This window comes from Antechinus flavipes, chromosome 2 (assembly GCF_016432865.1).
Source record: "Antechinus flavipes isolate AdamAnt ecotype Samford, QLD, Australia chromosome 2, AdamAnt_v2, whole genome shotgun sequence".
In the NCBI taxonomy this organism is placed as follows: Eukaryota; Metazoa; Chordata; class Mammalia; order Dasyuromorphia; family Dasyuridae; genus Antechinus; species Antechinus flavipes.
The window spans coordinates 35,453,746-35,525,834 of record NC_067399.1 but is presented as its reverse complement, the minus strand read 5'-3'; the positions used below and the strand labels follow the sequence as shown (position 1 = coordinate 35,525,834).

At 34.5% G+C, this 72,089-nt stretch overlaps 2 protein-coding genes and 1 long non-coding RNA gene across 3 annotated transcripts; 2 read left to right on the top strand and 1 right to left on the bottom strand.

Annotated features, from left to right (window-relative positions):
• Nucleotides 1-18,823: 18,823 nt before the first annotated feature.
• On the bottom strand, nt 18,824-33,869 carry LOC127547515 (zinc finger protein 420-like). Its single transcript, XM_051974435.1, has 4 exons — nt 33,511-33,869; nt 25,529-25,655; nt 24,708-24,803; nt 18,824-23,211 (listed from the first exon to the last, which is right to left on the bottom strand). The coding sequence occupies exons 1-4, from the start codon at nt 33,541-33,543 to the stop codon at nt 21,752-21,754; spliced, it is 1,716 nt and encodes a 571-aa protein (XP_051830395.1). The 5' UTR covers nt 33,544-33,869; the 3' UTR covers nt 18,824-21,751.
• A 5,655-nt stretch (nt 33,870-39,524) lies between these two features.
• On the top strand, nt 39,525-45,929 carry LOC127547514 (uncharacterized). Its single transcript, XR_007950197.1, has 3 exons — nt 39,525-40,103; nt 40,633-40,714; nt 42,425-45,929. It is a non-coding gene; the product is annotated as an uncharacterized LOC127547514 (long non-coding RNA).
• Nucleotides 45,930-58,122: 12,193 nt separating this feature from the next.
• Nucleotides 58,123-71,507, top strand: LOC127547513 (zinc finger protein 345-like). The gene is made up of 3 exons (XM_051974434.1): nt 58,123-59,861; nt 60,562-60,657; nt 62,012-71,507. Exons 1-3 carry the CDS (start codon nt 59,828-59,830, stop codon nt 63,562-63,564), a joined length of 1,683 nt encoding a protein of 560 aa, XP_051830394.1. The 5' UTR covers nt 58,123-59,827; the 3' UTR covers nt 63,565-71,507.
• Nucleotides 71,508-72,089: the final 582 nt, after the last annotated feature.

Genomic DNA, 72,089 nt, shown 5'->3' with positions numbered 1-72,089 from the left:
TTTAGCCCAGAATGAAAAGTAATATGGTCAAAAAAAAAGGAGACCAAGAAAGGATTTTCCATAATCTAGTAAGATATTAACTGTACATCAGATAATAGTTGTCTTCTTAATTACCATTGCCTTATAACTCAGAGAGGACCCATTCCCCATCCCATTCCCATCCAGCATTCTCTACTAACTCCTCACAGAGAAGATGTTTCATCCTCAATTGCAATTACCAGTACAACTGAACATAAGTTCATTTCCTCCCATAGTCCACTTCCTTTTCTCCAACTTTTCTGATCCATCTCAAAACATGTAAGATGTTTGGGACAACTTCAACTGTGTACTAGGTAGTAAAGATGAGCAATATCAGTGATTACAATTTTCCCATTTTCATTCCCCCATTTCATAAACTCCCAGACCAAGATTAATTTTCAAACTTTTGTTCTTAAGGATTTTTATACTTTTAAAATTATTGAGAATCTGTCCAAAGAGTTTTTATGTGGTTTATGGTTTTAGATGTTTACCATATTAGACATAAAAATTAATTTTGAATTTGAAGAGCCCCTGAAAGAGTTTAAGAGATCCCTGGGATTCTCTCAATCACATTTTGAGAACCACTGGTCTGGTAAAGCAAACACACTTTCTTAAAACATACCAACTTGGAAGAATTGAAAAATTACAAATCCTCAGAATAAAATCTGAAAACAGCTGCATAAAAAACCTGGAGATGCTCTCTCTACTTTGGGAGCAGAGCTCAACTTAATTGTAGGGTTAAAAATCAGGAAAGAGGCTGGAGAAAAATGAGCAAATAACAAAAAGGAGAACCTGATCAATTAAGCTACTGTTGTGACAGGGAAGGTCAAAACACAAGCTCAGAAGAAAACAAAATCCAAAATGCTATATACAAAACCACAAAGAAAAATGTGGATTCATCTCAGGCCCAAAAATAATTCCTGGAAGTGCACAAAAAGTATTATAAATTAAAATAAAATGGTACTCATACCTAAACTAGGAAGCAAAATATTTAAATAAAATATTGTAAGGAAATTACAGCAATTTATCTCCAAAATCATAAGCTCTGACTAAGTGGGAGTTATGCTAGGAATGCAAAACTAGTTCAATATTAGGAAAATTGTCAGTATAATAGACCATATTAATAACAAAACCCACAAAATCATAATTAGCTAAATAGATGTAGAAAAAGCCTTTAACAAAATCCAGCAATCACTTGCAATTTTTTTAAAATCAAGAAGCATGAAAATAAATGGAATTTTACTTAAAATACTAAGTAGTATCTCTCTAAAATCATCAGCAAATATTCTATGTAATGGAGATAAACTAGAAGACTTTCCAATAAGATGAAAGGTGAAACAAGGAAGCTGATACAGCTATCACCACTGTAATTCAATATAGTACTAAAAATAATACCTTTAGCAATAGACTAAACAATTAGGAAATAAAACTCAATAGACTAAACAATTAGGAAATAAAACTCACCCTTTGCAGATGATATGATATACTCACAATCTTAGAGAATCAATTAAAAATCTTTTGGCAAAGGCATGATATAAAATAAATCTCCATAAAATCATCATCATTTCTATATGTCACTAACAAAGCCTAGCAGCAAAAGATCAATTCCATTTAAAAAAATTGTAGACAGTATAAAATTTCAAAGTCTACCTGCCAAAACAAACCCAGGAATTGTATGAACATAATTATGAAAAACTTATTTTTTAAAGCTTTTAATTTTCAAAACATGCATACTTTTCGACTTTAACCCTTGCAAAATCTCTTGTTCCAAATTCTTTTCTTCCTCCATTTCCCCCACTTCCTTTTATAGACAGGAAGTAATCTAATATATGTTAAACATTTTATTCTATACATATTTCCACAATCATCATGCTGTACAAGAAAAATCAGATCAAAAAGGAAAAAAAATGAGAAAACAAAATATAAGTAAATAACAAAAAGAGGTGAAAATACTATGTTGTGATCCATACTCAGCCCTCACAGTCCTCTCTCTGGATGCAGGTGGCTCTATCATAAGTCCATTGAAACCACTCTGAATCACTTCACTGTTAAAAAGAGCCATGTCCATCAGAATTGATCATCATATATTCTTGCTGCTCTCTTGATTCCACTCACTTCATGTAAGTCTCTCCAAGCCGCTCTGAAATTATTCTGCTGATTGTTTCTTATAGAACAATAAATTTCTATAGTATTCATATACCATACCATATTTATTCATTCTCCAACTGGTATGCATTCCTTGCCACTACAAAGAGGGCTGCCACAAACATTTTTGCCCATGTGAGTCCCTTTCCCTCCTTTAAGATACCTGGAATGTAAGCCCAGTAGAGACACTGCTGGGTCAAAGGGTATGCACATTTTGATAGCCCTTTGGACATAGTTCCAAATTGCTCTCCAGAATGGTTGGATCTATCCACAACTCCATCCACAATGTATTAGTGTCCCAGTTTTCCCACATCCCCTCCAACACTCATCATTAATTTTCTTGTCATTTTAGCCAATCTGAGAGGTGAACCTATTTCAACCTTATTTTAGGTATGGGTCAGTATCTAGTTTCTGCCATGCTAATTTCCAATTTCCTCGGCGATTTTTGACAAATAATGAATGAAACAATTTTCACACAAATAAAGTCATCTAAAAATTGTGGGGGGGAGGGAGGAGTTAATTACTCATTAGTGAGCCCAGCTAGTAAAAAATGACGATGCTACCTAGTTTACTTCTTCAGTGTCATACAAATTAAACTACCAAAATTTTATAGAGCTCGAAAAAATAATAAAATTAATCTGGAAGAACAGGAGATCAAAAACATCAAAGAAAGCAATGAAAAACATGCAAAGGAAGCCAGCTTAGCTTAAATCTATGTTATAAAATGACAGTCATGAAAACTAGTTGGTAGTGGCTAAGAAATAGAATGATGGATCAATGGAAGATTAGGAAGAACATGGGGTACTTTGTCAGTGGCATAATAGTCAGTAGGCTATAACTACTCTTTAAATTTAAAAGAGTTTGCACAAACAAAACAGTGCAATCCATATTAGAAAGGGAGCAAAACTCTGGGAAATCGTTTTTACAGCCAGTGTTTCTGATAAAGGCCTCATTTCTAAAATATATATAGAAATGAAATATATAAGAATACAAGTCATTTGCTAAATGATAAATAGTCAAAAGATATGAACAGGCAGTTTTCAGATGAAGGAATTAAAACCATTCATAAGCATGTGAAAAAATGTTCTAAATCACCTTTGATTAGAGAAATTCAAATGAAAACAACTCTGAAGTATCACTTCACACTTATAAAATTAGCTAATATGACAGAAAAGAAAAATGACAAATAATGGAGAAAATGTGGGATGGAAATGTGAACCAATTCAACAATTCTGCAGAGCTATTTGGCACCATGCCCAAAGAGCTATAAAACTGGATACTTTTTGTATCAGCAATACCATTTCTAGGTCGGTATCCCAAAGAAATCATTTAAAACAAAAAAGGAAATAAAATCTGCATGTACAAAAAATTTTATAGCAGCTCTCTGTAGTGGCAAAGAATTGGAAATTGAGAGAATGTCCATCAATTGGAGAATGGTTCAACCAACTATGGTATATGAATATAATGAAATACTACTATTTTTAAAGAAATGATGAGGGGCAGCTAGATAGCACAGTGGGTAGAGCTCTGGAGTGAGGAGGACCTGAGTTCAAATTTGGCTTTCAAAACAAAAATACTAGCTGTGTGACTCTCGGCTAGAGCCTTAACCCCAATTACTTCTCAAAAAAGAAATGATTAGCAGGCAGATTTCAGAAAACCCTGAAAAGACTTTCATGAACTGATGCCAAGTGAATGAAGTGAGCAGAACCAGGAGAGCATTGTACACAGTAACAGTATCATTATATAATGATTGACTTTGTAAGAATTAGCTCTTCTCAGATCTAATGATTTATGACAATTCCAAAAGATTCATGGTGGAAAATGCTATCCAAATCCCAAGAACTAGGAAGTCGGAATGCAGGTCGAAGTACTCTATTTTCACATTTTGTGGGGGATGGATGTATTTCTTGTGGGTTTCTTTTTTTGATTCTTGTTTTACAACATGGCTAATGTGGAAACGTTTTAAATGACAGTACATGTATAACCTATATCAGATTACTTGCCATCTTGAAGATGGGGAATGGAATGCAAGGAGGGAAAAGAAAAATGGAAATCAAAATCTTATAAAAGTAAATGTTGAAAACATAGAAGATCAATAAAACTATTAAAAATAACAAAAAGTATCAGAATATCTTTAATCATAAATTTGAAACAGACACCAAATAAAGCACAAGGAATGAGGTATAGATGATTTTACTATCATCTGCATTTTTATTGGTGAATTTATGCTCTTCACATTCACAGTTATGATTGCTAATTTTGTATTTCCCTTAATATTTCACCTGTTTCCCAACTCATCCTTCCCTTTCCCCCTTCCATTTTTCTTTTGATATAATGCCAACATGACAGACTCATATCCATGCCTTCTAAGTAGACTCCTTCTAATGCCTTAACCATAATAATGTTCTTAGGGTTTACACGTGTCATTTTACCATATCAAAATTTGAACTTTAACCTTGTTAGATGCTTTATGATTTCTCACTCATGTTTACCATTTTTTAATCCTCTTGAGTCTTGTGTTTGAATGTTAGATTTTTTTTTATTCAGCTCTGGTTTTTTCCATTAAGAATGCTTTAAAGTCTTCTAATTCACTACATTTCTAGGATTACACTCAGTTTTGCAGAGTGTGTTATTCTTTATTGTAATTCTAGATCCTTTGCCTTCTGGAAAATCATATTCCAAGCTCTTCTTTCCTCTAGCTGCTAAATCTTGTGATCCTGACTATTTCTCCATGTTTGAATTCTCTCTTTCTCTGTCTGATTGCAGTATTTTTTTCATTCACTTGGAAGTTCCAGATTTTAGCTATCATATTTCTTAGAGTTTTTATGTTGGCATCTTTTTAAGGAGGTAAACAGTGAATTCTATCAATTTCTATATTGCCCAGTAGTACTAAGATGTCTTCTTTCTCATTTATTTTAAATTTAGATTTATCTACTTTGGGGCTGGGAAAGTTGAAGTTCTCCATTAATAGAGTTTTGTGTCTATTTCCTCTTTCAATTCATTTTTATTTTTTCCATTAAGTATTTGGATATTATATTTTTGAGTGTCTGTGTTTATTAATATTATTTAACATTAACATTATCTTGTTTATAATATCTTTTAGGAAGATGTAATTTCTCTGCTTATCTCTTTTAGTTAGATAGATTTTTCTTTTTGCTTTGTCTGAGATCATGATTGCCACCATCCTACTCCCTGCCTTTTTTTTAAACTTCAGCTGAAGCATCAAAAGAAAAAAAATGTTTAAGGTAAATATAAATTAACAATCTGAAGGGACTTTATATCAATGAAATGTTTACATTCTAATGGTAGGCGGGTCATAAAAGGATGATTTCAAACCCTAATATCATAAGGAATCATAGAGGTATTCTAATGAAACACATCTTATAAATAATTTATGTTCTGTTGGCACAGAAAGATGGAAGAATAAATGAAATAGTAGAGATAAATGGAGGAACAGACATAGGATTTCTTATTTTGGGGATACACAAGTAGAAATACAAAGAAAGATGGAAGGAAGGAGTAGGGGGATCAGACATCACTTGAATTTAACTTTTATCTCAACTTCTTCAATTAGGGTAGAACACAAACACGCAGTTTGGTTTAGGAATGCATTCAATTCAGATAGGAACAGGAAATGGATAAAGGGAAGGATAACCCTGAGGATGCCATATGCACTGGGAAATAGTGAACAATGATGTTGTAAAGGACAGAGATTCCCATGTAATTTAAACCATCTGGGTAAAGAGCTGTCAATGTATCAGCAGAGATGGCCCATATGTGGATATGTCCTTCTATTAGATCTCTCTTCAACAGACATGATCAAGGCATGTAAAGCCTGGGTCCCACCATGATTATGTTGGCATATTCATTTAGAAGGAAGAAAAATGTACCCATTTTAACCAAATTGTACTCACAGAGTTACACTCAGAAACCATTGCATTGGTATATTCACTTTTGATTGTTATGTCCTCTAACTTATGTATAAGATAACATATAAAACACTTTGCAAATTTTTAAATGATATGTAATAACTAATAATATTTAGTATCATTATCCAGAGTGATATTGAAACACACTAATGATCTCATGTCCCCTTATTATTGCCACCCTCTTCAGCTCCAAAGTCAGAGGAACTGAGTCAGACACCGTCTCCATGCTAATGCTCTGTTCAGTGCTGATTCTTAGGCTGAGGAGTGAAAGGTTCCACTGATAAGGACTCTTAGCATGTAAAAGAGGATTTGAAGGAAGAAACATTCAAAGTAAATGAACTTTGAGAGAAAATTCAAGAGCTTCTAGCTTCAGAGCCAATATATTTCCTGCACTCGTGACTTAAGCAATTCCTCAAGTGTCCCCTGTCACATCTGGTAGAAACCTTCAGCTTCAGGGACGCATCTCCTCTTCATAAAGATAAGGGGAAGGAGAGTGTAATATATTCTTGGTTTCTTTTCCTTGAAAAAAAAAAAAACAGAATAATTTTCATTGTTAAATAGCTAAAGTATTAGTTAATATAATAATGATAATTTGAATAATAATAGCATGATAGAATGAAGTCTAGAAATGTGAGAGATATTATGGAACCTCCATTTAAACCTACTCATTTTTTAATAAGGCATGTTAATACAAAAGTAGTTTAAACTGCAGATATCAAGTTCAAACTTTCAAAATAAAAGAACAATATTTTTGCATGACATTTTAAAAAGGTTGTTATTTTAGCTTTACAATAACCTTTTCATTCAAGCAGAATGAATCATTCCCCATTTCAGAGAAAAGAAAATTGATGTTTAAAGATTATAAATAAATTGTCTCCAATGGCTTGATTATTAATTAGAACACCTGATCCTGGAACCCAGCTATTCTAATTCTTAATCTAGATGGTGATGGTGATGGTGATAGTGGGGGTCATCATAGCGGCACCTATGTGGTGGTTGGGGAAGGGGGGGTAGTAGTGATGATGGTGGTGGTAGTGACAGTAGCAAGCATTTATATATGACTGCTAGATTTACTAGATTTATTTTATCCTCATAAATACCCTGAGAAGGTAGCAGCTATTGTTATATTCAATGTTGCAGATGAAGAAATTGAGGCTTAAAAAGTGAAGTGACTTGCCCAAATTTACACAGCTTAGTGTCAAAGGCAGCACTTGAACTCAGAGCCTTTCAAGCCCAAGGCTCCTCCAATGGTCTACTAGTTGCCTAGACAAGGCTTTAGTAATAAAACCAACAGGAAGTAATGAGGAACTTTTAGGGGTATTATAGTGTGAGTAGAGATGGGGGGAACATTTATGGAAAACACTGAGGACTGTGATGATTAAAAGTTTGAGAGACATTTTCTGGGTAATTTAATCATTTTATTAATAAAAGGACAGTCATTTGGCCATCTCTCTTAGACAAAAGACAATCATCATGATGAGCTCACAGTTTATGCATTCTTCAGAACAATGAAGGGCTGCTAGTAACATCATGTCATCCTTGGATAAAAAAATTATCTCTGCTCAGACCACTCAACAGATTTGGCTATCTAGACAAACGGATCTTTCTCCATCCAATGGCCTTACCCAGATTGAATTCCTTTTAAGTAGATGGGGTCTGACCAAAATAAAGGAAGTTAATTATTTGTCATAAAAAAAAAAAAACCTGAACCAAAAAATCATGACTTTGGAAGAAAGCAGGGAGCTCTGAATCTCCCTGAGATATTGGTTATGAATAATCTTTTCTCTAAAAACATAGAATCAGCAAGAATTGACATTTGTTCTAATATGGACATTAGGGTTGTTTGAGAATAAAAAGTCAAGTATTCTTCTGAAGAGGGGGGAAAAGAAAAAAAATAGTAGAAATAAGAAGAGAAGAATGAGGGTAAAGAAAAAAAGAGGGAAGAAGAGGAAAAAGAGAAGAATGAGATATGGAGTAGAAAGAAAAGGATAAAGAAGGGAAGAAGAAAAGAGAAGAGGCACCAGAAAGGAGAAGAAAAAAAAGTAGCTCTGGTGTCTATTTTAATTTTCTTCTTTTTTGAAATCAAATTAATGTGATATCTACTTTGAAAGAAGAATATTGTTTTAAATGAAGTATGGTAAGTTAGAGAAAAGAATTAAGGATGACTGCCATCTTGCAGACTTGGGTAACTGAAAGAATAGTGGTGCCCTTGATAGAAACTGAGGATCAGGAAAGTTAAATGACTTGTGAAAACTTTGTAAAATCACATCAGATGAAGGAATTAAATACAGAACATAGGAAGTTTAGTCTTCTAGTATAAGACCTAGTTTCGATTTTTAAGAACTGATACATAATAGATTTTGTTCCAAACTATTATTTTATTTCCACATAAATTTTTATATGTCAGGTATGTAATTTTTAAAAAATACATTTACTTTTTAGTCCTATCTGTTATATTATTCTGTGATGAGAAGGTGGTTATTGCGGCAGGTGAAAAGTGAAATGACTAAATTAAAGTTTGAGCTTCTGAGCATATTGATTTAAACAATGCATGCCAATTGACTAACAAATTGTAACCAGACCTTACTTAGCTTTTGGAACCATCTCTCAAATTTAGGGAGAAACAGATTTTGTACATTTAAAATAACCAAATAAGACCAATTAATTAAAACAAGTATTCAAAATTTGGGAATCTGACTTCTAATGGAAGGAAAGCTTAGGGACTTTCCAGATAGGAATGGAGAGAGAAAACGGGTTCAATTCTCTGAAATCAGAAAAGAGACATTCCACAATTCCAAAGGACTTATGATGAAAAATACTATGTCCAGAGAAAGAACTGATGAAATCTGGATGCAGATTGGAGCATATTATTTTTTTACCTTTTTTTTTTGTTCCTTCTTTTTGGTCTGTGTTTTCTTTCACAACAATAATTGTATGTATGGAGTGTTCAGAGAGGACTCGGTGTGACAACTTGGTGAATCCTGTTCAGATTTTCACTCAACTGTCCCCTGTGATTATAAGAAGATATAGATAGTATACACAGCAGCTACACCTGGTAAACTGTTTCAGCAGATGGGCTCAACTAGGTTGAGGATAATCAATAGACTTCAAATTTGTAGATGAATTAGGGGGCATTTACCCCAAATATGTAGACTTTTCCTGGGAGAATGGGTAAATGAGAACACTTTGTTCCAATACTCATGAAGTTAACTAAAGCAGATGCTGTAGAATACTTATTGCTTAATCAGACAAAAAAAAAAAAAAATCCGCCATGGTAATCCACAGTATATTGAATCATTGCCAGTCATCTTGAATTTTGTCTGATCACTAAACTTCAGTGACTTAGGAAGAGAGAGTGAGACTGACAAATTTGCATAACTCTTCCTCACTTAAATCCAGTTCATGTGCAAATCAGTACATCACATGTAAATGGTATTGGACCTCTTCAAAATGAAAGATGAATAATATGTTTTACATGATTGCACATGTTCAACTTTTAAAAATTGCTTTCCATCTTTACAGAGTAAGGGGATGGAGGAGAGGGAGGGAATTTGGAATTCAAACATTTCAAAAACGAAATTTAATCTTAAAGAATGAGTGGATTAAAAAGAGAGAAAAACAAATCACTAGTGTTAAAAATGAAAAGTATATAGCTACTAAGCTTTCCTTCAGTGAAGCAGACTACTCAGACACTACCAACTAATTTGTCCTGGGTGCCAGAATCCTCTTCGGCTACATGCAGGGATACCACTAACAAAGGTGAAATTAAAACAATTATAAGGCATTATTTTTCCCAATTATATGCCAATCAATTGAGAGAGATTAATATTAATAACCAATCAATATCATGGGATCGAATTTTTTTCTTCTATTCCTCGTTCAAAGTTCAGTCCTTGTGAATGACAGGGCTGACAATAAAATATTTCTTTTCATTCATTCAACTGGGAGAGCTTATTTCTGATTAAAACCAAAGAGAATGAAATCTAGGTGAATTTGGCCCTTTATGTTCTATTCAGATAGGACTGGGTATAATAAAGATTCTTTTATCTAGATTGACCCAAGGTGGGAGTGGTCTGGATAGAGATGAGTGTCCTTGTCCAAAAGTGACATAATCAAAGTCACATCTTTTAGCCCCTCATAGGAAAAAAGCTCACCTCTCATTATAATATTCATTCTTTTATTGTTAACCAATTAGAATCAACTTCCCCCACTGGGAATATCCACTTTTTCAAGGGTATTTAAATGTCAAGTGATCTCAATTTATTATTTCTTAGTGTAGAGATTAACATTATCTCACTTGCAATAAGAGAAACTGAGGCAGAGGTCTGAGTCAGTGACACTTTATTAAAGAGTTCATGGTTCCCTCCAATGAAGTGAACCTCAGATCTTCTTCACAATCTGAGATGTCTCTTCCTTCCTGAAAGAAGAAGAGTAGAAGAACTTTGCCAGATGTTACAGATGACTGAGACTGCAGTCTGGAGGTTGAGAACACCAGGTTTAAAGAACCTGTGGAGGAACCTTAAGAATGGATTATTAATGACAATGATAATTAATGACAATTTGTAACCTCTAAAATTGATTTTTCAATTAGGAATGTTTTGATAGGAGGTGGGAATGTTTGTGCTTAGAGGAATTTTAACAATATTGGTGTTGTACCTGTTACTTATATTTCCAGAAAAGTTTATACAGACTCCTCAATTGAAGGAAGTTGAATTAACATTTTTAGTATGAAGAATTCTGTTGAGTTCTTTAATGTGAAATTAGAATATTCTGCATTCTATGTGAGTTTTAATTGGTTGTATTGAGTCCTTTTAAAGCTGTTCCCATTGTTTTAGGGAAATTCTGAAATTGTGTGGTTGGTACATATTTACTAAATGGGAGATTGTATATCTCATTAGGAGGGTGGGGAATGTAGGCCAAATGATGAAACTTGTTGGAGGGTCCCTAGAAATTAGAAAATAAGTTCTGCTTCATGATTTATGGCTGAAGGCCAAAATACAAAGACTGGCATATGTCGGTATTAACCAGGAGCTGCATGAGATCTGTTGGCCAAGCTTAAAGAGGGCAGGTTATTGTATGAACAGAGACTTACTATCTGAGATAAAATCTCTTGGGATTGTAGCTGATATTATTTAGAGTTTTGAATTCAGGCATGATTGTCTGATGGATCAAGCCAGTAATCCACCATCTGAACGTAACATGCCATGAGCTACTCAGAGGAATGTAATCCTGCATTGTTATAAATGAAGATTAGTATCTGGGTAAGAGTTGGAAGGACAACCTTGGCCTCTGCTTAAGGTGGGATTTTTCTGACTCAGTTTCCCATTGGTATTTCTTTGAATAAGAACCCACCTGATTATTTCTGAGGCTGGCTATAAGATGGAATTGTTATTGCATACAATTAGCTAAGAATGCTTTATCCTGAAGAACTAGTTTTTGTTTATAATCATGTCCCTGCTTTTTCCTCTTATAGCAAATTTCTATAATCAGGGAAAGTATTCAATAGAAGTTATGCGCACAATTCAAGTATGTAAGATCTTACAGTTTCCTATCTGAAAATATGTGGTCATTATATCCTAAAAAAGCAAATAATGATTTAGCCTAGTCATCTATCTGTTGCTAGACACATCTGTATTATAGTCAAAATTATGCATGTTATCTCCTATGATCTTCTTTACCTCTTATTTGATCATAAATTCTTTAAGCAGAGATCAGAAAGCTAAAATTTACATGTTTCCCCAATTGATTTTGATATCATCCTTTATGTCTAAATCATATATTCATTTTGACCTTGGGTTGGTATGAGATAGGTTGTTGGTCTATGTCTAGTTTCTGCCATACAGTTTTATAATTTTACCAGCAGTTTTTATCAAGTAGTGAGTTCTTGGGCCAAAAGTTTGAATCTTTGGGTTTATCAAATACTCTTAGATTACTATGATCATTTATTTATGTACATTAGGTATCTGATACATTTACTGTATCAGCCACTGTCTTTCTTTTATCATAACTTTTTAACAGTTTCAAATCTGGTGCTGCTAGACTGCCTTCCTTAACATTTAAAAAAATGATTTTCTTGATATATCATTTTGTACTTTTATTCTTCCTGATAAATTTTATTTTTTTTTAGCTATGTAAGGAAAAATTCTTTGGTAGTTTGATTGCCATGGTAGGAAATAAATTAAGTAGAAATTGTCATTTTCTTGTATTGACTCAACTAACTGATGAGCAATTACTATTTCTCCAATTGTTTAGATCAGTGTTTGTGTGAAAAGTGTTTTGTTTTGTTTTTTAACTATGTACCAGGCTGTGTTTGAGCAGACAGATTTCCAAGTTTGTTTTTTTTTTCTGTCTGCAGTTATGGAATTTTATGGAACTTAATGGAATTTTCTTTCTACTCCTTACTTCTGGGTTTTATGGTCAATAGAGAGAAATGCTAACAATTTATGTGATTTCCTTTTATATGTTGTAATCTGCTAAATTTCTTCATTGTTTCAACTAATTTTAAAATTGATTCTCTAGGATTCTATTAAGCTTACTATCATATCATCAGCAGAGTGATATACTTTGCCTTTATTTCTCTGGTTTCTTTTTCTTATTACTATAGTGTTTCTTTTTTTTCAAATCAAACAATTTTTAGCATTCATTTTTTAAATATAAATTTTTGAATACTAAATTTCTCCCTCCTTACTTTCCGTTACCTCTCCCTCAAGATGGTAGGCAGTTTGATTTATATATGTGTATTCATATAAAACATATTTCTAGATGAGTCAAGTTATGAAAGAAGAAACAGAAAGGGGAAAAAACCCACAAAAATATTAAGTGAAAATAATATGCTTTGATCTGCATTCAGCTCCATAGTTCTTTCTCTGGATATGGATGCATTTACCAGTGAATTAAATCTTTCCAGGTTTTTCTGAAATGCACGTGCTTGTCATTTCTTACAAGTTGTATTGCATTACATTCATATACCAAGACTTGGTATATGGGCATCCCTTCAATTTCCAATTCTATGTCACCACTAAAAGAGTTGCTATAAATATATTTTTTTTAATGAATAGGTCCTTTTCCCTTTGTTGGGATGTCTTTGTAATTCAGCAGTGGTATTGCTGGATCAAAAGGGGATGAACAATTTTATAGCCCTTTGGGCATAGTTCCAAATTGCTCTCCAAAATTGCTGCATCAATTCACAATTCCACAACAATGCATTAGTGCAGAGGTCATCAAACTTTTTAAATAGGGGGCCAGTTCACTGTCCCTCAGACTGTTGGAGGGCCAGACTACAGTAAAAAACAAAAAAAAAAATTGTTTTGTGGGTCTTTAAATAAAGAAACTATATAGCCCTGGGTGAGGAGGATAAACATCCTCTGCTGCTGGATCTGGCCCGCAAGCCGTAGTTTGAGGACCCCTGCGTTAGTGTTTCAATTTTCTCATATCCTCTCCAACATTCATCATTTTCCTTTTCTGTCATATTAGCCAACCTGATAGGTATGACATGATCCCACAGAGTTGTTTTAATTTGCATTTCTCTAATCAGCATTTTTTTCATGACTTATAGAGTGCTTTGATTTCTTCATCTGAAAATTCCCTCTTCATATCCTTAGACCAATTTATCAACTGAGGAATGACTTTATTCTTATAAATTTTATTTAATCCTCTACATATTTAGGAAATATAACTTATCAAAGACACTTGAGTTAAAAATTTTTTTTGTTGTTTTCTTTCTAATTTGGGTTGGTTTTATTTGTGCAAAAAAATTTAATTTAATGTAATTAGAATTATCTATTTTTCATTTCATAATATTCTCCATCTCTTATATAGTCAAATTCTTTCCTTCTCCATAAATATGACAGGCAAACTATTCCTTGCTCTTATATGATTATATCACTTTTTATGTTTAAATCGCATACTCATTTTGACTTTTTCTCAGTATATGGGATGAGATGTTGAACTATATCTAGTTTCTATCATTGTTTTCCAGTTTCTATTAAATAGGTTTATCAAATACTAAATTATGACCATTTACTATTATGTGTTGTATGCCTAATCTATTGTACTATTATATGCTACTCTTTCTTAGCCAGTACTAGTTTTGATGATTGCTACTTTAAAATATAGTTTGATCCAGTATGGCTAAGCCACATTCCTTGGCATTTTTCCCCCATTAATTCCCTTGATATTCTTGACCTTTTGTTTTTCCAGACGAATTTTGTCATTTTTCCTTGCTCTGTAAAATAATTTTTGTTAGTTTGATTGGTATGGCACTGAATAAGTAAATTAATTTAGGTAGAATTGTCATTTTCTTATATTGGCTTGGTCTAAAGATGAGAAATTAATATTTTTCCACTTGTTTAGATTTGACTTTATTTGTGTGAAAAGTTTTGTAATTGTGTTCTTATAGTTTCTGATTTGTCTTGGCAGATAGGCTCCCAAATATTTTATATTGTTTATACTTTTAAAAAATATCAGTAGTATTTTATTTATCCAATTACATGTAAAGATCGTTTTTAACACTCATTTTTAAAATATCAGTAGTATTTTATTTATCCAATTACATGTAAAGATAGGTTTTAACACTCATTTTAATAAGATTTTGAGTTCCAAATTTTTTCTCCTTCCCTTCCTTATCTGACTCATTCCCAACACAGAAATCAATCTGATGTAGTGTATACATACATAATCATTTTCTAATTTTTTTAATTTTCCCCAGCTACATGTATTTTTTACATTTTGTTTTTAAAACTGAATTCCAGATTCACTTCCTTCCTTTCCATTCTCATCCCCACTAAGAAGGCACATGTGAAGTTATTATGCAAAACATTTCCATAAAGTCATATTGTACCAAAAAAATTTTAAAGCCCTCAAGAAAAATAAAGTTTAAAAAAAAAAAAAGCATGTTTCAATTTGTATTCAGGGACAATCAGTTCTTTCTTTACATATGGAGAGATAATATTTTTCATCAGAAGTCCTTCAGAGTAATCATGGATCATTGTATTACTCAAAAGAGTAAAATAGATCACAGCTGATCATCCCACATTGTTATTCATGCATAATCATTTTAAACTTATTTCCCTAGTAGTTAAGTTCTATACTTGATTTAAGTGAAATTTCTCTTTTTATCTCTTTCTGCAGTTTTGTGGTAATGTATAGAAATCCTAATGGTTTATATAGCTTTATTTTATATTCTTCAACTTTACAATTTTTTTAAATTACACACTTCTAGGATTCTCTAAATATACTATCATGACATCTGCAAAAAGTAATAATTTTGTTTCCTAATTGCCTATTCTAACTTCTTCGATTACTTTTTCTCCTCTTACTGCTATAGGTAACATTTTTAATGCAATATCGAATAATAGCATCTTTATTTCACCACCACCCCTATCTTTTTGTGAAGGCTTCTAGTTTATCTCTATTATATATAATTCTTGCTGATGGTTTTAGATAAATACTAGTTATCATTACAAGGAATGATACTTTTATTCCTATGTTCTCTAGTGTTTTTATATGAATATGTGCTATATTGTCAAAAGCTTTTTCTGCATCTATTGAGAAAACAATTTGGTTTTGTTATTGATAGGATTAATTTTACTGAGTTTTCCTATTATTTGAACCAGCTCTCCATTCCTGGTATAAATCCCACTAGGTCATTCTTGTGATATATTGTTGTAATGTCTTCACTAATGCTTTATTGAAAATTTTTGCATCATTATTCATTAGGGATATTGGTCTATACTTTTTTCTGTTTTGACTCTTCCTTGTTTAGATACCAGGATCACATTTGTGTCATAAGAAGATTTGGTAGGACTGCTCCTATTTATATACTATTGTTTATATGCTATTGGAATTAATTGTTCTATAAATGTTTAGTAGAATTCACTTGTAAATCCATCTGGCTCTGGGGATTTTTTCCTAGGGAGTTAATTAATGGCTTGTTCAATTTCTTTTTCTAAAAAGAGGTTAAGTACTCTAATTCATTTTCTTTTAATCTTTACAATTTATATTTTTGTAAATATTTATCCATTTCACTTAAATTGTCAGATAGGTTGGTGTATAGTTGGACAAATTAGCTCTCAATTATTCTTTAATGTCCTGTTCCTGTGGTGGTGAACTCACCCTTCTCATTTTTGATTCTGAAATTTGGTTTTCTCCTTTTTATTCAAATTAACTAAAGGTTTATCTCTTTGGGGGTTGTTGTTGTTTTTCATACCACCATCTTAATTTTATTTATTAGTTCAATGGATTTTTAAATTTTATTTCAATTTTATTCATCTTGATTTTCAGAATCTCCAATGTGGTTTTTAATTGGGCATTTTTAATCTGTTCTTTTTCTAACTTTTTTAGTTCTATGGCCAATTCATTGATCTACTCTTTCTCTATTTTATTAATACAAGCATTAAGAGATAGAAATTTTTCCCCAAGTACTATTTTGGCTGCATGCCAGAAATTTTGGTATCTTGTCTCATTTCTTTGAAATTATCTCTTTGATAAAAACGATTGTGTGATTTAGTTTCCAATTAATTTTTAATCTATCTTTCCATGACCCTTTATTGAATGTTATTTTTATTGCTTTATGATCTAAAAAGGATGCATTTAATATTTCTTCTTGAATTTAATGATGGGGTTTTTAATGCTCTGATACATGGTCAGTTTTTGTGTAGATGCCATGTACTACTTTAAAAAAAAAAAAAAAGTATACTCCTTTCTATTCTCATTCAGTTTTCATCTATCAAATCTAACTTCTCTATTCATCTCCTTAATTTCTTTCATATTTTCTTGTTAAATAAATTTAGTTCTGAGAGGAGAAAGTTGAGGTCCCTCACTAATACAATTTTTCTGTCTCTTTCTTCCTGAAACTCATTTAGATTGTCTTTTGGAAATTTGGACATTACACTACTTGGTTCATATATGTTTAGTACTGTTATTATTTCTGTGTCTATGGTATCTTTTAGCAAGATGTAGTTGGTTTTTTTTGTTTGTTTGTTTCTTTTACTATTTTTGTTTTTGCTTTGTCTGAGATCATGTTTGCTACCCCTGCTTGTTAAAAAAGTTTCCACTGAATCATAATATATTCTTCTCCACCATTTTACTCTATACATGTCTCTCTGATTAAAATGTGTTTCTTGTAAATAGCATATTGTGGGATTATGGTTTTTAATCACTCTACTATCTGCTTCTGTTTTAAGGGAAAGTTTATCCCATTCACATTTACAGTTGTTAATACTATTCTTTCATTTCCTCCCTCCTCCTCCTCCCTTCTCCTCTCTTTCTTCTCTTCTTTTTTCTTTTTCTGTCTCTATCTCTACCTTTTTCTTAACTGTATGTGGCACTCTCACAAAAATTCATACATCAGGGCATTAAAAACCACATATAAATACAAAAACAATATTAAATATATCTTTTCCAGCCCATTATGCAATGAAAATCACCTCAATAAAGGGCTTTGAAGCACAGATTAAAAATTAATGAAAACTAAACAATCTAATCCCAAAGGACAAATCAAGTTACAATCAATAATTTCTTTAAAGATAATAACAATGATACAGTATACCAAACTTAATGGGATTTAGCTAAAATAATGTTTACAAAAAAATTTACATCCCAATGTTTACATCATTTTTAAAAAGTAAAAGCACAGATCAATAAATATATATATATGTATATATATATATTTATTATACTAGAAATAATATAATAGTAATAGAAGAAAAAAGAAACCTGAAGGAATAAGGGAATAAAGAAACACAACTATAAAATTATAGTTGCACATAATGTGAGAGAATCATAGAAAATCAACTAAAAATCCAGTTGAAAAAATGAAGAATTCTGGGAAAGTTTCAAGTCATAAAACCTAAATCTTTAGCATTCCAATATGTTGATATATCAATATATATAGCAGAATTTAGTAAAATACCAGCAGCAAAAAAAAAGAGAATTTCTATTTAAAATAATTGCAGATATTATAAAATATAAAATACTGAGATTATACCCCAAAATTTGAAGAACATAATTAGAAAACACTGTTCACACAAACAGATCTGATCAATTGGAGAATGGGTACACCAAATCAATACAATAAAAATGACAATTCTACCCAAATTAGTTTACTTTGTTAGTATCGTGCCATTCAAACTATCAAAGAAATTTTTTTATAAAACTAAGGAAAAAATTAAATTTACAAAGACAAAGAGAGGATCAGGAATATTATGGAAATGAATTTTTAAAATGTAAAGGATAACAGCCTAGAAGTATCAGATTTCAAACAATATTAAAAAGATGAGTTCTCCAAAGCATCTGGAAAAAATGTGCAAAAATGTTTATACCAACTGTTTACTGTGGTGGGGGGAAGATGGGATTAAGACAGGACAAGAAAGTTTGATTTAGTTTGGGTTTTTTGTTTCATGGTGGCAAAAGATTGCAAAATTGAGTGCATACCCATCACCTAGGTAATGGCTGAATGAGATGTAGTAAATGATTCTGGGGTCATGCTACATGTCCCCCCAATCAGAGGCTAGAAATGCCCCCTTTTCGCTGACCTGGACACAAGCAAGAGGTCATGGTACTGGGGTGAAGACCAGAAGGAGACAATCATTTCTCCTCTAGAGCACTGTCTTCAGGCTGATAACTCTTTACAAAACAGGAGACCAGACAGAGAGACAATATCTAGTGTAAAGTAATGCAAAAAAAAAAAAAAAATCAATAATAACATGTAGCAAAATCACTAATTAAAAATATAGTTTTTAAAAATTATACTTTTATTTACATTGACTTCATCAGTTTGTTCTCTGGATATAGATTGTATTTCATCATGAGTCCTTTGTAATAATCATTATCAGAGTAGCTAAATCTTTAACAGTTGATCACCATTACAGTATTGCTGTTACCATGTACAAAGACGATATGGTTCTGCTCAATTCATTCATTCCATATCAATTCACTGGGTCTTCATAGGTTTTTCTGAAATCATCCCCCTCATGTTGTTGTGTAGTGATTCAATGGAGTCCCTGATCCCATTATGGAAACTGCTTTGGCAAAGACTTGGAATGGTTTTACAAATTCTTCAATAGATTAAGGCAAACAGATTAAATGACTTGTCCAGAACCACAGAGACATTAAGTATCTGAAGTCATATTTGAATTCAGGATTTACTGACTACAGGCACAATGTTCTATCCACTAAGCCACTGAGCTACTATCTATCATTTCTTATATCAAATAGTATTCCACTAAAACCATAAACCACAATTTATCCAGCCACTCCCTAAATGATAAACATTCCCTCAATTTCCTATACTGCCACAAAAAGAGCTGCTAAAAACATTTTCCTACACATAGGTCCATTTCCTTTTTGCTTTGATCTCTTTGGCATACAAACCAAGCAGTGTGGATAAAAGAGGATGCAGTTTTTTTAGGTTTGCAGTTTAGGAATGCAGTTTAGGCTTCTGGACATAGGTCCAAATTGTTCAGCAGAATAGTTGGGACACTTATGAAATTGCATTAGTGTTTTTATTTTTCTACAACTTCTCCAGAATCAATCATTTATCTCAACACATAACATTTCACATCTGTCAGAATGAGTAATCTTAGAGTTTTTATTTGCATTTCTCTAATCAACAGTAAGTTGGAACATTTTTTTCCTATGATGCTTTTTTTATTTTTTTTAAATTTTTTTTATTTTTTTGCTGAGGCATTTGGGGTTAAGTGATTTGCCCAGGTTAACCCAGCCAGAAAGTATTAAGTGTCTGAGGCCAGATTTGAACTCAGGTCCTCTTGACTTCAGGGTTAGTGCTCTATCCACCGTGTCACCTAGCTGCTCCTTTTTTATTTCTTCTGAAAATCCCCATTCATATCCTTTGACCACAATGAGAATCCCATTCTTCTTTAATTAGGCAACAAGGCCTGTAGCTATCTTAAAAAAAATAAATTATCCTTGCTGTTTACCAACATTTCACTGAATTCTTTTACTTTGACATTCAGAACATTGGGCAGAAATCATGTCAACATCTGCAATAGACCATTAATAGCTTTTGAAAAATTAATGTGATTCCAAATCTGTTTGGTTCAGTAGTTATCCTATGAATATGAGCAGAAACAGTACCAGCAACATCAGGAATACAACTCAGATTATGATACCTTCCTCAAGCACAGCCAACTAATATTTATCACACATCAAGGGTGGGTCGGAGCCAAGATGTCAGAGAGATGGCACATGTTTCTTTCTGACCTCCCATGATCCTCGCACTAATTACCAAATCCAGCCTCTGAATTAGTTCTAGACTGGCAGAAACCATGAATATTGGAAGTGTAACAAATGACCAGCAGAAGATAATTTCAAAGATCACCAGAAAAGATCTGTTTCAATCAGACATGGAGGGAGAAAGGCCAACTGCAAGCAGCTGAGCACAGATGCCAAGGCGTGCAAGGTACCGCAATGTGCTGGAGAATCTATGGGGAGAAATCTATAGCAGTGTTGGCTACTCTGCCCAGGTTGCAGGCCAGTAGATAAGCAGAGAAGTTATCACACACCATGCGCATCTGACAGCCAAGAGGTCAACCATGTGACTCTTGCATGCTACCTACCCAGGGATCAGTTAAATATCAAAGCTATTCCAATACCACCACCCACTCAAAATCCTCTGTCTCAACTATCACATCCTCTTCATAGTGGAAGGCCACTGGAAGGTTACAATCTTTCTTCCTTTAGATGGTTCTACAGAAAAGAACATCTCCCTTCACAGGGACTAAAAAAGAACTCTAAACTTAGAAAGGACTCAGAATCAGTCTAGACAGTTATGGGGCCCTCCCACACTCCTTATATTCAGAAAGATTCTGCAAAGGATGAACTCCAATGAACACCAGAATAGCGTCCTCACTCAAAATGCCTTCCCACATACATTGTAAAATCCATAAGGATTCTATGCAGAATAGATTAGTTGATGCTGAGAAAGCTGTGTCTTCAGTCTGGAGGTCTTCCACATTCATTACATTCATAAGGTCCCTCTCCAGTATCAATGTTCTAATGTTGAGTAAGTTCTAAAATCAGAAGGAAGGTCTATCCACAGAGTACATTCATATGAATTCTGTGATGTACAATAAGCTCTGAGTTGTAGTGGAAGACTTTCTCATGTTCCTTATATTCATAAAGAATCTTCTCAGTATAAATTTTTGATGCACAGTTAATTGTGCCTTCCCATATTCACAAGACTTTTTTCCAAGTATAAACGCTCTGATGTACAGTAAATTGTGGCTCACTTCTAAAAATCTTTCCACATTCATAAGGATCTTCACCAGCATGAATTCTTGTGGTGGTCTTCCCACTATTTACATTCATGAGGAAACTCTCACATATGAATTCTGTGATGAACATAAAGATGTGTTCTCAGTTTAGTTTACTTCCCACATTCACTACTTTCAAAAGGTTTCTCTCCAGTATGAATTTTGATACACAGTAAGATATGACTCCTTATTGAAGGCCTTTCCATTTATAAATACATACATAAGATTTCTCAATCCTATGATTTCTTTGAAGTTTTCTAAGATATGACTTTAAAGGGAAGCCTTCCCACATGCTTTTCATTCATAAGGATTTTAACCAGTATGAAATCTCTGCTGCATAATGAAATAAGCCTGCCTCCTGAAAACCTTCCCACATTAATGATATTCCTAAGGCTTCTCTCCAGTATGCATTATCTGATGCTGAGTAAGTTGTCTCTTAACCCTGAAAACCATCCTGCATTCACTACATTCATAAGGTATGTCTCCATTATGAATTCTCTGGTGCACGGCAAGATTTGCATTCTGGCAGAAGGCCTTCCCACATATACTACATTTATAAGATTTATCTCCTGTATGAATTCTTTGATGTACAATAAGTACTGAATTGTAAAAGAAAGCTTTTCCACACTCCTTACATTCAAAATGTTTTTCTCCCTTATGAACGCTCTGATGCACAGTAATATTTGCCTTGCTTCTGAAGGCCATTCCACATTCACTACATTGATAAGGTTTCTCTCCAGTATGAATTCTTTGATGTACAGTAAGATGCGAGTTCTTCTTGAAAGCCTTCCCACAAATAATACATTCATAAAGTTTCTCTGTTTTATGTTTTCTTTGATGTTTTCTAAGATATGACTTTAGAGGAAAATCCTTTCCACATTCCTTACATTCATAATGATTCTCTCCAGTATGGATTCGCTGATGTTCAGTAAGATGTGACTTCCTATTAAAGGCTTTGCCACATTCACTACATTCATAAAGTTTCTTTCCTGTATGAATTCTCTGATGTTCAGTAAGATGTGACTTCCTACTGAAGGCCTTGCCACATTCACTACATTCATAGGGTTTCTCTCCAGTATGAATTCTCTGATGTAGAACATATTCTGAGTTGTAGAGGAAAACCTTTCCACACTCCTTACATTCATAAAGAATCTTTCCATTATGAATACTCTGATGCAGAGTCAATTGTGTCTTATGCCTGAAGGTCTTACCACATTTACTACATTTATAAAGTTTGTGTTCAATATGAATTCTCTGATGTACAGTAAGATGTGACTTCCTATTGAAGGCCTTCCCACATTCACTACATTCATAAGGTTTCTCTCCTGTATGAATTCGCTGATGTACAGTAAGATACTCCTTAGCCCTGAAGGCCTTCCCACAAACACTACATTCAAAAGGTTTCTCTGCTCTATGATTTCTTTGATGTTTTGTAAGATATGACTTTACAGGGAAAGCCTTCCCACATTCTTTACATTCATAGTGATTTTCTCCAGTATGAATTCTCTGATGATCAGTAAGATGTGATTTCCTATTAAAGCCCTTCCCACAGTCACTACATTTGTAAAGTTTCTGTCCAATATGAATTCTCTGATGTTCAGTAAGATATGACTTCCTATTGAAGGCCTTCCCACATTCACTACATTCATAAGGTTTCTCTCCAGTGTGAATTCTCTGGTGTACACTAAGTTCTGATTTGTAGAGGAAAGCCTTTCCACACTCCTTACATTCATAAAGAATCTTTCTTGTATGAATACTCTGATGCACAGCAAGTTGTGTCTTACTCCTGAATCCCTTCCCACATTCATGACATTCATAAGACTTCTCTTCAGTAAATTGATTGCTTCCTGAAAGGAAAAATAAAGAGATGATTAACTTTGGTGGGGTTTTTTGGGGGAGAGGGTTTTGGTTTTTTGTTTTATTTTGTTTTTACCAATCCCAAGGTTCCTACTTGCTCAAAAGATTTTAGAGATATTGTCTTGCCTTTCTACTTGAGATAACTAGTCTAAGTACTTTTTGGCTAAGAATCACAGTTAACTGAATGTAAAAATAGGATGACTCAAAATAAACAAATGAATTGCCTTAGAATGAAATTATCTGGAAAAATGAAGAAGACAAATATACTCTAATGTGAATGGTGACATTTGGATGTAATAAGCTAATAAAAAACTATCCTTAAAAACTCTCAAATTTTGCAAAACTAGCCTTAGGGCAACATTGCATAGGACTAGAGTCATGAAGATCAATTTTTCTGACATGATATACACAGTTCATTTTACCATGTTTGCTTCAGTTTCCTCATTTGGAAAGTGACTTAGAGAAGGAAAAGGCAAACCACTCTCTGCGCAAAAAAACACCAAATTAGGCCACAAAGAGTTGGACATGAACAAAGATAAATGATCAAGAAACAAAGTTATTGTTCACAACACAAAATGATAATATTTGAAACAATACTGAAACTCTAGTAATCAAAAAAACTCAGAACAACTTGAAAGTTTCATCAAAAACTCATGAAATTAGAAAAAATATTTTTAAATGACAAATTTTGAAAGTTATTATGTAATATGTACTTATTAAGCTGCTGATGTCATTATTCAAGAAAGTAGCAAAGCAATTTACTTCATAACTATTGACCCAATGATTTCATTACTAGATCTAAATCCTTAAGATGTTACTACAAATGAAGAAATTTCTCAAAAATATTCACTATAGTTTGTGAAACACTGAAAATCTATAAGTCTAATCATAGGGTTGTAGCTAAATAAATACTGTTACAGGAATATATTATTATGCCTTCATAAATATGATTTCAAAGCCTAAAGAAAAACAGGATGACATAACAAGATAAACTGATGAAAGAGGAATTAGGATTAAATATTTTTAAAAGTACAGCAGCAAAGAAACAAATATCAAGAAACAGAGAAGAAAGTATCAGAAGAGGACTTAAAAGCTAAAAGGGCATATATTATTAATATTTTAAATGATGTTTTTATTTTTAGAGGGAAAATGAATTCATGCCCCTTAGGCAAACCAATGCTTGCTTAAGATAAAATAATCTTCCATGAACAGGACAGAAATACCACACACACACACACACACACACACACACACACACACACACACCACTTCCATTAAAAGCAGAGGAACATATGAGTAAAGAGATGTACAAAACAAGTACCTTCTTGAGTAAAAAAATGACATTTGAAAGTCTCAGCTTTTCTCAACAGGCCTTTGAAGATTGGATAAGACCACTTTGTTCAACATATTAAAAGAGATTTGACCTAAAGTGACCAACAGAGCCTAATTTGAAATCAACTCATTTCCTTGGTTTTTATGTAGTCACCTGGGCAGCTGCTTTTTGGATTATCTGCCTCGGGCATCCAGGATGTTTCTTTTCTTTCCAACTGATAGATCTCATCTGGTTTGGAAATTGTAAATCCTGTTTATTGAAAATGAAAAAGTATGAGGCAGAGTTATCTCAGAACTCAATCACAGAACAGAGATGAAATATTCTCAATACTCACTAGAAAAATGGAGGACTAAGGGTGCAAAATTTATTTTATACCCATCTAATATACTGTCTGGTTAATTTGTTTTGTCTCTAATTCACAATGGCCTAAATGAGAGATAGGAGGGTTTTGCAGTTTTGTTTTGTTTTTTTATGTAATAGAAAGGGAAGGAGAAATTTCATTTTAAAAATAACACAAAGCTGAATAAAAGAATCAAAGTTAGTTGAAACTCTCTTTGGGAATAAAGTAGGTATCCCAGGAAGAGTTCCAGGATAGTACAAAGAACCAAGGAAGAATATTCTATTACATGGGGAGAGGTAATGAAGTAGCACTTAGGAAAAATAGTTCATGGGATTCTGCTTACACAAAAGGAACACTTTGTATCTGATGAAAGAAATGGGATTAAACAAAAAATCTTGGATTTGAAGCAAGAAAGGGGAAGATACATTCTCAAGGATAATAACAAATCAAACAGTTAATTTTCAGGAATACCAAGCAAAGACCTTTATATCCTGGAACAAGTAGCAAAATTACTGCGTCTCTTGTCGACTAGGATTAGGACCAGGAATTCCTTTCTTTTGTATACCAAAAAATAACTTAAAATCTTAAAAATCAACATTATATATCAAGACTATAAAGGAGAAGTGTTTCTTACCCAAAGAGACAAGGTTCCTATAGTTCTCCAGCATCACCTCCCTGTACAACTTCTTCTGAGATGGGTTTAAGTACATCCACTCCTCCCAGGTGAATTCCACAGTCACATCTTGCAATGTCACCGATTCCTGAAACAGCAAAAATATTTGTGCTTACCCAGGAATAATTTTAATTTTTATAGTTTGAATAAATTCCCTCTCAACAGGACTTCTTTAGAATTTTTCTCTCATGAGACTGAAAGATCCTTGGGGCCAGTGGGCAGGTCTGCTTTTCTTTGTATCCTCAGTACTTAGCACAGTGAATGCTTAATGTTGTTCACAGATCCAATGGCATCATTTTTAAATGTATGTGAGGTTTTTGTTGTTGTTTTACACTATGTGGACATGATTGTGCTCAATGTTCCAGGAATCATAAGAGAAAGGTGAGCAAAGAGGACTATCATCTCCTGACACACTATGGAAAAATGTTTTATAGGTAAAAAGGATATTAAAAAAGCATCATCTTCTAATTCATATATTTAGATATGAAAGAGACTTGAGTCTACCTGTCTCATTTTACAAATTAGGGAAGTGAGGGCCAGAAAAGGAAAGCAACCTGCTGCAAGTCAAAAGGGAGTAAACTACATATTTCCATTTTGAACCCAGGTTTTCTCAACTCCAAATTTAGAGATATTTTCATTGTGCCATGCTACAGCGTCCTTTCTTTATAATCAGAATAAATCCACAGGTGAATATACACCGAAACAATCATAAATGCACTCTTTGAAGGCAACAATGAACTGGAAACAAACTGAACAAACTGAAAAAGACTAGGGGAAAAACCAGCATATAGAAACAATGGATTTACTGTACAGTTTGAAATGACAAGTGTGAATGAGATAATTCAGGCCAAATCCAATAGACTTGTGATAGAAGAGAACTATCTGCATCCAGAAAGAGGACTATGGAGATTGAATATGGATCATAACATAGTATTTTCACCTCTTTATAGTTTGCTTGCTTCTTTTTTTTCTCATTTTTTTCTTTTTTGATCTGACTTTTTTGGTACAGCATGATAAATGTAGAAATATGTTTATTAGAATTGTACATATTTTATACTTTAATATATTTAATATATATGGGACTACCTGCCATCTAGGGAAGGGGTGGAGCGAAGGAGAAGAAAAGTTGGAACAGAAGTTTTTGCCAAGGTCAATGTTGAAAAATTACCCGTGCATGTTTTTCAATAAAAATCTATAATAAAAAAAATAAAAAATAAAATAAAATAAAGTAAAAATTGCACAGCAAAGAACAAAAAAATAACCTACAAAGAAGCAAAGAAAATATGGAGAATCATGAATATAACATCCTCTATCATTTTAGATGCTTTCTTGAAATGGCAATTTATTCTTACAGATTTTGAATCCTCCCTGATGTTTTGCTGGCTACGTGACAAGGTTTAGTTTTGTTTTTCCTTTTTCTATTTTTTATTTAGTTTTAAATAAATAAAAATTTTTAAAGATAAAAAAAAAGAATTGTACATGTTTAACCTATAGGGATTACTTGCTGTCTGGAGGGGGAAGAGAGGGAGAAAAATTTGGAACTAAAGGTTTTACAACAGTAAATGCCAAAAACTATCTTTATGTACTTTGTTTTTTTTTTTTTTTAAATTTTATTTTATTTAATAATAACTTTGTATTGACGGAATCCATGCCAGGGTAATTTTTTTACATTATCCCTCGCACTCGCTTATGTTTCGTTTTTTTCCTCTCCCTCCCTCCACCCCCCCCCCACCAAGATGGCAAGCAGTCCTATATATGTTAAATATGTTGCAGTATATCCTAGCTACAATACATATTTGCAGAACCGAACAGTTCTCCTGTTGCACAGGGAGAATTGGATTCAGAAGGTAAGAATAACTCGGGAAGAAAAAATGCAAATAGTTCACCTTCATTTCCCAGTGTTCCTTCTTTGGGTGCTTTATGTACTTTGAAAAATAAAAAGATACATAGGAATACGTAGGTAAGTACATCTTATATATATAAAAGAAATGACTAGCATGAGGAAATCTGAAAAGCATGTGAAATGTGAATTTACTGATGCAATGTGAAATAAATTAAGGCAAAGGAACATTATACACAAAAGACTACAAAAGCATAACTTTTAAAAGAAGAAGATACTGAACTTTGAGAAACTGAAAAAAAAAAAAAAAGATTACTTTTTCTAACAGCAGAGAAGATGGAGACCACTAGAGAGGAAAATGATTTATAAATTAAACAGAAGAGTCACTATAACTGATATTTTTGTATAATTTTCTTTCTTGACTATAAAGGAAGGTGAGGGAAAGAAACCTTTTTTAGAAAATGACTGAGGTGAATAGAAAAAGCTTTATAGGAAAAAAAATGTAAAACAGCCTTTTCTAATTGCTCACTAACCACCTCATTTAAAAATATATTCTAAGAATATGCCACAATTTGAAGTCACTGTGTGAAGTTTTGCAGAAGCCAATGTTTCTTTTCTGAAACATGGTACAAGTCCCTTTCCCCAGTTCCATTGGCACTAACCCACTGTCCAAGATCTTTGAGGGAAACCTAAGAATGGTTAAGCTATCAAATACTTTGTCATTTCTTTCAGGACAGATGGATTCTATCTCCTTTGATTCTGGGTATCTATTTCTCATTGACAACTTTGGAACTCTCAATACCACTTTAAAGACCTTCATTTTTCAAAGACAAAAATGAAAGGCAAACAAGAGATTAATTATTTAGCCTTCTCTCAGGCATCCTTCCTGATGATATCATCATCCACCCCAAATCCTGTGATCTCTTGCTTGCCTCTAAACCAGTTTTTTTTTTTTTTAATCTTTTTTGTAACACTGATCACCAGAATCAGATATTTGGGCTTTTGAGGTGTTCCCACTGCTTTTGTACACTGTTCTTTTTCTTTTTTTATTAATCTTCAGTTAATGGCACTTAAAGTCATCTTAATGATCACTATTAGTTATGATTCAAGTCAATCAGCTATTAAAAATTACAACTGAGTCTCAATTAAAAGCCTTCTGACATAAAGCCTACTATTCTTTTCTTTATCCTTTGCTGCCTCTTATTGTTTAATTCATTTCACTTTAAAGTAGTACTTCCCTAAAAAGCAAACTTGAATCAAAGACTTAAATCTTAAATTCCAGTACATCATAGATAAAAAGGTATCACCTATCAGGATACTAGGAGGAAGATACTACTCACAACAAAAGGTTTCTTCTCATCCTTCCTCCTCAAGTCTGAAAGAAGGAGGGCCAGCCTTAAGGAAAATCCATTTTCTAGCACTCCTACTTTCCCCACCCCACTGGAGAAAAAAAAAATGAATAAAATCCTTGTAATGAATAAACACACACTCATACACAAAGGCAAGCAAAGCAAATTTCCCTGTTAACCATGTCTAAAAAATGTATGTCAGTCTGCACCCTTTATTTTATGACATCACTGTCAAAAGCTGGGTAACATGTTTCATCAAGAATCCTCTTGATAAATGGTCAGTAATTGTGATTACAATTGTCATAAAGGTACCATCCATTTTTTTTTTCTCTTTGAGATATATACTGGTAATAGTATGGCTGGAACAAATAACCTTTAGGAGCATATTTATACTGTAAACAAGGAAATCATATTATACTGAAAAGAACTACTGATGACAAATCCATATCTTGCCATATTCATAAAGAAAAAATAAACCTGTCATAATTGAGCTTGTCAGTAATAAAAACAATATAAATCATGTATTTATATCAATAGCCAAAAAAACAAAAAAGCTTTTCACAAACTACAACGACCATTGCTATTAAAAACACAGGGAAACGTGAGAAACGGAGCTTTTCTTTAAATAAATAGTATCTATTAAAAACTAAGACCATATATTATTTGTAATGGAAACAAACTAGATGCCTTCCCAAAAAAGCTATGGGTAAGGCACGAATGGCAATTATCAACATTTTATTCAATATTGTAAATGAAATTTAACTACAATAATAGGACAAGGAAAAAGAAATTGAAGGAATATGAGGGGAAAAAACAAAACTATCATGTTTTGCAGATGAAATACTGTATACTGAAGGAAACCTTAGATAACCAACTAAAAATTAGTTTAAATAATGAAGAACTTTACCAAAGTTGTACGATATAAAATAAACCCACAGAAACCATCAATATTTCTATTTATTTCCAACAAAATCATGTAGAAAGAGATAGAGATTAAATTTAAAATAACCCCAGACAGTATAAATTATATGGGTGTCTACCTACCTAGATCCACTCAGAAACTATACAAACATAATTTCAAGCATTTTTCAAACAAATAGAGATTTAAACACCTAGAGAAATATTAATAGATCCTGGGTAAGCTGAACCAGTAAAATGAAAATGACAATTCTATCTAAATTGATATATTTACTCAGTGACATGCCAATCAAACCACTAAAACTTTTTTTTAATAGCTAGAAAAAAATAATAAACATTATCAAGCAAACCAAAGGTCAGCAATATCAAGGTAACAGATTTCAAACTATATCAAAAGGAATAATGATCAAAACAATTTGGGAAGGGCTAGAAATTTTAGATACACAATCTACTAAAAAATACTATAATATTATCTAGTGTTTGATAAACTCAAAGATGCAAACTTTTTCAGTAAAAGTTCCCCATTTCACAAAATATGCTAGAAAACTGCAGCGCAATCTGGCAAAAACTAGGTATAGATCAACATTTTACACAATTTACCAAGAAAAGGTCAAAATGAGGAAGATTTGGTCATAAAGGGTGGTATCTAAGCACAACAGGCAAGCATGGGAACATGTACTTGTTACATCTGTGGAAAAGAAAAAAATTTCTGACTAAACCACCAACAAAGAGAACCATACTCAAGAAAAACATATACAAATCTGAGTATACAAAATTTAAAAATTTTTGCAAAATCAAAACCAGTACAATAAAAACAAGAGAACAATAGTAAAAAAGAAAAAATTTCTCTGATTAAGAACTCATGTCCCATATAGGAAACTCAGTTAAATATTTAAAGATAAGATCCAGTTACAACTGAAAAATAGGCAAAGGACATGAACAGGCAGTTTTCAGAAGTGAGAGCTATGAAAAATGCTCTAAATCATTAATAATTAGAGAACCGCAAATTAAAGCATTCAGAGATACCACTTCACACTTATCAATCAGACTGGATACCAGGAGAGAAAAGGTAAATAATTAAAGTTGAAAGAAATACAGAAAAATAAGTACACTAAAGCACTACTAGTGGAATTATAAAAAGTTTTAACCATTCATGAAACATAATGTGGAACAAAGCTATAAAAGCCCAAAAAAGCCCCAAAAGCTATAAAACTGTATATTCTTTAACCTGACAATCCCACTCATAAAGTCTCTAAGCCAAAGAGATCAAAGAGGGAAAAAGACCTTAAAAAAAAACAAAAAAAAACCCTACAAATCGGCTTGATTTGTGGTGGCAAAGAATTAGGAATTGAGCAGATATGACCCCCTTCTGAAACAATGAGTGGAACTGGAAGGATTTCCGGGGATTAAGATAGCAAATGGTTAACTGGGGGATATGAATGAACCACAATGACTCCATCTTTTGAATCAATTCTGGAGCTAGAATAATTTCTATTCAATTTTTGGCCTATCTAATCCAATTGCTGCCTTGTGAGAAAACTTTATGCAACTGTGGAACTAGGAAACCTTACTGTGTTTTTTGACTCTATCTCTTCTTAGCTGGGAAACTGGACAACTTCTCCCTGCAGTTTAGAGCCCCTTACCCAGGGACCTATGTAACTGTACATCTGAAACAATTCATATATAAGGGACCTATGTAATTGTACATCTAAAACAATTCATATATCTTAATGAAAACTGGCCTTATACTAATTGATCAATTATTATCTCCATGTTTCTTTGTTTATAAATACTTGGGAGGAACACTGTTGAGGTTTGGAAGAGGGACCCCAAAATTTTGGGGTCATAGACCAGGGTCACAAGGTGTCTGAAAAGAATTTGCAAGATTGAACCCATTTCCTAGTTAAGGAGCAAAGTTTATTGGGATTGTAAAGCCAATTGAAGTGGGCTAAGCTCCAGAGAAATTAGCAAGAAATTGAGAGAAAGGAGTTAGAATTATAGGATAGAGTTTGATCAGAGTTTCATGTTACTTATTTGCTAATTTTATGCCTTTCAGGTAAGTCTGAGGAATAGTCCTATTCACAGTCTCTGGTCAGTCAGACCACTCTGGTGGTCTTATTGTCTCAGGAACTTGGTTATCACTGACAACAGATCATCCGTCTGTCAGTCAGTAATGTTTGTAAGATTATTCTAAGGCCAGAAGACTTTAGAATCACTAACAAATTGTCAGAATTGCACTCTAAGGTTAGAGAGTCTCAGAATCACCAATATATTTTCTAAGGGAAGAAACTTTACTACATTCCTAGGCCAAAAGACCCTTACCATCACTGACAAACAGATTGTAAGAACAATAGCACTCCAAAGTCAGGGGACCTCAAAATCTTTGCTGTCTCTCCTAGAAGCTATATTATATCAGCAGGACACTTTTTTTTTTTTATTTCAGGGTATTCCACGTGTTCATTCTCCCCTTCCCAATTTGGGAAGTCCCCAATATTTCTGCTGACTAGAAATCGGATTACCTAATGGTATAAAATGTTTCCTTTTAATTAAATGACATTATTTGAGTAATTGCTTTTGAAAGTTTTATGTAGGGGGCAGCTAGATAGGGCAATGGATTGAGCACTAGCCCTGAAGTCAGGAGGACCCGAGTTCAAATCTAATCTTAGACATTTGATACGTCCTAGCTGTGTGACCCTGGGCAAGTCACTTAACCCCAATTGCCTCAGCCAAAAAAATAAAAAAAAAAAAAAAGGAAAAAGAAAAAAGAAAAAAAAAGTTTTATGTAGTGTGCTTCATTTAACATTGTATTAATGAGTTTTCACTGCATTTTGAACTCATGTAGTTCTAAGTGTTTTTCCTGTGGACACAAAAACTGTTACAGAAAATAACTAAAAGTTTAAGTAAAAAAAAAGTTTAAAAAAGTAAAGATTGATACATAAAGGTTCAAAACAATACTGATGTGACCAACCAACTCAAAATGATAAGATATTAAGCTGTAGGCTAAAGTTAACCTCACTATAAAAGCCAAATTAGATTATTTACCTTCAAAGTTACAAAAATACATTTTTCGGTTTGACATGGTAAATCTATTTGTAATACATATTTACAATGAATATCTCCCCTTGTATTAATGATAAAAAAGTCTGAAGTGAAGAAGTCTAGTCAAAGTTTGTTGAACAATTAGTATGCACTGCTTAATAAATCCTGATGCTCAAAAGATCAAACCATTATTTCCTTGGTCATTTCTTCTTTCATCCCACATCAGCTGAAGGATGGCTGAATAATACGTGGGATATGACTGTGCAGGAATACTATCATATACTAAGAATGACAAGGCTGGGTAGGTTCTGAAAAAACCTGGCCAAACTTCTATGAAGCGAGGCCAAGTGATCAAAATGGGGAGAACACTGTGCCCAGAAATGGCAAAGCTGAAACAATCATCAACTGTAAAAGACTCGATCAATACAATGATGCATAAAAATGAAGAGAAAACTGATGAAACCTGAAGACAGAGAAAGGCTTTTTTCCTATTTTATTTTAAAGCCTTTTATTTATGTTTTGCATTGTAGCTAAGAGAAATGCTCTGCATGTCTCCACATGCATAATGAGTATCTTGTTACTTGCCTTATCAAGGATGGGGAGGGGACTGGAAGGAGGGAAAGAATCTGGAGCCCAAAATTTTTAAATGAATGCTTATTTGGGGGAAGAGGACATTGAATACACAGATGATCTCTAAATATAGGATGCCCTGATGGCCAAAATTTCTAGGGTTATAGCATACAAGAACCTTATCCGACACTTGGGGGTGTTTCAGGACAGCAGCAGTGCTCACTCACCTGGCCTGGCCTGGCGGTCAGTCCGGAGGCCATAGTCTCCTCCTCGGGGGCAGAGCAGAGGCCACGAGAGGCCGAGGTCCTGGGGAGGAAATGAGGCCCATGAGAAGCCCCACTTATCACTGCGGAGGGCGGAGAGGGGGATAGGAGGATCCTGGACGAGGAAGCCTCCTAGGGAGGCTGTGGGCAGATAGGACGCCCCAATGAGAGATATCCAAGAGCAGCCCCGGCCAGGAGCCCGGGCCTGAAGACTGGGAGCCCAGGTCACGTGGGGAAGGCATGTCCCGAGAATAATTGGGGTCCACCTCCCTCCTTACACTCCGCCTACGTTAATCTACCCCATCCCCGCCTACATCTCTGCGCATGCGCCCTGGAACACTCAGCTTCAGTCTGGCTTCCTTCACCCTGTTTGTGTGTTCATGTGTATGCTCCCAGGTTAGCCCTGGGGCTCCAGGGTCCTCGCACCTCCGCATCTGCTCTGGGCTACTGCTCACCCTGTTATAAGTGCTGGAAGCACAGAAGAGGCGAGAGAGGCTGTAGGGAAGTGACTTTGAAAGCAAGTGCCAGTTCTGAAACCCTGGCTCAGAAAATGCTTCTAGGAGAGCAAGTCCTTCTGGGAGTCGTAGTCTGGAGACTGCTGTATCTTCTGCGCATGCCTGAAGCTCATCCTTGTCCCCTCCCCCCATCCTCCCGGCATTGAATGAGATCTTTGTAGTCCTTTGTTTAAGGAGAGCAAAATGACATCACTGTGTTAGAATTGAGTTACAGCGAGTCAGACTGGCCCATCAGACCAGTGTGACTGGACTGGACGCTAATAGTCAGTATGAACATTTAAGGTTGCTTCTCCGATTTTGTATTTAGTGGTTCCTTCGGGCTAATTCAACTTTGCTTCTCACATAGAATGCAGCATTTCCTCGATGAGGGCGCGCCGTGCTGGACGGGCTTATGCCGTGTCTTCCATGTCAAAAATCAATTCTTAAGTTAAAAAAAAACCTTTGTGGTCTTTTTGTGACCATGTTGCGAGATCTCGCCCCTATGAATTCTCCATAAAATCTTTTCTGGCAAGTTTGTACACTTGGCATTCGGACAACGTGGTCAGCCCAGAAGAGTTGTGCCCTTTACAATTGGAATTGGAATGCCGGGGCGGTTTAATTTTAGAGAGGGCCTTCGCTCCTGGCATCTTTCTGTGTCTTGGTGCTGTAGGATGTAGATCCCAAACCCTGTGGGGAATTAGGGTGTATTTTATCTCTGTAAAGAGTTCTGGCGAATGGGCAGAAGAGAACAATTTATTCCAACCGCCATGAAAGCAGGTGAAGCAAACGTTATGGAGCACCAAAGCTGTTAGACATTGGAGACACCAAAGGCTTCCACTGCATCTTGAGTCATCACCAAGTCGTCTTGACTCTCATGACATTGGACAACGATGGCTTTAGAAGAGTGAGGAAAATTAGAAATGTAAAATGAAACAAAACAATAAAAATGAAGTAAAAATTTAAAATACATACTTCACTCTGCATTTAGAGTTCATCGCCTCTCTAGAGGGGAGAAGCATTTTTCATCATATCCCCTTTGAAACTGGCTTGAGTCATGATTGTGATTAGTGGAGCTTGGGGCTGCTAGGAGCTCAATGACTAGAATGCGGAATTCAAATCCAGCCTCAGACATGTATTACACTGGACAAGTCACTTACCCCTTTTTGCCTCAGGTTCCAGATCTCTAAAATGAGGAAAAAGTAATGGCAAAGCAACTCCAGTATCTTTGCTAAGAAAACCCCAAACTGAGTCACTAACAGTCAGTAGTGATTACAGTAGTGAAAAAAATGGATTCTATTTATTCCAATCAGTAGTAATCACTTTTGTTGGAATACACAGGAGAGCTGTTGGAATACACGGGAGCCACTAGACAGTGACTGCTAGAGGTCCAACCCAGAATGGATCTCCTCTTGTGAGAGGATGATACAAGAAGACTGAGAGGCATTTGCTGTTCTCTGACCTGAGAGACTAAATGGATAAATCTCCAATTTATCTCATTCCCAGTCTGTAACACCTGTGTCAGCAAAGGCTGCCTTGCTCCTTCAGATGCTATGATCTACAGCTTTGGAGGCTTTCAGAGAATTGACTTCTTAACAATTCCCCATTTTTTGAGGTTATTTTCCCCCCACAGCATGGTCCACACACTGAGGAATGCAAGCAGCACTATCACCTCTACATGGTTGTAGCAGGTGTTGATGAGGCAAACTTTCAAGTGGAGAAGAGGATTATAGTCAGAACAGGCATTTAAGTCTCTCATCGGTCTCCTAGCTTGGCCCTTCAATGTGTGGGCCCATTCAATTACCCGACTAAAAAAGTTTAGAAGGAAAACTGGTTAGCTTTTATAGTCATATGTTCAAGTTTTATACACACAGGCATAAAAATAAGTTAAACATAATTGAAATTTTGGATCCTGCACATCCTGTTTCTTTGTATATGGAAAGGATTTTCAGGAAGGTCTGTTAAATTCAGAATAAAAAAGAAATAAAAAACAAGCCCAAATAATTAATTCACTTCCCTCTCTTCCCCATTCCTATACAATGAGAATAGCCTTCTATGTCCAACTCTTCTTCCTTAACTCTGGAAGGATCCTTCTCACAAACAGCTCTGGTTCTTCTTGTAATTCTTACCCCATGTTCAGGCACCATATATGAGAATACACAGGAAAGTTGTTGAAATACACAGGAGCTACCTGATAGTGGCTGCTGAAGTTCCAACCCAGAATGGATATCTTCTTGTGAGAAGGTGATACAAGGAGACTGAGAGGCAATTACTGTTCTCTGAACTCTCTCACTGAGAGGCCCTTTCATTGTCTGACCTCTCTCCTCTTCCCTCTGCCTCCAATTTATCTTATTCCCAGTCTGCAACACCTGTGTCAGCAACTCCTTCAGATGTTATGATCCACATCTGTGGAGGCTCTGGGAGAATTGACCTGTCCTTTAACAACTTTGGTGTGATTTGATAAGGGAATGTTAGCAAGTATTAGTGATGTACTCATCCAGTAATATACATTTAGTCTTGTCAACTTATTTTAATATAAAAATTACATGTATTCCCAGAGATTAAAAAGAGCAAAAAGGAAAAAGACCTATTAAAATAAAAATACTTATAGTAGCTCTTTAGTGGTGGTAAAAAAACTGGAAATTGAGTTGGATGTCCATCAGTTGGGGAATGGCTAAACAATCTGATCTACTTCTATTGTACTATAAGAAATGATAAGTAGGATGCTCTCAGAAAAAACCTAGAAAGAACTACTCGAAGTGATGGAAAGTAAAATGAGCAGAAGAATATTTCATATGGTAACAGCAATATTGGATGATGATTTATTGTAAATAATTTAGCTATTCTCTGTAATATGTTTCAAGATAATTCTGAAAGCCTTTTATTTTATTTTATTTTATTTTTTGCTGAGGCAATTGGGATTAAGTAACTTACCCAGGGTCACACAGTCAGGAAGAATTAAGTATCTGAGGCCACATTTGAATTCAGGTCCTCCTGACTCTAGCTGCCCCTCTGAAGGACTTATGATGAAAGGTGCTGTCATCTCCAAGAATCAGAATGAACATTAACAATACTTTTTATTTTTCTTGAGGATTTTGTATGTGTGTATTTGTGTGTTTCACAGAATGATTTTCCTGGAAATGTGCTTTGCATCACTATAAATATATAACCTATTGTCAAGTTAGCTTGCCTTCTCAATGAAGGGTGAGGGGAAAGAGGGAAAGAAGTTGAAACTCAATGTGAATAAAGGATGTTAAAATTGTTTTATCATCCAATGGGAAAAATAAAATATTATTTTTTTTCATAAATTAATACTCTTTAACATAGGAAGAATAAGGTAAGATGGATTCTCATAATAGACCTCAAATTGTAAACTACAAATATAAGGTCACTATTTATTGTTCACTAATCTGTTATAAAGTTCACTTGTTATAAAGTGAAGTTCACAAGTTGAAGTTATAAAATTCACAAGAATGCTGACTGGGGGACTTCCACCCTATTTGCTTAATCATCATGACCAAACTCAGTTTGGATGAGATGTTTTGATGGAATATGGAAACCCCCCCCCAACTTATTTTGTATCTCCAGACCACTCTGTATTGTCAACACACAGACATCACACAGAGATGACCTCTGCTCTGCTCATCCTGGACTCCCCCTATGAATACATCATTTCTGGTCCTCCTGAAGAATCCAGAATAATCAGTTTATCAATGTATCAATCAAAATTTTGTATCATACTATTTCTCTTCTACATGTCTAGGTATCAATCCATGTAAAAAATAAGGGCCTGAGGACAAGAGGGCATCTTAGACCTTGTGGAAGCAGCAGGAAAAACAGTAATGTCTAAATTTTCCAAAAAGGAGCAAGAACAGATTCAACAAACTGTAAGTCCAATGAACTTGCTTTTATTTTCTGACAAAATTCTAGGTTGTATTTTTTAAATCACTATTAGTTTTTTTGAAAATATTTTTCCAAATACATGCAAAGAGAGTTTTCAACATTCACCTTTGCAAAACCTTGTGCTCTAAATTTTTCTCCCTCTTTCCTTCCTCCCCAAGACAGCAAACAATTCAATATAGATTAAACATGTATAATTCTAAACATATTTTCATAGTTGTCATGCTGAGCAAGAAAAATAAGCTCAGTGAGGGAAAAAAAACCATAAGAGCAAACAACAACAAGAAGAAAGATGAAAATACTATGCTTTGATCCATGTTCAGTCTCTTTCTGGATGCACCTTCTATCACAAGTCTATTGGAGTTGTCTTGAATCATCTCATTGGTTAAAAAAAAAAAAAAAAAAAAAGCCAAGTCGATCACAGTTAATCATTACATAAATTATTTTTACAAAGTTCTCTTGGTTCTGCTCACTTTATTCAGCATTACTTCATATAAATCTTTCCAGGCTTTTCTGAAATCAGCCTGTTCATCATTTCTTATAGAACAATAATATTCCATTACATTCATATACCGTAACTTATTTAGCCATTCCCCAAGTGATGGGCATTCACTCAATTTTTAATTCTCTGCCAGTGCAAAAAAGGCTACTACAAATATTTTACATATGTGGGTCCTTTTCCCTCTTTTATGATCTCTTTGGGATACAGAGTATACCAACAGTACAACAGTAGTGAGACTTCTGGATCAAAGGGAATTCACAATTTTATAGCTCTTTAAGCATAGTTCCAAATTGCTCTTCCCCCAAAACAAGTTTTCCCATATCCCCTCCAACATTTATCATTATCTTTTCCTTCCTTCTTAGCTAATCTGAGAGGTGTGAGGTGGTACAACTCTGAGGTACATTTCTTTATATATTTTGGAAATGAGGTCTTTATTTTCCCTTAATCTGATCTGAGATGAGAAGTGTTAACAAATAATAGTCTTATTAGTGATTTATACAAATGAGATACATCCATGACTCTGGGAGAAGTGAGACACGCTGAGTGGTTGAGGTTATGGGAAAGGGCCCTCAGAACTTTCTGGGGTGCTTCCTCTTTTTTAGTATCTACCCTAGTCTTTATTTGAAGATTATATTTTCCTTTCCTGATGGTGGTAGAAGGACACTCATGGACACAATTGGAAGTTAAGACAGAATTAACAAAAGGTTATTTACCTATTTTTCTTCATTCTCTTCATTTCTGGGTTCTCTGCCAAGTAACTTTCTTTCACTGCCCCAGAACAATGAAGCTATTAATCTTGTCAATTATGTTAAAAAACCTTTTCAAAAATAACATAAGATTTAATCCTTATTTTTCCTCGAGATAAATTCTAGAGTGGTACCTCAAAACTTACAAATATGTTTCAGAAGAGAATGAGTTTTTAGAACTACCCCAAAGTCTCAGCCTTTTCTTCCTGTAATCTTAAAAATGACTAATTGCCAAACTCCTTAATGATAAATCTCAAATCTTTTCAGAATTTAAGAAGTTTTTAGCATTTCTATAACTTTAATTAAATAAGTTTATTTCTGTAGTCCCAACTTGGCTAATGCTAGGACCACAGGGGGAAAAAGTGTTTCGGTTTTCTTATAATTTCCTGTGGAAACTTTAAGGTGGGAGTTAATAGATTTAATAAATCTTTCCCAGTATACTAGGTAAGCTCTTAGAAGTTTTTCTGACCGGATAAATTTTAAATCTTTCAAGGTAACGTTCTTAAAAGTTTCAAAGCAACCTGCTTTTACCAGTAAATCTCAAATAATTTTCACTACACTGAGTATATTTTCTCCCTCATCCAACCATCCTGCTGCAGTCAAGGAAGGGGGGAGAAGTCTGAACAATCTTCCCTGTTGCCAGCTCTTCCAGGGTAGATGCGGATTCTAGACGCAAGAGGGTCCAACTCAGAGACATGTGTAGAAGACGGCGAAGCTTCCAAACTACAATTCCCAGAAGGCCTCGTTCATCCCAGGAGCATTTTCCAAAGCTCTCTGACGTCACTTCCACCCTGCCTTCTTCTCGCCTTTTCCATGCTTTGTTGTGACACTTTTCCTCTTCTCTCTCCTGACCGATCCGGGACGGGGTGAGCGGGATCCGAAAATGGAGCCGGGTCCAGCCAGAGACCGACTGCAGGGGTGCGGCGGGGTCGGAGCGCCGGGACCTTAGGGGAGCACATAGAGAATGGGCGGAGCGTCCGCTGGGGGGGGCGGGGGGAGAAGGTAGCCCTGTCTCGAATTACCGCGGTCTAGAGGCCGCGCCTAAAGCAGAGAGGCGGATCCTGAGGGCGGAGTCTGAGGCGGAGCCGCATTCAAAGCTCCGCCCCAGGGGCCCGGGTTGTTCCCTCATTCCTTCTTCCAGCTGGGTAGACTGTCTTTGGGGAGGAAGATCCTGGGGCCTGATGTCACGTGGGTTACCTCTCCTCCTCCTCCTCGTATTCTCCTGGGCACCTCCCCCAGGAAGCCTTCCCTGTTGCTGGGGTTTCCTCGGGGGCTGCCTGTCAAGTGTTCTTTGTCCCTAGGGAGGTATCAGCCTGAAGCCAGTGTCCCCTCCGGAGAAGTGCTCGTGCCCTTGTGGCTCACCCCTTTTTTCCCCCCACCTCTCCCGCCATCCGGGGTCCTCCCCAATGAGAAAAGGAGTTTCTCATGGGCCTCCTTTCCTCCCCAGGATCTCGGCCTCTTGTGGTCTCTTTTCTGCCCCTGAGGAGAAGGAGGCAATGGCCCCCGTAGTGACCGCCGAGCCTGGCCAGGTAAGTAACCATTGCTGCGGGACCCCAAGAGGGCACGTGCCAAGCGTCCCCTGCACCCCGACCGTCCCAGGTTCCTGGTGCTCTGGGGACCCGCGGTCTCCCCACCCCCAGCAATGGTCCCATAAGGTTTTGTCAAATAGTTCTTTTCCCCCAAAGCCAGTGTTCCTGCGGTCCCTGAGTTCCGTTGCATTTGAGGCCTGATCGATTCCATTGATCACCCGCCGTATTTTTCCTTTCTTAACGCATGATGGTGATGATTTCTGCCTTTGACTTGGGCTGCGTTCCTTCTCTTTGTCATTGGTTCTCCTGGTGTTCTTAACCGTTTTTCCCGATAAATGTTACCATTTTTTGTCTCTATAAAGAATTCTTTGGGAGTTTGTTTGGGCCGATCCTGAATCAGCGAGTTTTGACAGCATTGTCACTTTTTTTATGTTCGCTTCTCTTACCACGAAAATTCCCTTTTCTCCAAGTGTTTCAGTGCCTTTGTGTTCAGGGGAGTTGTAATTGCAGCCAGCTGGTTCCTGGATGAGTCTGAACAGAGAGACCCTCAGTTACAGCACTCTGCAATGTTTCAAATGGAATTCTTTTATCTTTCTCTTATTGCTGGATTTTGTTAGTTGGTATAGAGAAATGCTGGTGATCATATGGGTTTATTTTATCTCCTGCAACTGTGATAAAGTAAAGTTCTTAATTGTTTTGACTAGTTCTTAATTTATTTTTAGGTTCTCCTAAGTATATTTTCATATCATCATAAAGTGTGATAGTTTTGTTTCCTTGTGCCCTTCTTGATTATTTCTGTAGATAGAATTTCTAGGGAGTTGTAATTGCAGCCAGCTAGTTCCTGGGTGAGTCTGGGCAGAGAGACTCTCAGTTACAACACTCTGCAGTGTTTCAAATGGAATTCCTTTTCCTTTCTCTTACTATTGGATTTTATTAGTGGTATGGAGAAATGCTGATGATCATATGGGTTTATTTTATCTCCTGCAACTTTGATAAAGTTAGGAACTTTGGCTAGTTCTTAATTTATTTTTAGGGTTCTCCTAAGTTTATCTTCCTATCATCACAAAGTGTGATAGTCTTGTTTCCTTGTGCCCTTCTTGTTTTATTTCTGTAGACAGAATTTCTATTACGATGTTGAATTACAGTCTTCTCAATAGCCATCCCTGCTTCATGCCTGCTCTTATTAGGAAGATTTCTAGTTTATCCCCATCATTGATAATGCCTTGCCTTGTTTTTTGTTGTTGTTGTTTGTTTTTTTGATAGAGACTACTTACCAATTTAGGATTACCAATTTTATTCCTGTGCATTCTGTGTCTTTAGTAGCAATGGGTGTTTTATTTGTTGCCCTAAAGCTAATTTAACCTGTCTTCTTGAGTTCTTGTATTTTCTATAAACACTGGACCAGGGGTATGCTGGATGCCCTAAATGAGTCCAAGATGAATACACACCTCTACCCCTAGCTCATCTAATTTTTATTTGCACCATTAGCTGGACTCTCAATGGGTACTTGAGTGGGGAACCAACTACAAGACAGGCATCAACCAGGGTGTACAGCTGGTACCCTTGTAGATGAGCAGAGACCTTCCTAGTCTAGAAATTCCCAAGGGATTTCATAAGCTACATTTGGGGATATGCATGGTTTTGGTGTCTTCAAATCTGCAGAGAGGTGTGGTCACTGTTCCTCTATTCTGCATTTTGGTCCTTACCCAGAGAAGGAGCCCTACTCCCTTGGGATCACAAGCACCAACATTCCTCTCTCCCTGGAACTGTGATCAGGAATGAGGACTCCTGTTGTCTCTCTCTCTATCCTGGAATTGTGACCACAGCTGCAGCTTTTGTCTCCCAAGCACTTATCTTCACCCTGCTACTTCAACCTAGAACTGGGTCATGCGTGGCTCGCTTCAACACTGAGATGATTCAAACCAGTTCCACTTGTTTAGTGATGAAAAGAGCCATCTACACCCAGAAAAAGAAGCATGGAAAGAGAGTGTGGAACACAGCATAGCATTCTCACTCTCTCTGTTGTTGTTTGCCTGCATTTTTATTTTCTTTTTCAGTTTTTCTTTTTCTTCCTTCTTGATCGGATTTTTCTTGTGCAGCAAGATAACTGTATAAATATGTATACATATATTGTATTTAACATGTATTTCAACATATTTAATATATATTGGACTACCTGCCAGTTAAGGAAGGGGGTGGGGAGAAGGAGGGGAAAATTTGGAACAAAAGGTTTTTCAAGGGTCAATGTTGGAAAAATTACCCATGCATATGCTTTGTAAATAAAAAGCTTTAATTAAAAAAAGGAAAGGAAAAAAAAAAAAAAACTGGGTCATGCAGAATTGAGTTGCCAAGAGGCCCTTAGCCCCACACCTAATACCAACACAGAAAACCCTTGTCATCTCTTTTTGACCAATTTTCCAGTTTGTTTTCTGTCTCTAGGTCATGAGAGTAACATGAACTGCTGCTGCTGCAAACTCCAAAATTGGTGTTGCTGCCATGTGCACTACTGGCCAGCCCCTATTCCATTGTCACAAACTGTACCTTCTGACCCCCTAAGTTGTCTTGGCCTGGAAAAATGTCTCATGCTAATTTTTAGTTGTTTCTGCTAGTTAGAATTTGATTTGATGCATTATTTTAAAGTTTTTGTAGGGGAATATTAGGAGAGATTGGGAATGCCCCTTCTCTGCATCTTGATTCTACCTCCTACTTTATATTTTTGATACTATATGCGTGCATATTGTTTCAACCAGAAGAATGTAAACTCCTAGAGAGAAGGGAATATTTTATTTTCCTTTGACTCCACTCCCTAATATAGCCCTGCACATGTTAGGCTCTTAATAAATGCTCATAGATTACTAAAAGAGCAAGCCAAGGCTCTGATAGTGGAAGTGACTGAATGTTTAGTCAAAGCCAGGAAACACATAGCTTAGTTTTCATCAAGGTATATAAACCTCATCTCATATAAACCTGTCCATGACTGTGATTGCAAAATCAAATTTTATCTTACTCAGTACAGTTCTACTAAGTGACATATCACAAAGCATGCTTTCCTTGTGCCTAATTTTCTTTTCACCTAATTTTAACTTATCCATATGTTTATTCATTCAACACTACTTCTGCATGGTCAATATAAAATTCTGAGTGACCAAATTTTAGGGAAAATTACAATCCGTTTTATCAACCATAGTCAGCAAATGATTAATAAAAAGCAATTATTGTCCTCTTGATGATCAAAAAGGAAGCATGAGATTTATATGTCCTTGGATGAGAAGTAATGAACTCTGATTGGTCAACAATTAATGAGAGTTGAACTTTATGGAGAGAAGTGAGTTTACTCCAATGAGGAACTGAGAATGACATCATGGTACTCTTGGATAAAGATTATCCCTCTAACCAGACCACCCCCAGTCTTGGACAATCTAGACAAAGGATCCAACCAAGCAGGGTTGAGTGAAATTCAGCTTAGATTAGAGACCACTGATTAATCCAGGAAATCAGGAAGGGAAAAAGAAAGTAGGCTCTGAAACCAGGCAACTCTATGCACAGGCCAAAGGTAAGAAGGTGGACTATCTAGCATTGCCTTTGGTGATTGGGGCATCTTATGATGTGCTGAGGTCTGAGACAAATAAGTAAGATGAGGGAATTTAATGGCATCACATAAATAAGGGGTAACAAGGGAACTTCTGTGTACATTCTTTCAAGTAGTCCTAAAAGAGTGGATGACAGGAAATCTAAAGTTATGTAAAATATTAGGGTGGTCTGTGACCACAGGAGTGGAGAATTTCTACAAAGAAGTGCAGGAATGATCTGCATAAGAGATATTTACAAGAAACTCTAAGGGAGACTGAATAAAGAAGCAGGGCCTGAGGGAAGAAGAGACTCTTTTCCAGGAAACATTCCTCTAAAAGGAAGTAAAAATTAGGAAGAAACAAATGTGCCCTAGACAGAAAAGGAATTTAAAATCTCTGTGTGTGTTCTATGTTTCTTTCTCAGTTAGCTGAATTATAAAGAAAAAGATCTGGCCATTTAGGATTTTAAAAGCACATGTTTTATGTCTGTTTTATTTCTCACTTTGCTTATCAGGCTTCTTTATTCAAACTAATCTGAATTTTTCTTAAAAGTTAAAGTTTTCTTAAAAACAGCCTCTCACCTTTGAAGAGACTGGGGAATGGCCAGGATTACAACTTGTGAGGTGGTATGTCCAATACAACCTTTTCAAAGAATTGTAGGCTCCCAAAACCTTTACCCCATACCATGGAGTCAGCCTCAGTTTCTCTCCAGATGGGGACTTCCTGAGTCCAAAAATTCTTTTCATAGTACTTGGAAGGATGTGGTCTTTATCCAAGTTGGCTTGGGGAAAACTAAGAAAATTCTCTTTATACTTTAAAATCTCTCCCTTCTCAATAGGAGCAGTAAAATACAAGCCATCTACATGGGTTTGAGAATACAAGTTTTGCGGGGAGATCAGAACCATTGCCATTTTGCTCCCAAGGACCTGTGTTTCCATCTCAGGTCTCTTAATAGTTTCCTGTCATTTAAAAAATATTAGGGAGTCTAGAAGAGTGGAGTTTTGAAGGGGAAGAGTTTTTCCCCAAAAAAGTATCCTAAATTTCTATGTGTTTAAATTTAAATTGTATGTGATTAGAATTACTTTCACTTGATACATTTGGGAATAAGATTTTAGAAATATGTGTGCATTAATATTGAAGTGTTGCAACTAAAAATATAAAACTGTATTTGATTTGATTTTAAACCCTCCCCCAAAAAATAAATTCTCTGATAATTTACCTAAAGAAGTCATATGTTTGTATCTTTTAATTAGATGAAATATATTTAAGGTACTTTGTTGCTTTCTAAATTGTAAAAATTGTATGAGCCATATTTTAAAATTTTGTCAGCCCTGCTAGACATGTGCTAGAAGTTTGTGAAGTTTTGCCCAAAATAATTGAAGTATTACCTATATTCTGAATCTTAAGATTTGTCTTGCTTTCTCCTTTTAACAAAGAAATATACTTAAAAGAGTAGAATTTATGAAATTTTATAGAAAGTTTTTTTTAAAAAGGGTTTTAAAAACAAGGGGCAAAAAAGGTTAATTGTAAAAGCAATTGATAAGATTTGTAAAAGGGCAGTAAGAATTTTATAGTGACATAAATAGGAATCAGGTTTGTGGGGCTATGCTAGTGAAAATCTCAAGATGAAAAGGCCAGCATCTTGAGGTTAAAAAAAAATTGAGGCACTTGAACCTTTTCTGGCTCACAAAAAGAGAAATTGTTTCCATTATTTAGCTCTTAAACTTAAGTCTGCTGAACATCTACTTAGATAAGATGCTGTATCAAGAGTTTTAATGCTTAATAATGCAAGAAAATTTTAAGAGAAATTTGTTAGATTTCTGATTAACTGTAATTCTCTGAAAATAGTTGTTTCAAAACCCATTACTTCTACCATTTTTCTTCAACAAATATTTAACATTTAAGTGTATCATGGTCTCAATGTTTAATGAATAAGATAACAAATATGATCTATAGCTTTTTAAAAAATACCTAAAAAGGGACAGCTAAGTGGTGCAGTGGATAGAGCACCAGCCCTTAAGTCAGGAGGACCTGAGTTCAAATTTGGTATCAGACTCTTAAGACTTTTTAGCTGTTTGGCCCTAGGCAAGTCACTTAACCCCAATTTTTTGCCTCAGCAAAAAATAAATAAATAAATAAAGTTTAATTTAATTTTAAAAAATAAATAAAATACCTAAAAGCAGGATTTTAACAGTTCTAAATCTAATTTTGACTGTGTCCTGGAGGCACATATGAAAAGAGAAAACATAGCATTAAAATGCTTGCCACCATATCTACCCTGGGATTGTTTAGATTATGCACAATGATTTGTAAGCCTTCTTTTTAGATCTGAGGCTTTTGGTGTGAGACTTGGCTATTTGAGAGAAAATTTCTTGGGACACCATAACTAATATTATTTCTCTTGTTTGAATCCAGCAAGTGCTATATTCAGAGCAAGCAGTCAGGTTAAAAGCCATGAGCAAAGTGCAACTATAAAAAAAATTCTGCTGATTTCTGTCTAGAAAAATGTAGTTATTAGGTAAATGATTGTTTTCCATCATAGGGGAAAATGGATATTTGGCCTAGTCATCTGCCTGTTACTAGAGATATAGCTTACTAGAAATAAGTTGGTATTAAGGCTTAAATCTTTCAAAATGTAAGAACATTTAGCTGATAATGTATCTGTGGCACCCAGCTGTTATTTTATTGATTACTGAAATTAAAGCTGAAACAACTTTAGTATAGTTTGGAGAAGAGAATTGGAGAACTTTCTTAGGGGATATTTATTAATATATTCCTAATGTGGTAATAACATCTGTCCTGTGTGTTCTGTGGCACAAACATATTTTCTTTTAAATAACTTATTTGATATGAAATTCTCAGCAATTTATAATGAGGGATATCAGATTAAAATTTGGGTATGTGTTCCTGGAAAAGATACCTCAAAAACAATTCAGTTTGATGCTTGTCTAATTATAGAATGTAGAGGCTTGATTAGCCACAGACAAGTAATCACAATAAGCATTTGTGCCCTGATGGAGAAAGAGGATTTTCTGGAACAGCCTGTCCAGTTTGGAATAATGTTTGGTTTGCCACAAGGACTGCATTTAGAAAATGCAGATCAAAAAGTAAGCCAAATATATGGTTTGGGGATAGATATGTAATAGATATAGATCTCTTAGGAAGATTTGGAATCATGGTTCTTAAACCACAGATGAAAGTCAAGGATTCAAGGCAAATGGTAGACACCAATGCCCGAGTAGATCTGGTAAAAATACTCTGTAAAAAGTCTAAACAAAAGCAATTTCTAAACCTGTGCAACTGGTTGCCACATTGTCCAGACAGTACCATTCCCTTTGGGTGTGGAAAAACATGAAAATGAATTCAAGTGTATGATCCTCCAGTTCCCACAATAACTCTGGAAAATTGTAGTGCTTTATTCTACCTAATCCCTTCTGTGAGGGAATCAACAAGGTTATACCAGCCAGCCCTTCATGCCAATTCTGGAAATCATTTGGTTTGCTTCTCTTGGCAGTGAAAGATAACAAAACATAGGGACTTTAGTGACATATACTGCTTTGGCAATTTCTCAGGGGTGAATTTACCCTAAACTATCCTGGTGGTATTGTGGAGATAGCACTCTTAAACCTGCTTTGGGGATTGAGTGGGTATCTGTGCACTGATCCAATTGGCTATATTTTTTATATTTATATTTAATATTATAATAATATAATATTATTATTATATTATATCATATTTAATACTTAAATATTTATGTTCATATAAATATATTTATTTTTATTTTTTTATATTTATTTTTATTTTTTTTAACTTGGAGATTAAGTTTATTCACTGAGATTATTTGAATTCAACTATTTTTCAATAGTGTTATAATTTTAAAATTAATTTATAGCACCGTGCATTTAGTTGTACATATTTTTATTCTTAATTTTTTTTTATTTACAAAACATATGCATGGGTAATTTTTCCAACATTCTCTTGCAAAACCTTTTGTTCCAAATTTTCCCCTCCTTCCCTCCACCCCTTCCCCTAGATGGCAGGTAGTCCAATATATGTTAAATATGTTAAAATATATATATTTTTAATAGTTATACAGTTATCTTGCTGTACAAGAAAAATCAGATCAAGAAGGAAGAAAAAGAAAAACTGAGAAAGAAAACAAAATGCAAGCAGATAACAACAGAGAGAGTGAGAATGCTATGTTGTTTTCCACACTCAGTTCTCACAATCCTCTCTCTGGGTGTAGATAGTTCTTTTCATCACTAAACAAGTGGAACTGGTTTGAATCATCTCATTGTTAAAGAGACAATTGACTATTTCTTTTACCCTGGCATTTGATGAAGAAAGTAGACTGAATCAGGAAGAATTAAGTCAAGGATAGTACCTAGTGAATCCAAGGCTAGCAATCTAGTTAATTCTGGATTTGGGTCATTCCTACTCTGGTGAGTAACTATTATTGGATAAACTATGCCAGAGAAGCAGTGAAGGGAATAACAGAGCAGTCGGATGACATTAGCAGAATGGGAATGGTTCTGGATAGGTTCCCCCCCCCCCCAAAAAAAAAAAAAAGAAGAAGAAGAAGAAGGGAAGAGAAGGAGAAAAAGGAATAGGAGGAGGTGAAGGGGAAAGGAGGGAAAAGAAGAGAAGGAGAAGAAGAAATGTGCTACAATTGGAGCATGTTGTTATACCTTCACTCCTGGTACAGCCCTGTCAGAAGAATTAACAGAGAATTCAGGGATTAATTATCCATTGACTGAATGGCTGGAGTCATGGTTTTTCTCATCCTGACCTTAACAGCAATTGCTGGGATTTTAAATGTAGCAGGAGATTGTCCTGTGTGAGATTTATGCAGAGGTTAATATACTTTTACGAAGTGGGATATAAAAAGTATTAGCCAGTTTCAAAGGGTTAGAAAAGGCTGTGGAAATTATGGATTTAAAAAAACAACAACAGGTGGGTGATTGTGACAATTAAATGGGAATTTAGTCTCCACAGAGTTTTGAAAATTAAATTGGAGAAATGAAACCTAAATTAGAAAATTGAAACCCACAAAAATGTTAAAGAATGTAAAATCAAGGATATAATTTTAGATTTGAACTTTGCCTGTCAAATTATCTTCCCAATAAAAATGTAAGCTTCTTGGAGCTGGGATTGGCTAAATAATGGATGGAGATTCACATTCTGTAATTTTTGTGACACCCAATTAATGGAGAATGGAGGAGGGACTTGTGCTTTAGGATAGGAAATAAAACACTTGACAGTTTCAACCATGCATCTATTAACCTAAGCACTCATTTTTAGCAAGAATGTTAAATAAATCTTTCCTGCATTCTTTAGTGAATCATTGAAGTTCTTGATAAGATATTTTGTTTTTTATAAAAGATAGTACTTGTAACATAAAAACAAATTGCCTACAAAGAGAGAAATAGACAAAAGGCACCTCTTGGGAATAATGCATCAATTTATATTAAGAAAAGCAGTTTGGAATAATGATGGCCTAATACATTCATCCTTAAATTTGATTATTATGATTAACACCCTCGTTTGATCTGTTTGTTTCCCCTGCTTCTTCAGACTTACACCTTTTATTCCTATGCTTTCAGGAATATTTGTGTTCATTGGTTTAAGGATTTCAGTCTTAATTTCGTAGTCACTGTTTTGTTCCTTAAGTATTCATAGAGTCATGATTGAGAACCTTCATTTTCCCAATAAGTGTGAAATTCATTTTGCTTCCTTAAGTGTGAAATTCATTTTGTTTTAAGTTCTCATATAATGGATGAAATAAAAGGGCAAGAAAAAAGTTTATTTTAGAGTGACAGCTATTTACATGATGTGAATGACCTGAGACAGTGGAGGAATTGGCAATAAAAAACGAAGCAGATTACGTCTGTGGTGATGCAGATGGGAAATATGAAGCCCACTGCTCTAGACCATGGATGTTGTGGAAAGTGAATCTGAGTGTATAATCATTTACTGAATAGTATGTAAGAGATAATAATAATTAAGAAATATCAATAACATTAGTATGTCAACATATTAGGACCATATCAATAACAAAAACAACAAAACATGATTATTTCAATAGATGTAGAAAAAGTTTTTGACAAAATACAACACCCTTAGGAAAAAAACAAAACAAAACACTAGAACACATATGCATAATTGGAGCCTTTCTTAAAAAGATAAGTAGTATCTATCCAAAACTAAGAATAAGCATTATCGATAATAGCCTTAAACTTAGTCTTCCCAGTAAAATCAGGAGTGAAACAAGCAAGGCTATTATCACTATTGCAAAATATTATGCTAGAAATGCTAGCTGTTGCAATAAGGAAAAGAAACTGAAGAATTAAAATTTGCAAATGAAGGAAAAAAAAACTTATCACTTCAGATGATGTGATGGTAAACTTAGAGAACTCTGGAGAATCAACTAAAAAAAATTAGTTGAAGTGATGAAGAACTTAAGTATACCTGCAGTTGGTAAAATATATCCATATAAATTCTTAGTATTTCCCTATACTACCAAGAAAACACTGAAGAAAGAGATAGAGAAATTCTATTTAAAATAATTGTAGACAATGTAAAATACTTCTGAGTTTATTTTCCAAGACAAATCCAAGGAACATGTAAATACAATTGTACTTCAAGCAAAACCAAATCTAAATAATTAGAGAAATAGTAATTGCTCTTGGGTAGCCCCAGTCAATTTAATTAAAATAATTCTATTCTAAGTTGATTAACTTATTCAATGCCATACCAATCAAAAGACCAAAGATTTATTTTATAGGACTATAGAAATAATTTTTAAAATCGTCTGGAAGAACAAAAGGTCAGGAACATTAAGTGAATTTTTTAAAATGTCAAAAAAGGCAGCTTATTATTAGTACTAGATTTCAAACCTTATCTCAAAGTGGTAAACTTCAAAACTAGCTTGTACTGGCTAAAAAAAGTAGATTGGTTAATTGATTAAGTACACAGTAATAAATGACCATCGTAATCTAGTATTTGATAAATCCAAGAAGTCCTCATTTGATAAAAAACTGCTAGAAAACTGATAAGCAGATTGGCAGAAATGAAGCATAAACCATCATGTCATAACATATGCCAACATAAAATCAAAATAGATAAAAGATTTAGGTTTGAAGGGTGTTACCTTAAGTAAATTAAAGGAGAAATGGGAAAATGTACCTTTCAGCTCAATGGATAAGGGAAAAATTTATGACCAAACAATTAACAGAACTATGGGGAAATAAAATGCATAATTTTAATTATATGAAGTTAAAAAGCTCTTGCACACAAAATGTTTGTGGCAGCCTTGTTTGTAGTGGCTAGAAGCTGGAAAATGAATGGATGCCCATCAATTGGAGAATGGTTGAGTAAATTATGGTATATGAATGTTATGGGATATTATCGTTCTGTAAGGAACGACCAGCAGGATGAATACAGAGAGGACTGGCGAGACTTACAAGAACTGATGCTAAGTGAAATGAACAGAACCAGGAGATCATTAATTACCTCAACAATGATACTGTTTGAGGATGTATTCTGATGGAAGTGGTTCTCTTCGATAAAGAGAGCTAATTCCGTTTAAATTGATCAAGGATGGACAGAAGCAGCTACACCCAGAGAAAGAACACTGGGAAATGAATATAAACTGCTTGCATGTTTGTTTTTCTTCCCGGGTTATTTATACCTTCTGAATCCAATTCTCCTTGTGCAACAAGAAAACTGTTCAGTTCTGCACACATATATTGTATCTAGGATATACTGTAACCTATTCAACATGTAAAGGACTGCTTGCCATCTGGGGGAGGGGGTGGAGGGAGAGAGGGGAAAAATCGGAACAGGAGTGCAAGGGATAATGCTGTAAAAAATTACCCTGGAATGGATTCTGTCGATAAAAAGTTATTAAAAAAAAAAAAAAAAAACTCTTGCACAAATAAGATCAATTTAGCCAAAATTAGAAACTGGAGGAAAAATTTTAACAGTATGCTTCTCTAATAAATCTCTAATAAAAGCCAATAAAAGCACCTATTGATGAGGCACATAGGAGGTACTCTGAAAGTGCTTTTCAGTTTTTTTAATTGATTGAAATGATTTATTGAGGTTCCGATCATAGACTTACTGGTTTATCCCAACTATTGGTCCATTTTTAGGGGTTTCTTGATATTCTAAAAGGAAGCGGTATCCCTTTCAGAGATGTCATTGCACCCCAAGGAACCATAATGTTTATCCAAGCCCTAAGTCCCTATTATCTATGGGTTCTTAAATTCAGATCTGTGAACTTATTTTAAATATATTTATTTATTTCAGTATAATTTATTGCCTTTAAAATTCTTTATATTTTATTTTATGCATATAAAAACTTTATTCTGAAAGGATTTTACCAGAATGTTAAAAGGGTAGGGTATATGTTCTACAAAAAGATTAAGAATTCCAGTTTATTCTATCATCATTGCATATTGCCTATTGTTGGTTTTTAATACATTTTTTATGTTAAAAAAGATGCCTTTCTGGCCAGACTAGGCAAGTTTTTGTTTTTGAATATAAATGAGTGGTATTTTGTCAAAAATGTTCTTATAGCTATTGAGATGATCAAGTAGTTTTAATTATTAGTGATGTGGATTGTTTATGTTTTAATTATTGAATCATCGTTGTATCCCTGATTTAAATCTAATTTGGTCATAATTAATGATTTCTTAAATAATTTGCCATAGTCTGAAAAGATTTTATTTAACATTTTTAAATTGATATTCGCTAATGGGGTAATAAGTCAATATTCTTTATCTTCTCTATGTTGGAATCTGACTATATCATGTTTAAGGAGACTACCAATGTACCTTTTTCAATTTTTGAGAATAATTTTTGCAGTATTGTTATTAAGTTTTGTTTTGTTTTGTTTTTTAATTTGAAGTCTGTTACAGGAGCCACCTGCTCCTAGTTGCTGGGGAATTAATTCTGACCAGCAGAATAGAACCCTTCATATGAGAGGGTGATAACAATGCAAGGAGGCTGAGAGGCAGTTCCATTCTCTGACCTTTCTTTTCTTCCCCCTTGCCTCCAATTTATTTCATTCTCAATCCACAAGCAACATTTCTGTGTCAGTAAAAACTGATTTGTAATTTTTTCAAGTGTGTTATGATTCACAATTGTGCTGCCCCTTCACACTTAGGCATGGTCCTTAACAGAAGTCAACTATAAATTTGTCAGAAACAGTAACATTTTTTTTTTGACAGTTACTTTCTATTTAGGTCCTTTATCTTTTAAGAGACCAGGTTATTTAAAATTTCTATTCTGTTTACTGTTCATTTAAGTATCTTATATTTTTGAAGGTAATTTAAAAAAAATTCTTGTTTGTTTAAACATATAACTTGGTTTAGTATGTGCTTAAAAATCTATTTAGATTTGTTTGATCTTTCTCATATATTTTATAATTTTCCTTTTCCTCCTTTTGTTATTGGCTGAAGCATTATCATTTTTTTTTAACCTTTAAAAAGTTTAAAAGGAAATTGCAAACTACTTCAGTATCTTTGCCAAGAAAGCCCCCAGAGTTGGGACATAATTAAAAACCAACTGAACAGCAATAAACAAGATTTTTCCCTTTTGTAACAGTTGCAGTGTAGTCTTGTGGTATCCTGACAGGGGTTCGTTGCTCTGAATTTTTGCTGACATGACTAATGATTTTCAGTTTTCTGTTTTTGTTTCAGCAGGACAGAAAAAGAATCTTCCCTTTCTTTATTTGACATCTGGTTCTAATATATCTGGAAAGTTTTATAATTTCTTAATATGGTATGCAGATTTTTTGTTTGATTATGTCTTTTAGGGACTCTGATGTTTCTTATATTATCTCTCTTTTGCTTGTTTCCCCCTTTTTCATTATTTTAACTTTATTCTGTGTAATTGAGTTCTTTTTGCTTAGTTCTGGTTTTTTAGGGATACTGCTACTTCAGTAAGGTTTCTTAACTTCTAAGCTTCTTGTCTTTCCATTTTTCTCCCTCAAGAACTCTAATTTCATTTTTTAATTTCTTGCTTCATTTCATCCCAGCAGGCAGCCAATGAGCATTAAAATGCTTGTCAGTACCAGATTCTCTTTCTCTCCCACCGTCTTTCTGTCTCTTTCCCTCCCTCCTCTGTCCCTATATATATACATACACATACCCATACACATATTATCCATATTTACATTTATGTCTCTATATATACATACAATCAAGCAAATAGAACTACTAGCAAACATCTCCTAGGGGAAAATGTATACACGTTCCTTGTATCCCTTCCTAAAGTGGACATCCCAAGAGGAACTGAACAACAGTAGATCAGTGTGTCAAAGAGGGGTGATAGACTAAAAAGTTATTACAGAATGAGAGTTCAAGGGTGAAATGACTGCTGAGACATGAAGGGAAAGGCCTTTCTTCCAAATGTGCACAGAGTACTTGTATCCAAACCATTCTTATCTTGGAGCTTTACTTGGACATAGAGGGCTATTCCCTCATTTTATAGTGGGATGGGGAGGGGGAGAGAAGTGGATTAATTATTTGGGCTTGTTTTTTATTTCTTTTTATTCTGAATTTAAACAGGCCTTCTTGAAAATCCTTTCCATATACAAAGAAACAGGATTATATGTGCAGGATCTAAAATCTCAATTATGTTTAACTTATTTTTATGCATGTGTGTATAAAACTTGAACATATGACTTTAAAAGCTATCCAGTTTTCCTTTTGAATTTTCTTCTGTTCTCTTTTGTACATTTTAAAAAATGCATTAGTGTGACCCTCTTTTTCTATCTTTCTGATAACTCTATTGCTAACTGCCATCCCACTCAAATTCTATCTGTTTCCCCTTTTCCCCCACCTCCAGGAAAAAAAGGAAAGCCTGCCAAGAAGCATAGTCATGAAAAACAAATTCATTTCTTTTCACTTTTCTATCAGGATCCAAACATTCTTAAGAGCAATTTGAATCTGTGCCCAAAGGGCTCCAAAACTGTACATACCCTTTGATCCAGCAGTGCTACTGATGGGGATAAAACCCAAGAAAATCATAAAGGAGAGAAAAGGAAAATGAGATGCCCATCAATTGGGGAGTAGCTGAATGAGTTGTGGTATGTGAAAGTAATGGAATATTATTGTTCTATAAAAAATTATGAACAAGCTGATTTTAGAAAGGCCTGGAAAATTTTACATTAACTGATGCTGAGCAAAACAAGCAGAGCTAGGAATACATTGGACATAATAACAACAAGATTGTGTGATGATCAACTCTTTTCAGCAGTTCAGGAATCCAGGGCAATCTTAGTAACTTTGGATAGAAAACCATCTACATCCAGAGAAAGAACTATGGAGACTGAATATAAATCAACACATGGTATGTTCACTTTTTTTTCCCCATGGTTTTTCCCTTTTGTTCTGATTTTTGTCTCCCAATATGATTCATAATGAAATGTATATTCAAAAAAATGAATATACATATATAACTAGAATAAAAACAATTTTAAAAGGAAAAATCACTTTTCTGTCAAAAGATGAGGAGCATGTTTTATCATCTATTTTCTGGAATTATGGTTGATCATTATATGGTGGTGTCATTTTGGAAAATATTTTCTTAGTTCTGCTATTCTCCCTTTACATTGCTTCATAGAAGTCTTCTCAATTTCTCAAACTATCACTATTTTGTAGTTTCTTATGGCATGATAATATTTATTCCATTGCATTTAGTGTAATTTGATCATCTATTCCCTTGATGGTGGGTATTTCTTTGTTCCTAGTACTTTGCTATAAGATAAAGAACTGTTATAAATATTTTGAAACTTCTGCATCCTTTTTTTCCTTTTGTTTTTGCTGTCTTTGAGCGTCTATGACTAGGTCAAAGGATACACATGGTTTAGTAGAATTTATGTCATAATACCAAATTGCTTCCTATAATGACTCTATTAATTAACAGCTACAACAGCAGTATATTAATATTCTTTGTGCATTTATCAGTAAAGGAGAGTAAAAAACATCAATTGGACATGCAACTCAATAAGTCAATAATAAATAAGCATTTATTAGCTTCCTATTATGTGCAAGGCACTGTATTAAGTTTTGGGGATACAAATAAGGAAAATAAATAGTCCTTGTGCTCAGGAAGCTTACAATTTAATGAGGGAAAATAATATGCAAAAGCAAGCTGAAAAGAAGAGCTAGAATAGGGTACCCAATGTGCAGGCATATTGTTGTTGGAGTTGAAACCAAACAGAACAGTTGCTGGAAAGTGAAAAATTAGTTGGAACAGTCTGAGCCTTCTGTAAAGAAAAGCTTTGGGATGAATTTATTCCTCTGCTCTCTACCTTCCAATCAGAAGGAAAAAGCAACTAAAAAAAGAAAAAGAAAAACAAAGTTGCCAGTGTCAAAAATGGGGGAGAAGAGTCTGGTGATGGTTAGCATTTTTTCATCATAAGTCCTTCAGAATTATCTTGGATCATTGTATTGCTTAGAATAATTAAGTCATTCACAGATGATCATTTAAAATATTTTTGTTACTGTGTACAATTTTCTCCTTGTTCTACTCATTTCACTTTGCATCAGTTCATATAAGTCTTTCTAGGTTTTTTTTAAGAACATCTTCCTCATCATTTTTTATTGCACAGTAGTACTTTATCACAAGCATATATCACAACTTGTTAAATAATTCCCCAATTGGTGGGTATCCACCCACAATTTCCAATTTTTTGTCACCAGAGAAGATGTTTTAAATATCTTTGTACAAATGAGTCTTTTTTCTTTTTGTTTTTGTCTTTTGGATTACAGACTTAGTAGTGGTATTGCTGAATCAAAGGATCTATATATATAGCTTTATAGCCTCTGGGCATAGTTCCAAAATCTTCTACATAATGGTTGAATTAGTTCACAATTCCTCCAACAGTTTATTAATGTCTCAATTTTCTAATATCTGCTCCAACATTTGTCATTTGCCTTTTCTGTCTTATTAGCCAGTGGGATGTGGTAGTATTTCATGGTAGTATCTCCCAGTTGTTTTAATTTGCATTTCTCCAGTCAGTAGTGATTTAGAACATTTTAAAAATGGTTATAGATATTGGCTATAATTCTTAATAGCTGATTGACTTGAAGCATATGTAATCATGACAATAAAAAAAATTTAAGTATCATTAAGGATGTATTTTAAAAAGAGAAGTAGAGTATATTTTTTTAAAAAAAAAGTAGTAAAGCAGTGTTTAAAAAAATTTTGGTGATAAATGTTACAAAAAGATTTTACAAATCTAGTTTGGAGGCAAGCAAGAGATCAGAGAATAGTGAGGACCATGGTTAGGTGTGTGTGAGATGATGATGATAAGTTTTCTCTTTGAAGAACAATATACTTTGAACTGGGAATGAGCCCAGAAGTTATCAACAGAAAGTGGACACACAAAGTAAAAGGAGACAAACAGTATCCAGCTTTTCTGAAACAAATAAATGATTACTTAGCCATTATCACATGTCCCTGAAAGATCTTGGGTAATAGGGGTGGTGCCACAGGGGTAGGAATACATTGATAAATGAGTGGTTAATGAGCAATTAGAAAAGAGTGTTACATTTATTCTGTAATGCTTTTTGTTGTTTCACCAGTCATTTGTGGGGAAAAAATCTTCTCTTCCTCACGCTCTGTATTTTACCCTCCTTTATACCAAGAATTATAGTTATACAAAAGTTACACATTACAATAACTCTACCTAACAATTCATAAAATAGTTTCTTCTTGTTGTTGCCATCTGCTAAGTGAAGTAGTAACATTTTTTTATTTCAATTACTCTAAGTTCAGCATCTTTTTTATTTAAAAAAAAATTTAGTCATTGTATATTAATGTGTTTTGGCTCTGCTTACTTCACACTACTTCACTTAATATATATCTTCCAATGTTTCTTAGAATTCTTCATATTTGTCATTTTTATTGTAAAATAATAGTTCGTTGTATCAATATGCCAAGTTTTTTTAGCCATTCTTCATTAGTGAGATTCAATTTGTTTCCAGTTCTTTGCAACCCCAAAGAGTGCCCTTATGAATGTTTTTGTATATAAATAAACTCAGTCGTAGCTTTGGGCTGGTTATAGAAACAGAGTATGGTTACATGGTGTAGTAATAAGAACTTTGGATTTGGAATCAAGAAGACCTAGTGTAGATTTTCCATTTTACTGTCCTTTTGATCTTCAACAAATTATTTACCCTCTCTAGTCCTTCTCTTAATTTGTAAAATGAGAAAGTAGGATTCTAAAGGTTCTTGAAGCTCTTAATATATGAATTGGAAAATAATGGTCCTTTAACACAACTTCTAGCTATAATTTTTTCACATATTTGTTTTTCTTTGCTTTTACGGCTCCAAGAACATTGAACACAATCTTGTTCATTTCAAAGCACCACATTTTAAGAAGCACAGCTATTGAATGAAGAGATGAAGGTAACTGTCTTAGTGGTGAGAGAGCTCAAAGATGGGGGTGTTTAGCCTGGAAGCAAAGATTTAGGGCCACTTGATTATTATTTCTTCTTCATTGTTTTCTTTCAGCAAGTAGCAAAGAAATTAGGCATATTACTGTTTGAATGCAAGCAAAGAGCAAAGGTAGGAGCTATGGGCGCACATACTAAAAAACAAAAATAAAAAAATACTTAAAGTGGTTGCCATTCTGATTGCTTTGTGACTGTGTAAATGTTTGGTAGGATAGCAGTCCCACATTTTATATATTGGAGCAAAACTTTTCTATGAAGTACCCTGTATGTAAGAGAAGGTATGTGCCTTCTCTTGAGTCACATAGCCTGGGGCTCACGAATCTTGTGTGGAGGAAATGAGGAGAGGCTGGAGCTGTGAGCTAGGGTGAGGGATATGGGAGCACAGGCACGCAGGCCTGTCTCTGGCCCTCTGTTGGGTTTTATGTCTTTAATGGCAGCAGGACAAAGACCTCACCTTCATAATGAACTACTCTTGATACTTTATTTAATGAATGACTTCATAAGGCAATTGGAGTAGAAGATTGGGCTGGGAGCTAGGAACAGATTATGAGTCATCCTGCTCTTCAGTAAATTAGCTGTATGACTTTGGGCAAATTACTTAGCTTCTCTGTGTTTCTACCCTATCTATAAAATGGGAGCAGTACCTACCCCTATTTACCCACCTCTCAGAGTTGTCCTTGAAGAACAATTCAATGTAAATACAAAATAATCTATTAAAATTTATGCCATTGGATCCATTAACAACAATAAGCATCCAGTGTGTGCTAGAAGCAAAGAAAAAGAAAAGAAAAGAAAGCAAACATAACCACTAGCTTACAGTCTTAATGAGAGAAGAATTCTTAAAGTGCCTGCTGTATCCCAGGCACTATTTGGGATTACAAATAAGTAAACAAAACAATTACTACTGGAAAGGAATTTACATTCAAACTTCATAACAGTTAGAGCTATACTTGAGTAAACAAATATTTTTGGTGTTTCAGAAATCAGTGACATTCCAGGATGTGGCTGTGGAATTCACCTGGGAGGAGTGGGAACATTTGAACCCATCTCAGAAAAATTTGTACAGGGAGGTGATGCTGGAGAACTATAGAAACTTGGTCTGTTTGGGTAAGACAGCTTCTCCTTTACAATCTTAATTTACATACTATGGAGATTTTCAAGTATTTGAGATTTTAAAAGTATTTCTTTGGCATACAAAAGAAAGTTATTCCTAATTCTTTTATAGTCAAGAGAAAAATGACTGCTTGATTATATTATCCTTGAGAATGTATCTGTTCCTTCAAATCCAAGATTTTCTGTTTTATTCCAATTTAGGAATCATTACACCAAGTGTTCCCATTGTCTAAGCAAAAATTGAGTGAGATGGACTATTTTTTCTGAGTCTTATTCTGTAATTCATTCCACCATAATCTAAAACATCTTTCAGTGGTCCTTTGTAATATCCTTGAGGTCTTCCTTTTTTTTTTTTTTTTTAATGTTTTTTCCTAAAGAGAACTTAAACTAGTGTTGAATTATTTTATTAAGATTCATGGATGGTTTTAAAAAATGTAAGTAGTCCTTCCCTCTTTCTCCACCAAAAACAATAACAACAGTAAAGAACAAACCCTATCTCTTTGTCCAACCAGCCTACTGAGCCCTCAGTGATCTCAGAAAAAATCAACCAACATAGACCATACCTTTGGTGGTTAAGATACATTCTTATTTCCCTACCTTTCTACAAAAAGTTGGGAGGAGTTTTTCAGCTGTCTGTTCTATAATGAAATTATGAGGTGATTATCCCTAGGACTTTTTCATTTTCAACAAACAGGATTTGCAGTTTCCAAACCAGATGTGATCAACCAATTGGAAATAAAGGAAGCATCTTGGATGCCAGAGCCAGATATTCCAAGAAGCAGCTATCCAGGTGACTGCATGAAAATCATCAACTCTGTTGGTTATTTTAGTTTAAAGTTTTATAAAATGTTGAACACAATAATCTTATTAAAGCTTCTCCCAAGAAGAGCTGAGACTTTAAAACTTCATTTTTTATCTTAAGAAGGTTTTTTTTCACCCCTTTACTCACATGTACCCCCCCACTCTCAAAGTTGTTGCCTCAGTATAGGATCTACATTTCTCTTCTATTCATTGAAGATTTTCTTATCTTAAGCAGGCATTCTCCTGCCACACTTTTATCACATTAATCTTCCTTTTTAAAATGAGCACAACACTTAAAATAGTAACTATATACTCTTTTTGCTTTTGAATCACCTTCTGGTATTTTCATATCTCATCCTATTTTTTTTTTATTCTTTGAAATTATGTTTATAAAGGCACAGTATTACGTTTTTATAACAGGACTTGTTTAACCATCATCCCATCATTGGACCTATAGGTTTGCAGTATTTTACTATTTCACCAAAATCTACTGTGAATTTTTTGAGAGAGATCTTTATTTGTTTCTAATAACATTTTGAGCATGCTGATCTAGGAATGAGATTATTGAATCAATGTTTCTTTTCAGAAAATAAGAAGCACAACTTAACAAGTACTTCAACATATCTGCCAAAATTTGTTGTATTAAAATATCTTTGCTACCCAAATGGCTATTTGATGATGCCTGCAAGTTGTTTTAATTTTTACTTCTTTGTTTGCCAGAGTTTGAGTAATGTTTCATTAATAATGTCTTATGAAAAATACCTATATTTCTTGATCATTTACTGTTTTGGTATTGGATCTTATTCTTACAAATTTGAATCAGTTCCTAACAAAATAGATTTTGTTGGATTTTTACTGGAAATTTATGGCAATAGTTCTCTGATACAAACCTCTTTTCTCATATTTCTTCTTTACTGTATTTAGTTCATCTCTCTATCTGTCCTCCTCACTTTGAACTTATTAATTCTCCTTTTTCTTTCTGTTCAGTAACTTTACTTTTCTTTTTACTTCATATGGTAAGGATACATTTGCAAGCTCTTAAAGCCATCTACTTTTCATAGATAGCCATTTCATTATTCCATTCAAATGTCAACAATTAACAGAAGAGTAAGGACTTATTTGTTTCCCAGGTAATTTCATCTTCAGTCAATTCATTTATGTCTGTTAACTTTGAGTCAGTATAGTTTTCTACAAGATAAATTGTGATCCTTATTGAAAGACCAGTGAGATCAATTCTCTCAAGCCAGAAGGCAAAAGTAAAGCTCTAAAATCTTTGAGCAACTAGGAACCTTAGTAAAGGGAATAAAAGGCAGGGTTAATTAGCTCTTTATTCTTCTTTTCAGAGACCAAAGAATTTCCTGAAGAGAAACTTTACGAAAGTTGTGACTGTGGGAAGGCTTTTGGGATAAAGAACTATCTCACTGTGCATCAAAGAATTCATTCTGGAGATATTCTTTATGAGTGTAAGAAGTGTGGGAAGACCTTCCATTTCAACTCAGATCTTATTGAACATCAAAAAATTCATACTGGAGAAATGTCTCCTATATATAATGAATGTGGAACATCTTTTGGACAGAATCCACAACCTTATATCTATCAGAGGATTCATAACATAGAGATTCTTCATGAATGTAAGGAGTGTGGGAAGACCTTCCATTGCAATTCAGCTCTCATTCAACATCAAAGAATTCATACTGGAGAGAAGCCTTATGAATGTGCAGTATGTGGGAAGGCCTTCTGCCAGAATGCAAATCTTATTGTGCATCAGAGAATTCATACTGGTGAGAAACCTTATAAATGTACAGTATGTGGGAAGGCCTTCTGTCAGAATACAAATCTTATTGTGCATCAGAGAATTCATACTGGAGAGAAACCTTACAAGTGTACAGTATGTGGGAAGGCCTTCTGTCAGAATGCAAATCTTATTATGCATCAGAGAATTCATACTGGAGAGAAACCTTATGAATGTAATGAATGTGGAAGAGCCTTCAGGAAGAAGGAATATCTTACTGTCCATCAGAGAATTCATACTGGAGAGAAACCTTATGAATGTAGTGAATGTGATAAAGCCTTCAGGATGAAGGAGTATCTTCATGTACATCAGAGAATTCATACTGGAGAGAAACCTTATGAATGTAGTGATTGTGGGAAGGCTTTCCGGTGTAAAAGACAACTTACTCTGCATCAGAGAATTCATCCTGGAAAGATTCTTGATGAGTGTAAGGAATATGGGAAGATGTTCCATTGCAACTCAGATCTTATTCATCCTCAAAGAATTCTTGCTGAAGAGAAATCCTACAAATCCAGTGAAAGTGAAAAGGCCTTCAAAATGAAGCCACAACTTAATCTATACCAGAGAATTCATACTGGAGAAATTCTTTATGAATGTAAGGACTGTGAGAAGATTTTCCTCTGCAACTCAAATCTTATTCAACATCAGAGAATTCATACTAGAGAGAACCTTTATGAATGTAGTGAATGTGGAATGGGCTTCAAGTGGAAGGCACATCTTACTGTGCATCAAAGAATTCATACTGGAAAGATTATTCATGAGTGCAAGGAGTGTGGGAAGGCCTTCCATCACAACTCAGTGCTTATTCGACATCAAAGAATTCATACTGGAGAAAAACCTTATCAATGTAATGAATGTGGGAAGTGTTTTAGGAGGAAAGCACATCTTACTGTCCATCAGAGAATTCATACTGGAGAGATTCTTTATGAATGTAAGGAGTGTGGGAAGGCTTGCCCCTATAATTCAGAACTTATTCGACATCAAAGAATTCATACAGGAGAGAAACCTTATGAATGTAATATATGTGGGAAGGCCTATAGGATCAAAGGACATCTTACTGTGCATCAGAGAATTCATACTGGCATGATTCTTTCTGGATGTTAGTGATTTCCATCAAAACTCAGATCTTATTCAACATCAGAGAATTCATACTGGACAAAATCTTTATGAATATTCTATCTTTGGAAGGAAGTTACATCTTACTGTGCATCAGAGAATTCATATAGGAGAGATTCTTTGTGAATGTAAGGAGAGTGGGAAGAGCCCCTAAATGATTAGATTCTGATTCTGATTCCCTACATGAAATTCAGGGAGTCCTTATTTAGTCCTCATGGGAGAAGGTCATAGTTCTATCCTCTACAGAGGCCTTTAAGGGAGGCAAAGATTTAGTGTTTTCCTGAGAAGTTATGCTGCCAAAGGATGAAGATGATAAATGGATGGTGGTATTGGGAGATGGACAGAGGGCAGCTATGATATTGTCCCAACTTATAATATTTTATAAAGCAGTTTGGAATAATCAGGGCCCAATACATAGTTCTTCAAATTCTGTCATTCTTTTGGCTGTGTCTCTTTTTCTTTTCTTTCTTTCTTTTTAATTAAGATTTTATTGGCATGTCTCAAAAACCATCAAAAGCCATAAATTATGCAGTTACACAATTGAGAATTCCTATTTCTTTAAGAAGTAATGAGAAGTAAATAATATTCCAACATTTCAGTCTGAAGCCCAATTCTTCAGAGATAGCAAAACTAGCAATAGTTGAATCAATTTGTGTAAAAACTTAAGGGAAAAAATGGAGGAGGAATTTAACTCTTTTCTATCAATGCATTATGTTTCTGACCTTTGTAAAGCAGTAATCAGAAAGTACATCTCTTTATGAGCTAGCATAAAATGCAAGATAAATCCAAAAGACAGTAGTAAGTAGCATTTGATTTAAGTTTTCCTCCATAATATTTTCCTTTGATATTATCTTCTCCCAAACCACCCTCCTTTCTAAGTTAATAGTGTTAACTCTATAAATTTGGAACTTTCTCCTAAAGAAGCTAAACCCATTTATCATAGCTTCTTTTTAAAATTTTTTGTAATAATAGTTTTGATTTTCAAAATACATGCAAAGATACTTCTTAAGATTCACCCTTGCTAAACCTCGTGTTCCAAATTTTTTTCCCTCTTGTATGAATAAGAAAATTTATGATTCAGATTCACACTTACAATAAGACACACAAGAAAAAGAAGATAGATGTTTTAATGATTTATAGAAAAGGCAAATGCATAGGCAATTTGCAGTAACAGCAACAATAGCTAAAAGCCTTAATACTAATGTAATTCTAGCAATACTAATGTAAATATAAAAAGTAGTAGAAAACATTGCCAATTCAGAGGAATACCAACTCCTGAGTCTTTCATCTGGGAGATTCCAGATTCCAATTCTCAGGTTCCCCAATGGGAAAATCCCAGGCAGAAAATAGGTGAGATTCCAAAGCTAGTAAGGTATCACAGTCATTTAAATAGTGGGAACAAAGAAGGCGCTGTGTGTGTAGCGATTGTGTTATGGTTCCTCACTTGGGTCTGGCCTAAGTCCAAGTGATGCTCCTTTAATGGTCAACATGTTTTGCAGGAACTTGGCCGAGTTTCTGCAAAATATTTGAGGAGAGCAATCAGGAGGTCGGCCATCCTCCTACCTCACAATCTTTTCTGGCTCACAGCCCGCCCCCTGTTCCTCAGTTCTCAGGATTTAATTAGATTGGTGCTCAAATGTATTTATTTAGTGGGGCAGATATTTTCTTTAGGCATTGGAGTCACCCAGAAGATACAACAGCTTTCATGCTGGACCTGTACAGAGACTTGGAAGAACTTCTAATCTATATTAATCATTCATCTCCCCTCCCCTATGCTCCTCCCTAAACAGCAAGTAATCCAATATACATTATATATGTGCAAGTCTACGAAACATTTTTCCACATTTATCATGCTGCACAAAGAAAATCAGATCAAAAAGGGAAAAAAAGAGAAACAAAACAAGTAACAAGGTGAAAATAATATGTTGTGATCCACATTCATTCACCATAGTCCTCTTTCTGTATGCAGATGGCTCTCCATTAAAATTCTATTGGAATTGACCTATCAGATCTTCTTAATGATGTCTGTTCTTGCTAGATGAATTTTTACTAAAATACATATTTTCCTCTTTATAAGGGAAAAAGGCACAGAAAAACTCCTTATTTTTCTTCTAAATAATATAATAGATGAAGATCTGCTGTGGATTTTAAATCAAAATTTGTTTTCAGAATTGCAAATGAACTCTGTTAATGCAAATTTGTTTTTATTGGGCACATAATCTTTTTTAAAATAGCTTTTTATTTTTTCAAATATATACAAAGATAATTTTCAACATTCACTTTTGTAAGGCCTTAGGTTTCAAATTTTTCTCCCTCCTTTTCTTCCTCGCTCTCTTAGACAGCAAGCAATCCAATATAGGTTAAACAAGTGCAGTTGTTGTTTTAAAAAAAAAACAACAACAAAAAAAAACCTGTCACTTCACTGGGTACATCCCTGAACTCATGGAACACTGATTAAAGCAACCCCAATATACTTGATCCCATTGGACTTCCAGAACCCCAGGATTCCACAGGAAAATATGGACTCACTGCTTCCAGCTCCAAGGGACCACTTCCCCAAACAAGCCCCACCAGCAAAGACCATCCGCTGGGGAGCTCCTCAAGGAGGCATTATGATCAGCTCAACGCGCAACTTCGCCAGAGACTTAAGTCCAAAATTTGTCGGTCACCAACCCTTCCACGTTCCAAGACACAGCAACAGCTTATGGACACCCAAGGACCCCAAAACATTTTTCTTCACATTCAGCATTTTTTTTCCCTGAGTCACAAGCAGAAAAATTCTCTGCCCCCATCCAGGATAAGAATCTTAGAAGTTTATTTTTTTTTCCCCATTTTTTTTTTTTTTTTGGCAAACATATTTCATTTTTCCAAATAAATGTAAAAATAGTTTTCCACATTCATTTTTTTTAATTTTTCCATATTTGTCATGCTACACGAAAAAAATCAAATCAAAAGGGGAAAAACAAATAAACAATAACAATAAAAAGGTGAAAATACTATGCTTTAATCCAAATTCAATCTCCATAGTTCTCTCTCTGGATGCAGATGGTTCTCTCCATTACAAGTCTATTGGAATTATCTTGAATCACCTCCTTGTTGAAAAAAGCCAAGTCCATCACAATTGATCATCACATAATCTTGTTATTACTATATAAAATGTTCTCTTGGTTATACTCACTTCACTTAGCATCAATTCATGGTAAGTCTTGCCAGGCTGCTCATTATTTCTTCTAGAACAATAACATTCTATTACATTGCATTCATACACCATAACTTATTCAGCCATTCCTCAGATGGCGAGCATCCACTCAGTTTCTAGTTCCTTGCCACTACTAAAGTCTATTACAAACATTTTTGCACATGTGGTTCTTTTCCCCTTATTATGATCTCTTTGGAATACAGATCCCTTAGCACTATTGCTGGATCAAAAGGTATGCACAGTTTGATATTACTTTGGGCATAGCTCCAAATTGCTCTCCAGAATGGTTTACAACTCCACCAACAGTGCATTAGGGGCACATAATCTTAAGTCAGTTTTTTTTTTTCCTTTTTGGACATTCTATTTTGTCTTTAGTAGTATTTTATTTTATTCCAATTACACATAAAGACAATTTTAAATATTTATTATTTTAAAATTGAATTCCAAATTTTCTCCCACCCTCCTTCCTTATCCCTCCTTTTGATGGTAAATTGTTGGATACAATTTTGTTTCTGAAATTCTGCAAAACATATTTTTATGTTAGTCATGATGTAAAAAGAAGAAACAGCCTGGGCTTTTTGGGTTATAGCTTTTACCTTTTGCGTTTTTGCAAGTCTTAGTTTCCATTAGTTTAAAGATTTCAGCCTGATCCTTGTAGTCATTATTTTATTCCTTAGATATTCATAGAATCATTATTGAAAATTATCATTTTACCAGCCTTTGCATAAGTATGGAATTCTTTGTATTTCAGTTGTTTTTCTTCTTTGTGCAAGGCAGTTAAGGTTAAGTGACTTGCCCAGGTCACACAACTAGGAAATGTTAAGTGTCTGAGTAAGGTTGCATTTGAATTATGGTCTTCCTGACTCCCCTGCATCATTTAGCTGCCCCCTCCCTCCCCCTCGGTTTCAATTTTTATATAATGGATGATACCAAAAGAAAAGAGCAAGAAAAAAAGCTTTTCTTAGAATGGAATCCATATGAAAAGTGTTGTGAGTGACCTGAAGCATTCAAGGATCATCTTAAGAGCAAAGCAGGCTATGTTTGAAGTGATGCACAAGTTTTTTGAGAAAACAGAGGCATCTGCTTTTATAGCTCATAGCTATTTTGGAACTAGGTCTGAGTTTCTAATCATTAATTGAATAGTTTGTAGAAGGTGACACTTATTAAGAAAGTCTATGACCATATTGATAACAAAAACAACAGAAACCACATAATTATCCCAATAATATTTATTCTTATTAAAAACATTAGAAAGCCTATGAATAGAGCCTTTCTTAAAATAAGTGTCTAAGCCAAGTATCTATCCAAAACCAAGAGCAAGTGTCTGTAATAGGGATTTCCAGTAAGATCAGGTTAAGATAGGAATATATATTATCACCACTATAATTTAGTCTTGTTCCAGAAATGCAAGCTATAGCAGTAAGAAGGAAAATGAAATTAAAAGAGTGAAAATAAGCATCACTCTTTGAAGATGAGATGATCAGGAAGACATAGAAAAGAAATCCATTTAAAATTGCCTGCAGACTATTTAAAACACTTAGGAGCCTACCTACCAAGATGAACCTAGGAACTATATAAAAATAATTACAAAACACTTTTCACAAAAGTGAAGATAGAGCTAAACAGCTAGAGAAATACTCATTTTGGGGTCAGCTGGGTAACACAGTGGATAGGGCACCAGCCCTGAAGTCAGGAGGACCCAAGATCAAATCTGACCTCAGACACTCAGTACTTCCTAGCTGTGTGACCCTGGGGAAGTCACTTAACTCCAATTGCCTCAGCAAAAAAAAAAGATATTCATTGCTCAACGATAATAAGTCAATACAATAAAAATGATTGTGAAGCAAGGCAATTTAGCAGTTCCATGTTTCAAACAATACTACAAAGCAGTAATCTTTAAAACAATCTGATAAACAAGAAATAGAGTGGTGGATAAATAGATTAGGTACACAATATATAGTAGTAAATGAACCCCTTAGTACTTGATAAGCCCAATGATTAAACTTTGGGGGGCAAGAACTCCCCATTTGACAAAAATTGCTGAGAAAACTAGCTTGGTAGGAACTAGACATAGATTTACATCTCAAACTGTATACCAACAGAAGGTGAAAATGGGTGAAAAATTTAGACATAAAAGAATATCAGCAAATTAGAGGAGCATGAAAATGTATCAGATTTATGGATAAGAGAAAAGGTTATGACCAAGAATATCACAAAGTAAAATAATTCAATTTTGATTATGTGAAATTCTAAAAATTTTGTGTGCACACACACAACCCACGCAGCCAAAGTTAGAAAAAAAGAAACTGAAATATATATATCAAGCTTCTTTAATAAAGATTTGATTTCTTTAATATATAAAGAAATAAGACAAATTTGTAAAAATAACAGCAATTCCCCAATTGATAATTGACAATTTTCAGAAGAGCTTAAAGCTATCAATAGTTACGTGAAAAAAATAATTTAGAGAAATGCACATTAAAACAACTCTGAGATACTACCTCACACCTATTATATTGTCTAACATGACAGAAAAAGAAAATGACAAATGGTGGTAAGAATGGTTTAATCATTTCTGGAGAACAATTTGGAACTATTTACCAGAGGCTATAAAACTGCATCATCCCCTTCCACCCAGTAATACCACTACTACCTTTGTATTCCAAAGACATCATTTTTTAAAAAGGGAAAAGTACTTAGGTGTACAAAAAATACTTTTAGTAGTTTTTCTGTGTATGAATGGTAGCAAAAAAAAAAAAAAAAAAAAAGGAAAATTGAGGAGTTGTCCATCAGTTGCGAAGTAGCTAAACAAATTTTGTATATTGCTGTGATGAAACACTATTGTGCTAAAAGAAATAAGAACAATTTGAGAAAAACCTAGTGAGCACACCCTTGTATCTTGTACACAGTAATGGTAATTATAAGATGATAAACTAAAAGACTCCGATCAAGACAATAATCCAAGACCAGTCCAAAGCTCTCAAAATGACTGTTCCCCTCCAGAGAGAGAACTGAGGAACTCTTGTCTCTTGAGTGCAGCCCAGTACAGACAAGACAGTAGGAGACACTTACCCACAGCATAGATTACCCTTCAAGTCTGGTTTATAAGGCCAGCTGTAAGGCTTCCTGCCTTAGTGCAGAAGGAAATTGTGATTCCTGAAACCCTGTGCAATTAGGCCAATCCATCCCAACAAAGTAGGGAAGCCACAAGCTCCTGAAGTCCCAACATGGAAAGCCTTGACCAGTCTTAAAAGCAGAATTAAGCAAATAGAAAAAGAGGTACAAAATCCATTGAAGAAAAGAACTCTTTTAAAAAGCATAATTGTCCAAATGGGAGAAGAGGTACAAAAGCTCTTGGAAGTGGATAGAGCACCAGCTCTGAAGTCAGGAGGACCTGAGTTCAAATCTGGCCTCAGACACTTACCTAGCTGTGTGACTCTGGGCAAGAATCCCCAGTTGCCTAGGGGGAATAAAAACCTCTTGGAAGAAAATAATTCTTTAATAATTAGACAAGTAGAAATTAATGACTATGAGTCAGCAAAAAGTGAGTTTAAAAATCAAAAGAATGAGAAAATAGAAGAAAATGTAAAATATCTGATTAGAAAAACAATCGACTCAGAAATAGTAGATCCAAGAGAGTTAATTTAAGGGTTATTGGACCACCAGAAAGTCATCATCAAAAAAAGACCTAGACATTTTCTTTCAAGAAATTAGCAAGGAAAACTGTTCTGATATTTTAGAATCAGAAGGTAAAATAGAAATCAAAAGAATCTACCAATCTACCTCCTGAAGGAGATGCCAAAATGAAAATCACCTAGAATATTATAGCCAAATTCCAGAGTTCCTAGGTCAAGGACAAAATATTGCAAGTAGCTGGAAAGAAACAATTCAAGTGTCACGAAGCTACAATCAGGATTACATAAATTTTAGCAGTTTTTGCATTAAAGGATGGAAAGGCTTGGAATATGGTATTCGGTGGGACAAAAGAGCCAAGATTACAACCTAGAATCTACCAGGAAAAATATAGCTAATAAAATAGAGGATTTTCAGACTTTCCTGATGAAAAGACCACAGCTGAATAGAAAATTCAATCTTCAAATGCAAGACTGAAGAGAAGCAAAAAATGATAAACAGGAAAGAAAAAAACATGTTATTAAACAAGATTAAACTACTTACATCCCTACAAGGGAAGATGATAAAAGTAACTCTTGAGGTTTGTATCTCTTTTAAGGCAGTTAGAAGCATATATAGAGGATGTAGGTATGAGATGGCTTTGATATGATAATATAAAATTAAAATTAAAAGGAGTAAAAAACAAATATTGTACTAGGAGAAGAACAAGTGGGAAGTAGAATACAGCAATTACATCATTTGAAGACCCTGTTACAGTAGAGGGAAAGAAGGCAGGGGGTAAACATGATTTGAACCTTATTGTCATCAAATTTAGCATATATACTCATTTGGATATAGAAATTTGTCTTATCTATAGCAAAGCTTAAAGTGTGGATTGTGAGCCCATTGGGGGCTGTATAAAAATGTGGGGGGTCACAAAAATATTTGGCAACAGTCAAAGGTATCAAATATACTACCACATTTTAATTCTTTATGTAAAAAAAAAACACATCCATCTCATTAACAAGGAAATTTGCTTTCATATTTAATAAATGGTAAAAATTATATGTGTAAAAGAATTGTTTTAAAATAAACTTCTTTATCATCTATTATCAGCAAATGTTTGGTTTGTATACTTATTTTATATATTTATATACCTGGGTAATGTGAAAATTTCTCTGACAAAAAGGGGTTGCAAGTTTAAAAAAAAAATTAAGAAGCCCAGGAAGGGAAAGAAAAGGAAAAGGGAAGACTGGTAGAATGGAGGGTAGAAGTGGGAAGGAAAAGGGGAAAGAAAGGGAGCAGCTAATGGAAGATTGAGGGAGTTGATGGTCAGAAATAAACCACTGGTAAGAAAAGGATGAAAGAGAAAAGAATAAAAGGGGTGGGCAGGGAATAGAATGGAGAGAAATACATAGTAATCATAAATATAAATGGAACAAACTCCTATAAAACAGAAGCAGGTTCCAAAATGTATTAAAAAACAAAATTCTATAATATGTTGTTTAGAAAAAACACAATTGAAGCAGAGATATACAGAGTAAAGGTAAAAGGTTAGAGCAGAATATATTTTGCTTCAGCTGAAATTTAAAACAAAAATAAAAACAGTGGTAACAATCCTTGTTTCAAAGCAAAAGAAAAAAAAAAACTACCTTGCAAAAAGCTATCATAGACAATGAAGTAATATCAATACTAAACGTGC

Excerpts from the sequence above, each read along its gene's own strand:
- LOC127547515 (XM_051974435.1), bottom strand. The coding sequence starts at position 33,543 with ATGGCCTCCGGACTGACCGCCAGGCCAGGCCAG. Across the intron at positions 25,656-33,510 it reads TGACCGCCAGGCCAGGCCAG|GAATCGGTGACATTGCAAGA; the intron begins GTGAGTGAGCAC and ends TTGCTGTTTCAG. Across the intron at positions 24,804-25,528 it reads TAGGAACCTTGTCTCTTTGG|GATTTACAATTTCCAAACCA; the intron begins GTAAGAAACACT and ends TTCAATAAACAG.
- LOC127547513 (XM_051974434.1), top strand. The coding sequence starts at position 59,828 with ATGCTGGAGAACTATAGAAACTTGGTCTGTTTGG. Across the intron at positions 59,862-60,561 it reads TAGAAACTTGGTCTGTTTGG|GATTTGCAGTTTCCAAACCA; the intron begins GTAAGACAGCTT and ends TTCAACAAACAG. Across the intron at positions 60,658-62,011 it reads TCCAAGAAGCAGCTATCCAG|AGACCAAAGAATTTCCTGAA; the intron begins GTGACTGCATGA and ends TCTTCTTTTCAG.